Here is a 64,715-nt window from a genome sequence, read left to right as displayed (position 1 = left end):
CCCTCAGTTTGTTTTTCAGAGTCCATCGTCTCTCATGGTTCGTCTTCCCCTCCGATTTCCCCTCCTTCATTCTTCCCCTCCTACTATCTTCTTCTTTTTTTTTTTCTTAACATATATTGCATTATTTGTTTCAGAGGTACAATCTGTGATTCAACAGCCTTGCACAATTCCCAGCGCTCACCATAGCACGCACCCTCCCCAGTGTCTATCACCCAGCCACCCCATCCCTCCCACCCCACCCCCCACTCCAGCAACCCTCAGTTTGTTTCCTGAGATTAAGAATTCCTCGTATCAGTGAGGTCATATGATACAGAGACATATCATGTTTATGAATTAGAAGCCTCAGTATTGCTAGGATATTTATTCTCCCTGAATGTTCTATAGATTCAACACATTCCCAATCAAAATCTGAATAGGATTGTTTTGTAGATATCGACAAACCAATACCCAAATCTGTGTGAGAAGGAAAAGTAAACAGATTAGTCTGAACAAATTTGAGAAGCAAGAATAACAAAGGGGAGTCACCATAGTTTATTTCAAGATTACAATAAAGCGACAAGAATTGACATGTTGTGATACTGGTGAAAGGACAGATACAGAGACCAGTGAAAGAGAATAGGATGTTGAAAATAAGACCCACAAATAAATGAAAATATACTGAGTTGCAAAGGCAATTCAATGAAGAGAGGATGGTCTTTCGAATGCATGGATGCTGGAGCAGTTGGATATCCATACGCAAAAAAATGAATCTTGACTGATCCCTCACACCTTATAAAAAAATTGACTAAAATGATTTATGTACCTAACATAAAACATAAATTTTTACAACTTTACAACATATGAGAAAAGTCTCTAACTTCAGGTTAGACAAAAAGTTGGTTAAACAAATGCATGATCCATAAAAGAAAAAAATGAGAATTTGTAATTTATCAAAGTTAAATATGTTTGCTCTATGAAACACATTGGCTAAGAGATGAGCCACAGCCTAGGAAAAAATACTTGTAAATCACATATTTAACAGAGGACTTGTATCTGGAATTTAAAAAAGAGTCTCAAAACACAACAATCAGAAACAAAACGTCCAGTTTAAAAAGAGCAAAATCTGAACAAACACTTTGCCAAAGGTAAATAAGGAATGAAAAGATAGTCAATATAATTATTCAATGTGGAAGTGTGAATTAAAACCACAGTGAGATACCTTTACGCACTATTAGAATGGATTCTTTTTGAAACCGGCAATACCAAGAGCTAGGAAGCATGAAGAGAAACCCAAGCTTTTATATATTTCAGATAAAAATGTAAAAATATCATAACCATTTTGCAAAACAGTATGACAGCTTTTTATAAAGGGAACATTTCACAAGTCTTTCCATGAGGAAGCATAACCCTGATATCAAAACCGGACAAAGCCAGCAGAGGAAGATAAAACCATAGGCGGATATACCTCAAAAACACATATGCAAAAAGCCTTGAAACCTTAGGAGAAAGAAGGGCCAACTGGGAATGTGGAGTTGGTTTATCATTAGAAAGTTAATTAATTAATTTATTTATTTACTTGACAGAGAGAGAGAGAGCGCGTGCGCGAGGGTGAGCACACAAGCAGGGGGAGCAGCAGAGGGAGAGAGAGAAGTAGGCTTTCCACTGAGCAGGGAGCCTGATGCGGGGCTCGATCCCAGGACCCTGGGATCATGACCTAAGCGGAAGGCAGATGCTTAACCGATTGAGTCACCCAGGTGCCCCGAAAGTTAATGCATTTCACTAGATTAACATTATAAAGGAGAAAATACAAATGACGACATTTAGAATTGGCAAGCCAATTCTAAAATGTATGTGTCATCAAGGATGCCATTAAGAAAGGGAGTAGACAAGCTGCAGATTAGGAGAGTCATCACAACAGATAAATCTAATAAATGACTTACGTCCAAAATAGATTTTCAAACTCCTACGACTCAATAAGAAAAAGACAAACAGCCTGTTTTAACGTTGGTTGCATTGCAAAATTGTACAGACACTTTGGCAAACTGTTTGGCACTTTCTCATAAAAGTTAAATATAAACATAGGTATTTACTAAAGAGAACTAAAACATATGTATACTAAAAAAGAATGATTGCAAGAATGTCCGTAGTAGTTTTATTCAGAATATCCCCCAATTGTATATAAAACAAATGTCCATTAATAAGAGAATATCTAAACAAACTGTTGTACATTCATACAATCCATTTCTACCCCAAAACACAAAGGAATGAACTACTTAAATACATGACAGCATGGATAAACCTAAAAAATATTATGCTGAGTGAAATAAGACAAAATATAAGACAATAAAGTTGATATAAAAGAGCACACATGTATATTTTCATTTATATGAAATTCTAGCTCTTTGCGCAATTAATGTACTATGATAGAAAGCAGGACAGAAGTTATTTGGGGTCAAGTGTGGATTGACTGGAAAGGGGTATGAAGGAACTTTCTAGGGTGATAGAAACATTCTGAATCAATGAGTGTGTGAATTTCATGGATGGTGCAGAACTCACCAATGGCAAGATTTGTATCTTTCACTATGTAGATCAAACCTCGGTAAGGAAAAAAAATGAATCTGCACAGGAAAAAAGAAGCTTCCAATATCAGAGTTAGAGCACAAAGACCAGAAGGACTCCCGCAATCTGACTGGCTTCTGAGCTGCCTCCCCAATGGGGGAGCAGAAGAGGGGGCGAAGCCTTCCACTCCCATCTGGTTGAGCCAGGCCAGTATGACACCTTTTGGTGGGATCCCTAAGTGCCAAAGCTACAACATCTGGTTGGGACAGTGACTTCTGATGTTAACAAGTGGTAACTGAGAATGCATGATCGGCCTTGGGTCTACGAGAGGCACACTCCTTTCTGTAACACCACCTTATCTCTCTGCCTTGAGCAAATAGTTTGGTTTTCCATAAAGTGCCCCTTAGTATCCTTGCAAAATAAACGACTTTTTTCTGCTTTTTAAATCTTGCTAAGGACCCCCCAAAGTTGAGTCACTTAGTAGGAGATTTATGTCTGCCTCAGTTTCTCTTGTTCCCAAACCATAAGAAAAGATCATTTTCATGTCTCTAGCCAGTGTGACTCATTCCCTCTCCCTCTCCAACTTTCTTTCTTTCCCTCTCTGTCTTGCTCTCTCCCTCTCTCTGTCACACACACACACACACACACACACACACAACCTCTGTCCCCAGCAGACCCATTGGCAGGCTCTCTTCCTGAATCATATACAGAATAGGGCCTGATATGCATACACAGTCTCCTTACATGTGGTGAGGGCAGAAAGATGAGCCCCGTGGTGTTCTGACCAGTGCACAGTCAGAGGGGAATGAATCCTCCCACATATACACGCCCCTATACAGACCTCTTAAGCTAAAGTTGTGCATGGACTTCAGCTGCCACTGTAGTGGAAGGGGTTGAATTCCAGACAGATAGGAAAGGAAGGCCCCCCAATGCCTGTCTCTGCCCCCCCCTTTCCTGCTCCTTCTCCCTGTATCAAATCCCTGATGTGGCATCTTTAAGCAGCCTAAATTCGCAAGTGAGATTGCCTCATCCACCCACTTCATTTCACAGATGGGGAGTCTGAGCTACGAGAGGGGAAAGAACTGCCCAAAGGCATATGGTCAGTTAGGGCAGTGACTAGACCAGAATCCTGAACTCCTCTCTTCCAGTGCAGGGTACTGTCTGCTGCATGACACTGTCAGCCCAAGGTCTCTTTCCCATCAGAGAGATGGGCTCATTCCCACTGGCAAGTATTGGAAAGTGGTACTCAGACCAGGGGCTCCTGCCATGGTTTGCTGAGGATATCATGTGACTATGGCCCCAGTCCTGGAGTGGGGACAAGACTGGGAGAACTTCAGAATCACCAGTAAAGCATGCCTCCCTTTCAGCCCCCCGGGAACATAGACCACAGAGGTACAGATCATGGGAACAGTCCTCAGGAAACTTAATGGAGTCAGGTCAAATCAGGCCACACATAGGACAGGGAGCAGCCTGGCATGGGTTCAGTGTTGTAAATGTTACAGGAGCTGCTGATGGACAGAGAAAATGGAAGACATGCTTTCCAAAGGGTCCACCTACCAAAATGATAGAGCCATAGAGTTCAGTGATTAAAAGCATGGGCTTTGGAATCCAACAGATCTGAATGTCGCCCCTCACTGGATGTGTGGCCATGAGCCTCATTTTCTGAGTATTCGGAATGGAAGAAAACAGCCTAGAATCTCCTCAATAAATGGTAGTTGAATCCGACTTGTTTTAAAGACCTGGTTTAGGAACTCAAAAGACACAGTACCAAGAGGCCAGCTCTGGGCTTCCACGGCCAGTGTTTCTTTCAAAGCGATCAGAGAGCAGGAAGTGGCTGGGAGGAGAGGAGCTGTCCACTGTCTCAGTGCTGATCAGTCCGGAACTCAGTCCTGGGCAGGAGCCCAGAACCTTCCCACCGCTCAGGACCCCTGCTAAACCTCCAGTCTGCAATTGTGGGGGAGTAGGGACAGAAGTGGGACAAGAAACTGGGAGAGACAGCTCCTGCTGAAGATTCTAGTCCTATGGACATAAGACAAGCTCCATTGCTCCACTGCAGCTCAGAGACAGGAAATGAACAGAAGCCAGACATCCTTAGAAGTCAGTCCAAACTCAGAGAAGCCATTGTTCATGGACCGGTTCAGTGCCTCACAGTCTAACACTCAGGAAGATCAATCACACATTTCTGTCCTCCTGGAGCCAGTACAGGTTGCAAATAAAGGAGCTGCTGCTGCCATGGCCAGGTTTAATGGGTTTTCAAGGCAAAGTGCAAACCGCACTGGCTGGCTGTGTGGGCATAGTGAGTTCCAGTGGAGAGGGATGGCTCTATATATTTTGGCCAGGCAGACTCTAGCTGGACTGTAGCTCCTTCTGTCCACCCAGCTGTGGTGGCAACTGCAGTGTAGGTGGCAGAGCCCTGGTCTGGGGGGGCAGGGAAGGGATCAGCACTGCAATCTCAGACGGGATCAGCATTGCAATCTCAGACTTACCACAGTTATCTGGAGACCTTGGGCAAGCTGCATAGCTGCAAGACCCTGTCATCTCACCCACAAGTAGGATGGCGATTCCTATCCTATGAGCTCTAAGTTGGGAAATGAATGTAAAGTGCTCAGCAGAAGGCCTGACCCACAAGGAACTCTCAAGCTTACATGTGTCACACAGAGACTTCTTACGCCACCAAGCTGATACTCACCCCAAAGATCCAGCTTGGGAAGGAAGGCAGAGGAGGGCAGGATGGGAGTGATGGTTGATGAATATCATCAGAAGAGACCAAATCTGGGCAGCAGAACAGAGTCTCAATGATTACATGAATAGGGTCCACATCCCTTCCCTCCTTAACTGACACCCTGGGTACACTGATTAAATTTTTAAACCTCAGTTTCCTCATCTGTATAATGGTGGTAACTATAACTTCTCTCATATAGAGTTGCTGTGAAGATCAAATGAGATTATATAGGCAGAATGTCTGGATCATCACAAACCTTTGATAAATGTTCTTAGCATCATGAGTCCCATCAGACAGAGATACCTCATCTCCCCCAGGAGATCATCAGCTAAGACTGCCAGACAGTAGGCTTCCTTCTTTCTGCTGAGCCCGCTTCCTTCTATGCCTGGTCTGTGGGGCCTGGGACAGCCATGGAGACTCAGGAGTGGCAAAGACCCTGTCCAGACAGCCAATTCCTCTCCTCCCTGCTAATAGGCAAGTAAGCCAGAGGCCTGATGGTCCTGTTGGAAAACTCTGTTCAGTTGCTTCTGCTTACCCAGCTTGACAGCTGGGCCAGGGAGTATGCATAAACAGCCTGCCTGGAGAGGTACCACCACAGAGGTACCACTCCAGGAGTGGGCAGAAGCCAGCAACAGAGAGGGCTCTGGATAGTGAATCAGGATCCTGGGTTCCAGGCCCTGGTCTTCCACTTACCAGCCACATGTTCCTAGGCAAGGAACGTTAGCTCTAGGATTTATTTCCTTATCTGTGCAACAAGAATGTCTCTGTGTCACTCCTAGAATCCCCAGGGTTCTACAGGGTCACATGAATTAGTAGGTGTGTAAGTGCTTTGAAGATGGAGACCTGCTGGTGGGCTCAGGTGGAGAGCTGGCAGGGATGTATCCCCAGGAAGGCTGGATGCTCCAGGTCCTGAAGGTCATCACCTGAAAGGGACTGACCTTTCTGTCCTCAGCCTGGCATTGGGCTCACATCCAGGATTTGCCACCACCTTTCTTTCCATCCACTCTATAGACTCATCTTCTCTTCAGAACCACAAATATGAACCAGAGTGGCCTCTAGGCATTTGCTTAACTAACTCTCTCCCCCCAGCTCCTAGGCCCTCCTCCACTTGCAAAAATCCAGAATCCTCTGACTCCCTAAAGGGAAGTGCTCTCTGTGGCCATAGACTTCAGTGAGACCTCTCTCAGAGTGGTGGTGACATTCTAGTTTCTGTTCAGCTTATATAAATCTTTCACCTCTTTTTAAAGATAGCCATGGAAAGGACCACATCTGATTGTGAGTATATGTGGTATGTGTGTGTGTGTGTATTCAAGCATACATGTGACACATTTTTAAAAAAATTTTTTTCACATGTGACAAATTGTGTGTGATAAATAAAGTGTCACAATTGGAAAGAACATGGGTTTTAACGTCCAATAGATAAGGATTCCAATCCTGATTCGGCCATCTTAATTCATTCTGCCCTATCTATTGATGCCCACCTGGAGTGACCTTGAACACATTGTGGGTCTTTCTGGGTCTTGGCTCCTGCACTTGTCAGGTAGACTCCTGATACTTATGCTGGAGGGTTGCAGGAATGATTCCCAACCATGGGTGCATGTGCCTGCCTCCACGTAGAACTATATTCAACAATCTGAAGGGGTGAGACTCACTTCTGTTTTTGAGCATGTCCATGGGGCCCAGTTACAGTATTTAATGACTCATGTTAACGCTGTCATGAACATCCCATCACTTCTCTCCAGCTCAGAGAAGTATGCAGACATACAGATCTGGCCACAGTGTGGCCCCCTGAGGACAGGCTCCAAGCACTGACAGCCCATGTCCCTCAATCAGATGTACCAGCTGCTTGAGCTCACTCACAAGAGGCAGTGGGGACCCAGCATCCAGGCCTGGACAGGAACAGGCATCTCCCTTCTTTGGTGACTATGACCTTCCTGCTGATGTCTGGGGCTCTGTCAGGACCTACATCCAGTGAGGCCCAGCTTGGCTGAAGCCACGGGGGCTGGGGACTTGGTCACCAGGGAGACCAGTCCTCCTTCAGCTCCACTAGGAGTAGGAAGTATTGTTCACAACCAGAAGAAAATGAATTATGTTCTTTAGGAAACTGAGTTAAAATATTCTGAGTGTCTTTCTGGCATTTTAACCTTTCAGTGTTGCCTTTACGAATTCAGAAGGCAAATGATCTTCAAAATGATGTGTGTGCATGTGTGTGTGTGTGTGTGTGTGTGCACATTCACTAGCTTATTGCTCTTAGACCTGGTTACATGGTCACTGACATCATTTTAATGTTGCGAAGTTGAGATACTTTCAAATTCCCGACCAAGAACCCCTGCTGGCGAAGGTGATGGAAGCCCTTTGTAGCGTGCAGAAAGGGCCAATCTAGGGAGCTATCGATACCTGCTTCCTCCCTTACCAACTCGCCCATGCATGCTCTTTGAGCTTCAGTGTCCTTTTCTTGTCATTGTTGCAGGGATTAAATACAGTGTGATAACGTTTGGATGTGTTTTGTAAATGCCGAAGCGCTATGAGGGTCTCAGCACTTGACGTTGTGCTTCCTACACACACTGGTGACCCTTCAGCATGTCCCTCCAGGCCAGAACATCAGGCTGTTGTTGGAGGATGTGCCCAGGGGCTGAGCAGACATCTAGCCGGTCCACTGGCCCACTTTTCATTGAGCGTTCTCCTCAGGCATCCTCATAGATCACCCTCATTGGAGTGACCTAAGGAGCCCACTGACAATGCAGAACCCCCGACCTGCTGATTTGGAAACCCCAAGTATGACCCAGGAATCTCAATCTTTAACCAGTACCCCAAGTTTATCAGGTGAGTCTGAGAAACATCAAAGTGTGAGAACCGTGGACCCAATGGTGTCCCCAGAAACGTATTCCTTGATTCGTTTACTCTACAGCAGTGCGCGGACACCTATCTCATGCCAGGGGCTGTGTGTGGGGACAGTCTTTGGGAGCAGGGGAGACGCACAGATGAACATCTCACTCTGATGTCACACACCAAGAATCTAGTGAAAGACACGTATCCAACCCTGAATTCTGTGGGCCGAGTGAGGGGGCCAAGCAATGCGGAGATGGCTGACGTTCGGCTCCGTTTCTTCCCCTGGGAGGCAAAGCTCTGCACACACCATCGTAGTTACTGTTTATCAGAGCTCTGAAAGGTAAAGAAGGAAACCGAGGCTCAACAAGGTTCAGTGACTTGTGCAGGGTCTTGGGACAGCAGTGGTGTGCTGGTAAATGTTTAATCAGGCTCTCAGGGTGGGGGAGGGAAGCTCTGATCCACACACCTTCCCCACAGGGTCTTGGTAAAAGGACAGAAGGGCCACCGTCTCTGCACACTTTCCTGAGGCTAGGCTTACACCTTGCATGCCCAGAGTCCCTGAGGCTGCCACCAAGCCAGGCCACCCACCATCTTCCCCTTTCTCTAATGAGCTTCGGCACATTATGTCATCCAGGTCCTTCATAAACTGGAACTTGCTGTCTCACCAGACCCAGGGCAGATGGTGTGTGTGGCTGACTGATGGCAGCAGCTGGAACTCAGGCCAGGAATGCTGAGCCCCACCACGGCTCTGCTGAGGCTGACTGTGGACAGACAGGCTGGTCCAACTGTGAGGGCTCGTGGTCAGACAAAGTCCTCTCCTGGCGGAGGGGGATGCCCAGAGGATGTCACAGTGAGTTGCAGCATGCCCCCAGCGGACTTGAGAAGCTGTGGCTGAAAGGTGAGGGGAAGAGGACCTGGCAGACGGAGCACCCCCAGGAGCATCGCAGGTGCCCTGGAGCCAGACCCTTGGTCATGCAGGATGGAGAAATGTGGAGCCAAAGGAGCCTCCCTGAGTGCCCCCAGCTCAGCCTGGAGAGGGAGGAGCACATCAGCCCTGGGCAGCTCCGGCGGGCACAGGCGGGTAGGACCTCCATGTCAAGGTCTGGCGGGGCTGGTGCTCAGGCTGGGACAGATGGCACTGAGGCGTGAAGGTGCCCAGGCATCCGTCCTTTTTCTCAGACAGACTTCCTTGACTCAGCCTGTCTTGGACACACAGAGGGGAGGGCTGGAGGGGCGGGGGAGCTACAAGGAGCCAATCACCCTGCACCGGAGCCTTCAGGGCCGGTTCTCTCAGTGTGTGAGAGCGCGTGTGCGCATCAGCGGGGATTTCTGTAATAGAAGCAGCCCGATTCCAGAGAGGGAGAGAAGAGGAGGGGGAGGAACCGGAGGGGAGGAGAAAATTGGGGGTGGGAGAGACAGACGGAGAGAACAGCAGTGGGAGAGAGGGAAGCGAAGCGCAGCCAGGAGAGAGCGGGAGAGGGAGCAGGCGGGAGGCAGCGCGAAAGTGGAGGGGAGAGCAGAAAGGGAGAGCGAGCGGGGCGAGGGCAGGACGAGAGAGCCGGGGAGCCGGCGGGCGTGCGCGCCGCGGAGGCAGACCGCGGGTAGAGGGATGGGGTGAGGGCCGCGGCGGGCGCCGGGCAGCCAGCTCCGGGGCGCGGGCGCGGGGGGCCATGGCGGCGGGGGCCGGGGGGGCGCGGGGCGGCGGCGGCGGCGGGGGCGCCATGGCGGCGCCGGGTGGCGGGCCCTGAGCGCCGCGGCGGGCGCGCACCATGAACTCGTGGGACGCGGGCCTGGCGGGGCTGCTGGTGGGCACGATGGGCGTCTCGCTGCTGTCCAACGCGCTGGTGCTGCTCTGCCTCCTGCACAGCGCCGACATCCGCCGCCAGGCGCCGGCGCTCTTCACCCTCAACCTCACGTGCGGCAACCTGCTGTGCACCGTGCTCAACATGCCGCTCACGCTGGCCGGCGTCGTGGCGCAGCGGCAGCCCGCCGGGGACCGCCTGTGCCGCCTGGCCGCCTTCCTCGACACCTTCCTGGCCACCAACTCCATGCTCAGCATGGCCGCGCTCAGCATCGACCGCTGGGTGGCCGTGGTCTTCCCGCTGAGCTACCGCGCCAAGATGCGCCTCCGCGACGCCGCGCTCATGGTGGCCTACACGTGGCTGCACGCGCTCGCCTTCCCCGCCGCCGCGCTCGCCCTGTCCTGGCTCGGCTTCCACCAGCTGTACGCGTCGTGCACGCTGTGCAGCCGGCGGCCGGACGAGCGCCTGCGCTTCGCCGTCTTCACGGGCGCCTTCCACGCGCTCAGCTTCCTGCTGTCCTTCGTCGTGCTCTGCTGCACGTACCTCAAGGTGCTCAAGGTGGCTCGCTTCCACTGCAAGCGCATCGACGTGATCACCATGCAGACGCTCGTGTTGCTCGTCGACATCCACCCCAGGTGAGCGGGGGGCGGGGGGGCGGGGGCAGGGCCGTGGGAGGGGCTCAGCTTGGGGAGGGCTCTTGGTGGGAGGAAGGGGGTCCTCGTGTCCCCCCACGCCCCAGCTTGTGGCCTCGAGCAGGCCCCTATGCCACCGAGCCTCCATTCTTTCTTCTGAAAACTCAGGTCGGGGGAGGGACCAGTCTGCCGGGGGTGCTTAGAGCATCCACAAAGCAAACCACCAAAAACGTGGGTGAACCAGTATGTACATTTTTTGAGGCCTCGGGGTAGAAAGCAGAGTCAGAACTTTGTTGGACTTCTGATACTTCTTTGATGTGTTTGTAGATTTCACTTTAAACAGCACACGAGAAGGCAGTGATCTCTGCTCACTGCTTGAGTCCTTTAAAGGGTTCTAATCAGGCCCTGAGAGTGTGGCTTAGATGCTTGGGGAGCCCCTCGAGAGCTCTTGTGGGAACGTGCTGCTTTTCTGGGTCTTTCCTTTCTCTGTGTCTGGCACTGCCTCTGTCTCCTGATCCTGTGTGTGTGAGAGAGTCCTTGGGCTGCACCTTCCTCTGTGGATCCTTAAAGGAGCATCTGAAGGGCTCTTGAGGGAACTGGAGGGGGGCTTCTCCTGCTCTTCCCAAACGGCACTGCCCTGCGTCTCCCAGACTTGGAGGCCGGAGGCACCTGCAGAGGGAGAGTGTCACCCACGAGGCTCCTGGGAAAAACCCACCCACACCACCTGCACCCTCACCGGGCCACTGTCTCAGAAAGGCAGGTCAGGGTGGGCATTTCAGGTGCAGCCACTCCCTAGGAACTCCTGCCATCCCCTGGAGCATCTCGGGGAAGGAAGGAGGAAACTCTTAGCTGAGGTGTCCTGAGCTCACCTTGGTTTTCCTTATGGGAATAGGAACCCAAGGAAGGAAACAGCTGGTGGTGTCTCTGAGGACTCTGCCGTTTTAGATCCCATCACCCCAGGGAAGGGCAGCCTTCCCCTCTGTCGCCCAGGATGGCGCAGAAAGTGAGCTAGACAGAGAACTCCTCAGGGGGGTGGCTGGGGGCAGTGAGGGAGCTGGGTCCTTATGGTGTGGATGCCCCTCCCCACCCAAGGAGAAGCAAGCTCGTGGCTGAGGCGGAAGACTGGACGTGCCAGTCTGAGCAAGGGTTCCTTCAGTGTGGGTTGTTTCTGCCCATGAGCAATAGAAAGAAGAGCCCTTAAACTTCACTGTGTCTGCACATGCAAAGGCATGCACGCGTGTGTCCACTGTTTCGTCCCAGAACGGCCCCTCCTCATTCCGTGCCGGGCCAAGGCTTCCAGCCACAGAGTCTTCCCCACGGAATCATGTACAGTGTTTACACGTGAATGCCCGATAGCACAAATACACCAGGGCCCATGAACCCACGTGTGGACACGTGTGAGCCGCACGCACACAATCGCACGTGTTCGTGTGTAGACTGCACGTCTAACAGACGGGTCTCCACATGTGCACATGTCACAGGGGACATGTATGCACACCGACTACAAAGACACGGCTGACTCACTGCCCGCATCTGTTGACGGTTCAGTGTCGCTTTCGGAAATACTCCGCAGCCGCAATTGCAGAACTGTTCCCCCTTGCCATCTCCCGGGACGTGAGGACCTCACTTTAGAAGGCGCATCCCCAGGACTTGACTGGGGCTGTTTTAGAAGCTGAGGGAATGTTGTTGAACAACCGGGACTAGAACGATTCCTATCACGGGCCCTCCCACCATGAGTCTAAGCAGAGAAGGCGTTGAACCAGGAGAGGAATCCGTTCTTATTCAGACCAGTGCAAGTCCCATCCCTGCTGCCTTTCCACGTTCCAGAACAGGAGGGGCCGTGGCTCCTTTTTAGCCCATTTGGGATATAAGGCCATCTCCACTCTTGCAAACCTGTCACTGACTCCAGGCCAGCATGCTCCCTCTGGTCCCCTCTGGGGGAACCTTGACCTCTTCGAAGCCCCGGGATGCTTTCAAGAGCCCCGACTCGCAGTGCCATGGGGCCGTGCGGGACCAAGGGATAGCGCTAGTCTGCACCGGGGTAGAGGAAGGGCTCCTGGGGCAGGGATGGCCCTCGGCCAGCTCAGACAGGCCCCACTGGCCGAGGGCCAGCCTGAGGTACGGCGTAGCAAGCAGATGTGACGGCACTGTCCCTTCAGTGAACCCCACCCGCCTTCTGTGTGGAGTCAGGTCCCCAGAGCAAGAGCGTGGGTGATGGGCACACACAAGAGGGCACCAGCTTCCTCGCAGCTGATCCACAGCCTTCTTTCCTGGCAGCTCTAAACTCTGCCTCTCTGTAAAGGAGAAACTGCAGAGCTAGCTCGGTCTGACGGAGAAGGCTGCCCCTCGAACCTCCAAGCCCTAGGCACGAAGGCTCCAGAAAGATCAGCCAAGCCTCCTGGGCTGGTGTGGTGTTGACAGCCAGGGGCACCTGGGGATCAGCAGAAGCCAGCCTTCCTTATCTGGACAGCCAGGGCGGCAGGTGGAGTCATTGCTCGCTGGAAGTTTTCCTTAACAGCCACCACACTAACGGCCTCCTGAGACTTAATTGGGAGGGACTCGTTTTTGAGTTCCCTGAGGCCCAGGGTGACGTTTGTCAGAAAGCTCCCTGCTGGGGCCTGCTCTTCCCACAGAGTGTTTAACCCCGTGAGTGGCAGTCTGGACTCCTTGGTTTCAACAATGCCAAAAGACCCTCTGGTTTAAATTAAATCTGTCCTGAGAGACGTTCCCCACTCCTGTCTTCCTGTGGTGGTTTTTCAAGTTGCGACATTTATAAAGCAATTAAGCATTCCTAATATTTATTACCCACCTGGTCCTCCGATTGCTCCATTTGCTTGGTTCTGTTCTCCCAAACCACAGCTCCGGACGAGGGATGGTGGGTCCTCTCCCTGGTGCTGAGAGTTGTGGGCTTTCACCTGACGTGGGACAAAGGTGGGTGCCGGGACACCAACAGTAACATCCCTGGTCCCCCAGTCCAGCTGAGGGCCGCCACTCACCGGGATGGGTCGGGGACTTCTCCACGGGATGGTGAAGCACACTCATCCTTGTGATCAGGGTCTACAGAGGGTTGGCTAAAGGGTCCACCCTGGAGGGCGTCCGAGCTGTGGCATAGAAAATGGAAGGGCCCATGGAGATAACCTCACTGTGCCCTTGATTTTACAGGTGAGGAAACTGGGAGACCCAGGGAAGAAGGGCAAGTGCACTTGCCTAATTTAACAGGTCTAGGATGTTTCAAGCCAAAATTTGTGCCTGGTTCTGACCCTAAGATTTATAGATGGGACAAAAGTGCAAATAGAGGCTCATAAACCATCTATATAAATATTTAGAAGTTCTAAATTAAGCTTACAAACTGTTAAATGAAATATGTTCTATCCTCCTACCTTGACAAGTATACATTTATACCACTCTGCAAGGCTGGGTTCAAATTTAGAATGCTCGGGCTCCTTGAAGTTCAGCCTCGTCCATGGTGGGGAGAGCTGAGCTGGCTCCAAGCACACAGCCCCTGCCTCTCCTCCCCACCCCTGGCTCTACCCAGCACCACGAGGAGCCTCCATTACTCAGGCACCAAGCGAGCACACCTGTGGCATTGTCCGCCCTCGGGAGGATGGGCCTGGGGAGGGTGCCTGCTCACGTTCTGGAAGTAGAATCGGGGCATCTGGGCAGGGAATTCCGGGTTCCGGGTCCTTGGAACTTGATCTAGGATGGATGATGTGGGCTCTGGGTGGGCACATGAAGTCTTCATTTCATGGGGAGGGGCGTAGTCCCCCTCACCGTCCAGGACCCAGGATAAGGTCCCCTCTTGTGAGATCTGAGGACATGACTTTTCACACTAGCATCCTGACCCCAAACTCAAGGTCTGCTCCACCATCGGTCAGCCTGTTCCCTTGCCTTTTGTTTTGTTCTCTTTAAAAGCCAGAAAACAAATCTGGATTGTCCTGGGAGTACTTGGAGCGTGCGTTCAGGACCGATTGCGGTCATCTGGAGACCAGTGAGGGCCCAGACCATTGTGTTGGGCATGGTGGTGTCAGGGACTGGAAGATTTTGGCTGTGATTGCCTCATTTATTCACTTCAGATATTCCTGGTCTTCTCTGTTCATTCTGCCATTTATTGGCGCCTACTGGGGACCATCTCTTTGGCCCCACATGTCACGATGCCAGAAAGCCCATCTCTTTGTCACAAGAAAGCTGTGTCCTATGGCAGCTCTCGGGAAGCCCCACGCTGGTGCACTTGCTTGTACTTAGGGAGGATGTTGCTGGCCAGGGGAATTTGGGGCCCCTTACCCTCTGCACTGCAGAGTCAGCCTACAAGTCTGAGGACTCCAGCTGCTACCCCTGTGCCCAGAACTATCTGGAGAGTGCATTCCTGTGGCTAGATGCAGCTTGCTTATTGCTCTGTGATCCTATGGAGGGCAGTGGGATCTGGGGAAACACCCCAGATCCCGGAGTCAGGAGTCCTGGTTCTGTCCTAAACTCATTGTGGGACCCTGGGCATGGCGTAAACCCGGCTGGCCCTCTGGGTCCTCATCTTCAAATAAATAAAATAACAGCTCACAGGGCTACAAGATGTCAAGGAGCTCAGTTTTGCAAAGCTGTCGTGGGGGAAAAAAATGAGAGCAAGTGCAGAGTGATTTTATTCTGTTGTTCTGGGCGCAGGCGAGCTGCTCTCATCCTGTGCTTCACAATAATGATAAGCAAGAGGGTTGCACAGCTGCCCTGCCCTCCTTCTCCTGCCATCCCCCTGGCCTTACCTGGAAATCGGGGAGGGGGGCCTCTGGGCAGGGAAGATGGATCCGTCCTCTTGCAGGAGTTCGGGGAAGCAGCCGTGTGGTTCCTGACCAGGAGCGCCAGACCGGGAGTCAGTACCTGGGTGCTAGTTCTGCCAGCATCTCACTCTCTGGGGGAGGGGGGCAAGTTCCTCTCTTCTCTGAGCCTCATTTTCTCCATCTGTGAGCTGGGTTAGGTGGATGAGGGGGTTTCCCATACTAGACATGACTGTGTGACTGTAGGGTCTAGCCAGTCCGTCTCAGAGCAGAGACATGCCTAGGCCCGTGTGGATGCTAACCCAGACATGCATCCACCTCGGACACATGCGGCATGCCAAGGGTCATTAAGACAGTATCCACTGGGTTCCGGGAGGCCAGAGAGGGTCACAGAGCCAGCACGAGAGTCAGGAGTCAGCTCAGACCTCCTTCCTCTGGCATGGCCCCTGGTTGCTGCTCCTTCTGTCTTTCTGTCTGTCTGTCTCTCATACATGCACAGGGCAGAAAGAAGACTTTTATAGTGGGAGGGAGCCCTGTGGTTTTGGAGCTCAAGATAGTGCTGGAACATGGTAATCGTTCAGTAAACATGTTGAATAGATAATAATCATGGTTAGCGTTTATTGAGTGCTTACTGAGTCAGACACTGTCCTAGGTACTTTTTGGATGTTAATCTCAATAAGACCCTAGGAGATATAGGTACTCTTAGAACTGTCGTTTTAGAGATGAGGAGGCTGATGAACAGAGAAGTTTGTAACTTGCCTAAAGCCACACAGCAATTAAGTGGCAAAGCCTGGATTTGAACCCAGACGTCGGGCTCTGGGGCCACATGCTTACTACCACACTATTAACGAGAAAGGACTCCAGGTTAGTGGAAGCTTTCATGGTCTTGCTTTGTCCAATCGGCTCAGGATGTTTAAGGCTCACTTAAAAAAAATCGGTTTCAGAATAGGATTCTACCATCATCTCTTTTGAGGAGGTCACTTAAAAAGATGATTGAGACTTAATTTTCTAAGAGGTTTTTTAAGGGCTCATCCCTTCATACCACATAGACGGATTAGGTGTTTTCTGGATGTCAGATGTTGAGCTTTGAACTGTGGGCACCCACAGAAGTAACTTGTCCATGCAATGCTTCCTGCTATTCAAAGCTTTGCAGGAACAGAGAGAATTATTCCCCACAGATTTTGACCGTGTACAGTAGTGACGTTGATCATTCCAGTCTATACAGTGTCCATTTTATTCCTTTCAGGTCACTGAAATGTGTCTGGTTTTCTTCCCAAAGACCTCCGAAGCTTTTACCAATATCTGCTTTTAAGTATTCCTCATGTCTTTAAGGAAGGACTATCTGGCGCAGCCGGGAAAGGGGAGACAACTGGGTCCTCAGCCCCTCAGCAGGGAGTTCAGTCCCTCCTGGGGGTGCCGGAAGAAGCTCCTCACTCCTCAAGAGCTTGCTAGCTGATGAGTCAGTTCTGTGCCTGATAAATGGTAGCTCTAGTTATAGCTATTATGAAATTCCCCTTGGATAAATGAGGAACCAGATTCAGAGAGGTTTAGTGACTTCCCCAAGGCCACACAGCAATGAGGGCAGAGCTGGGACTAGGACATCTCACTCAGAGCTCCTTCATTCATTGGGGTTATTCTGAAGCATCTGAGAAATGGACAACATCGTCAGGGTCACAGATGGGAGGAGGGCCCAGCCCCAGTGCCACCATCAGTTTCTTTGGGGTACCCTTGATGTGGTGCTCATTTTTTAGGAGATACCTAGAATGCCTTATGCTTCTCAGGGGCTGAGTGTACCATGATGGCTCAGGATACCCAGCTCATGTCCCAAATCTCCAGCAATTCTCAAGTCAATTACATGAACGTTTGGGGGGAAATATTTCAATATTAAAACAAACGGGCCTGTGTTATGGAGAATATACCAAACACACATGCCCTAGGGTGACCATTGTCCTGGTTTGCCGAGTACTGACGGGGCTCTCTGAGGATGCAGGACTTTGGGTTTTAAAACCAGGACAATCTTGGGCAGACCAAGATGAATCGGTTACCTCATGGCACCCAGACATCCTGGGTGGGGACCTGTGCCTTCTCTCCATGCCCACCCATATCGTGCACATGTTACAAGAGCCAGAGGATGTTGGTAGAAGACTCTGCAGAGACCCAAGTATAAATGGGGAGCCAGGAGATTAAGACTGACTCTTGCTGGGTGACCTCAGACAAAGTCCCCCAGTCCTCCTCCCCCACTGGCTGTATTCTTCAGATTTTCTGGATAAGATGATGCCCTGGTGCCTCCCAAGGGGTTGGTGAAGACCCTCCCACTCACTGGGAGATGACACTCAAGCCTCCGAAGTCAGATGGCCTGGGTTCAGATCCCATTATCACCTGGGGCAACAGACCATCCTGGATTGCTCTGGGTGGAGGCAGGTTTTCCATTTTAAAACTGGGCCAGTCCCATGCAAAGCATCCAGGATGCGTGACTTTCTGTGCTAAAACCAGGACAGTGCTGATTACCCAGGACAAGTTGGTCATCCTATCACCGCTACTCACCAGCTGTGTGATCTTGAGCCAGTTACTTAACCCCTCTGTGCCTCATCTGCTTATTTGAAAAAAAAAGATTATAGTTGTATCAGTCCTCAATGTATAGAGACATTGTGAGCATCAATAAACTAATGCACATGAATCTCCATCAAAGTGTCTAAAATGGGACGGGTTAAAGCCTCAAGAAATGTGGGTTTTTATTAATATTAGTTATTATAAATTAATTAGTAATGTGATTTAATAGTAATACTTTTTCAGCCAGTGTGAAACCTGTTTGTACAAAACCAAACTCCAGTTCCCAACTCTACATTCCAAGGCAAGGGGAGAAAGTCCTGCAAGAATTTCAGGGGCCTGTTTTAATTCAGTGTTAAAACAGTAGTCCTTGTGGAAGGAAGGGGAGGTCGCCCTGCCATTCATGCTGCTTGTGAACCTGGCTCATGCACATTCCCTCTGCCCCTTGCTTTCCTTGAACAGACTGGCCTAATTCTGGAGCCGGGACTCTATAGGAAGGGCCTATATTATCGGCCAGATCATCTCCACATCCTGCGCAACTCTGTCTGCAGTCTTCCTCCTTGTGCATTTTTGGAATAATGTGATTTATTTTAAAAATACACAGTAGATGGGGTGCCTGGGTGGCTCAGTCGGTTAAGTGCCTGCTTTCGGCTCAGGTCATGATCTCAGGGTCCTGGGATTGAGCCCCGCATCGGGCTCCCTGCTCAGCGGGGAGGCTGCTTCTCCCTCTCCCTCTGACTGCCCCCCGGCCCGCTCATGCTCACTCTCTCTCTCTCAAATAGTTAAAATCTTAAAAAAAAAAAAAAAATAGTAGAAACACCTGCCCACCCGGAATCCCATGGAATGGAACATGTGAGACCTTACGGCTGGACTGGCCCTTCGGGCTCTCTGACGGTGGTAACGGACAGCTCGCTGGTGCTCATGAATTACCCTGTGCCTACAGGAAATGGGTTGCACGAACCACTTCTCTCAGTTGGCGTGAGATGTCAGTTCTCGGAAGTCCCTGGAGCTGGTGGAGTCAGGACCGGGCTGTGGTTAGAAGCATAGGCAGCAAGCTCCTGATTCCATCCTCTAAGCTGTGTCCCTGATTTCCCAGAGACTTAACATTCTCTTAGCTTCACTGAGCTTGGTCCCTGAAGGAACCAAGTGACTCCTCCCTGTGACCCCCTAAGGCAGTGTCTATAGCTGCAGGCAGGGCTGAGGCTTTGGGATGGAAGATCCAGGACTGAAGGCGTGGAGGAAAGGAAGAGTCCAGGTCAGCCCAGGTAGAAAGGACCAGCTTTGAGAAACAGACAAGGGTTCAAATCCTGTCTCCATTTACCAGCTGGGCAAACCATTTGGCTTCACTGAGCTCATACTCTTCACTGTAAAACAGGGCAGGTGAAACCCACGTGGCAGGTCGAGCACACCTGGCAGCATGAATATCAGTAAAGACAAGAATTAGAGATACTACTCAGAGAATGTAGACTCTGGTGCTGGCATGCAGTGGGTGATCAGTGAACTTCATGAGTAGTAATAATGAGAATTTATGTTTACTCGCACTTGGGCCTTGTGTTAATTGCTTTATGTGCTTTACGCATTGAACGCATTCCGTGCATCTGTGTGCTTTTTGCATTTAATTTTCCAAAGAGCCCTTGGTGGCATTTTATTATATTACTATGCACATTTCACAGATGATGACCCTGAGGCTTAGCAATGTCACGCACGTGTCCTAGGTCATGCACGTGTCCAAGGTCTCACACGCCTATGGCCGGGACTTGAGCTCAGGTCTCTCTGGCCCCTCCCGGAGCCCCTGCACTCAAGGCCCTGCCTGTGTTCATTAATAGCAAGTCATCCTCCCCTCTCTCATGCGCAGTGTGCGGGAACGCTGCTTGGAGGAGCAGAGAAGGAGGCGGCAGCGTGCCACCAAGAAGATCAGCACCTTCATAGGGACCTTCCTCGTATGCTTCGCGCCCTACGTGATCACCAGGTGAGCCTCACCGGCCGGACTGGGGCTTTGGAGGGCAAAGCAGGGCCCACGTGACCTGGAGCAGTCACCGGCCTCTCTCTTGAACACATGTTTCCAGAGGGGCTGTTGGGGTGACAGTTTACTTCACAGGTTTGGTGAGAAGGAGGGCGCATGCAGCCTTCAGAACCAGAAGGGATGGGAAAGACTCCCCTTGATTCCCAAATCACATCGTCTAACCCTGTAGCCCCAAGAGCCCCAAAAGGAAAGGAAAGGGGAGAATGGACAGAGGAAACACCTTGCCCTGGTTGGGTTCCTACGGCCCACTGGGCACGGTGTGGCCCCGCTCCCCAGGCGTCCTCTGCCTGGACACCCTGGTCAACAGCAGGCGCCACGTGCCATCGGCCCAGGGGGCAGGGAGCTCACCCCATGCCCAGCCGGGTAGGCCTGCCTGTCCCGCCGCTCTGGCCATCTTCGCTCCCATCCGCCACCGCCTGTGCCCCGAGGTGCAGCTTGCTGGCCGCGGGGCCGTGCGTTCCAAAAGCCAACCTGCTCTAGCTGCAGGATTTTTCTCTTGTGCTTCAGCCAGGCAAAAAGCATCATCCCATCAGTTTTGCACACTAGAGGGGAAAAAGAAACCACAACTCTGTATCCAGAATGGCTTCACTGTTTACGAAGTTGACGATAGAAAGGGACTTTGATGTTTGATTAGGAAGTAGATGTTGAGCCTGGGAAGTAGGATCTGTGCAGTGTGTGTGTGTGTGTGTGTGTGTGAGAGAGAGAGAGAGAGAGAGAGATTGAAAGAGGACACAGCCCAGCATCCCAGCATCCCGTGGTGTCCTCAGCTGGCAGGCGGAAGGGACCCCCTGCCTGGCTATCTCCTAGGGTGGGCTTGCATGCTCTGGGGAGGAGGAGCCCACCGCAAGGTCTCCCTGTTCCTCTCGTGCATCCTTATCCTGAGCTGACATCTGGTTCCCTGTAGTACCATCCGTTTTCTTTGACCCAGGAGGACATCTGTCCCCTCCTACTAGGGGCCCTACTCCCCCATGGCAGCCCCCATCTTTTCTTCTCTTGGAGTGTCTTCCCCTATCTCTTCACAGCCGCCTTCTCTGGGGGAAATCTCGCTTTGCATGTAGGACCTGGGACGGTCTGCAGGTCTCTGGGTAGGTCTGACTTGGGCAGAGCAAGAGCCGTTAGTTCTTCCTTCTAGAACCGTCGACTAGACCTCCCCTCCCCACTACTGACATCTTGCGTGGGATCCCCTTTCGGGGGGGGGGCTGCTCTGTGCATTGCAGGCTGTTAGCAGCACTGTGTCTTCTACCCACGACTCGCCTCTACCCCGCCCCTGCTCCCCAGTGTTCACAACTAGAAATGTCATCAGACACCGCCCTGGGGATCAGCATCACCCCTGGGTGAGAACCCTTGGTCTAGATGCGCCACATCCAGCCAGGATCCCGGAGCTTGCATGGATCAGGTTTTCCAAGGGGCACGAAACCCAGGCAGAGACAAGCGGGTTTCTGTTGCTGTCCAAGGGCGGGGCGACAGGGCGGTGACCGGCATGGGCTCTGGAACGTGCCCACTTGGGTTCAAACCACAGCTGCACTTCTTCGTGCAGTGTGACCCTGGGCCAGTGATACCACCTCTCTGAGGCTCCGGCCTCCCATCGAAGTGAGCAGTGCCTGCCGCTTAGGGTTGTTTTGAGGATTGAAGCCTTTGAGCATGGGGGGCGTGGACAGCACAGGCCTGGCGTGGATGACATCTGTGGTTGGCACTCCCTCCCTTGTACTTGTGATGGGCTGGTGCGTGCAGTGAGGGGATTAATCCAATGAGGAAAGAGGCAATGGGAGGGGAGGGCAGGCAGACGGCTCTCCTCTTAGATCCCACTGGAGAGGGGACCTGTGGGCTAACGACGGGAACTTGAACCCTCAGAGGAGCCTAGGTAATGTGGCTCCAGCTTTAAACTATTGGATTTTTCTCTGGCTTAATCTCATTTCCCAACAAAATTTTCCTTTTTTTCTGATTATAGCCTGGTTCATCTAATGGTGCCCAGAAAATAATGTTTCGGTAAAATTGATAGTAGATTCACAATGCAATATGTTCCCTCCAAATGGATTTGATGCATTTGGGGTTTTTAAAAATATTCATAGAACTGTTCCTCTTTTATGGGGATGAATGGCAACTTACTAAGGAGAAAAAGCTATGCCCAGAAAACCTCATACATACAAAATACGGCTTCGGGGAAGCCACCCGCAGGCCCACTGCCGCCACCGACCCAGCTCCTATCTTGACTCTTTCTTTTTGGGGGGGAGTGGTAAATTTTAATTTTATTTTTTTATTGAAGTATAATTAACATACAGTGTGGTATTAGTTTCAGGTGTATAATATAGTGGTTCAATAATTCTGTGCATTACTCAGTGCTCATCTGACAAGTGTACTCTTGATGCCCTCTATTTCACCCAGCCCCTGCCCACCGCTCCCCTCTGGCAACCACCACTTTGTTCTCTGTATTTAAGAGTCTGTTTTTTTGTCTGTCTCTTTTTTTCTTTGTTTCTTTTTTGTTTCTTAAATTCCACATATGAGTGAAATCACATAGTATCTGTCTTTCTCTGACTTGTTTCACTTAGCATTATACTCCCTAGCTCCATCCATGTTGTTGCAAATGGCAAGATTCCATTCTTTTTATGGCTGAGTAATATTCCATATATATATGGAATATTATATATTATATAATATTGGAATATATATATATATAAAACATCTTCTTTATCCATTCATCATCAGTCAGTGGACAATTGGGTTCCTTCCATATCTTGGCTATTATAAATAATGCTGCTATAAACAGTTGTTCATATATCTTTCCAAATTAGTGTTTTCATTTTCTTTGGGATATATCTCCAGTAGTACAATTACTGGATCATATGGTAATTCTATTTTTAATCTTTTGAGGAACCTCCATACTGTTTTCCACAGTGGCTGTACCAATTCGCATCCCCACCAGCAGGGCACAAGGGCCCCCTTTTCTCCATATCCTCGCCAACACTTGTTATTTCCTGTGGTTTTGATTCTAGCCATTCTGACAGGTGTAAGGTGCTATCTCATTGTGGTTTTGATTTGCATTTCCCTGACGATGAGTGATATTGAGCATCTTCTCATGTACCTGTTGCCCATCTGTCTGTCTTCTTTGGAAAAATGCCTATTCAGGTCCTCTGCCCATCTTTTAATTGGATTATTTGTTCTTTTTTGTGTTGAGTTGTGTAAGTTCTTTATACATTTTGAAGATGAACCCCTTTTCGGATATGTCATTTACAAATATCTTCTCCCCTTCCGTAGGTTGCCTTGTCACTTTGTTGATGGTTTCCTTTGCTGTGCAGAAGTAGGTGTAGTTCCAATAGTTTAATTTTGCTTTTGTTTCCCTTGCCTGAGGAGACAGATCTAAAAAAGTGTTTTTACGGCTGATGTCAGAGAAATTACTGCTTGTGTTTCCTTTTAGAAGTTTTATGGCTTCAGGTCTGACATTTAAGTCTGTAATCCATTTTGAGTTTATTTTTGTGGGTGGTGTAAGAAAGTGGTCCAGTTTCATTCTTCTGCACATGGCCATCCAGTTTCCCCAACGCCATTTATCGAAGAGACTCTCTTTCCCCCACCGCCACCAGTCCACCCGGCTCCTGTCTTGGCTTCCTTATGTGAACAAGGGAACCGTCCTAAGCAAACCTCATAAAATATGCAAACATTCGCTCATTTCATTCCAGCACACATTTCTCCAGCACCTTTTCTGTGCAGAGCATAAAAAAGACCCTGCAGAGGAGGCGTGGGTTGGTGAGGTCCTGCAGGAGACCCCCTCTGCAGAGACACTGACCCCGTAGATATGGCCCTCGCACCCGGACAGAACACTATGTGACGTCATCCGATAGGTACAGGGTCCAATGTTTCTGAGACAGGAGCAAGCTCGCCTGGCTGGAGCTTCCTGGACCAGCCTTGTGAAGTAGGCTTGGCAATGCTGGAGGGATGATCCAAGCCGAAGGGACAGCATGAGCCAGATTTAGAGCCCTGCATGGGGTTCACCAGTCATGGTTTCCTTTAGAGCACTTGAACATGGCCTGTATGAATTGAGATGCACTGTAGGTATAAAATGCACACTGGGTTTCCATGGCTTAGCATGACCAAATATATATATACTTTTTATATTGATTCCATAGGGAATGGTGATATCTTGGATTAAATAAACTATACGATTAAATTTAATTTCACCTGCATCTTTCCATACCTGTGGCTTGCCGTCTCTTCCTATTGGACAGCACTGGTCTTAGAGAGGTCTGGGGAATGAGGTGTGCTGAAGCCCTTCCTCCCGGCACCGTCTTGCCCTTGACTTCTAGCAGCTCATATCATGTGTCCTTCACTCCCCTGTGACCCCCGTTCCTGCTGCGCTCCAAGAGTGCTCAGGACTCTCTGCCTCCCTTCCTTCCGTGTCCAGTGTCCTGCCCAATATCAGAGTTTATCAAGAAGCATCCATTGAGCAACGAAGTCACTGCCTCCCTCCACCACATCAGGGGCAACAAGGCAGGGGCTCTTGGACAGCCTGAATGGGGGGACATCAGGCCCCAACTAGGTAGCAGGGAGCAATGTTTGTGGCTGGCACGTAAACACAGAGTTAGTCCCCATGAAATTATACCTCTCTTGGAACCACCTGCTCCATCCACACCCCTCCTATGAGTGAGGGGAGAAGAGATTCTGATGAGGTGCGTCATGTTTATGGTCACGGGAGGCCCCAGGCACACCCCAGGGGGTTGGGCATGTGCCCGCATGCTCATTACATGTGGGGAGTTCTGTGGGCTCCAGGTATGTGCTGGGCGTGGCCCAGGTCACATCAGAACCACAGTTCCACGGCCAGGGTGTCCACACTGCCAAACAGGGTGGGTTGGGGCAGGGTTTGCTCTCATATTCACCCCCAGAGAACCTGCCCCAAACTCTCCTTTCTTGCTGAGAGTCTGGGCCAGGAACCACACACTGAGTACAGGGAGTCCATCAGATCACCCTATTGTCACCAACACTGGAATGCAGGTCGCTTCAGGTGGTGATGGATTCTCCTGCTCTTTTCAACTAGTTTCCAAGTGTACAGTTGACCTCCCACCTCAGTAGAAGCTGAAGACAGACTCTGTTCCCAAAGCGTAGTTCAGGATTTAACTCCTTGCTGGAAGTGATTCCTTGTGGAGAACCTAGAGCCGTGGGTGTTGGAAGCGGAAGGTCCCTTCCTGGGCATCTCGTCCAGGGAGCGCAAGCTGGCTGTGCCTTGGGGGCCAGCAGGAACCCACAGCCTGTGCCCAGTTGAGCACGTGCTGAGAGGCATCGTGAAGCCAGGCCGGGAGGGAGTGGGTGAAAAGGGCAGTGAATGAGTGCCTCCCCTGCCTGAGGAGAGGGGCAGCGGCTGTGTGGTTTTCAGTTCCTAATCAGCTGCCATGGGTTGCCAACTTGGCTTCACATTAGCATTACCTGGAGAGCTTGAACCCCCAGACCTTACCCGGACTTCACACTGGACCAGTTAAATTAGCATCCCCAGGTGTGGTGCCTGGCATTGGTGGTTTTATTTATTTTTTTTAAGGATTTTATTTATTTATTTGACAGAGAGAGACAAAGTGAGAGAAGGAACACAAGCAGGGGGAGTGGGAAAGGGAGAAGCAGGCTTCCCGCTGAGCAGGGCGCCCGATGCGGGGCTCGATCCCAGGATGCCGAGATCATGACCTGAGCTGAAGGCAGATGCTTAACAACTGAGCCACCCAGGTGCGCCTGGGACTGGTGGTTTTAAAACCTCCCAGGGGATTCTAATCCTGAGTGGTATTGAGAACCACAGCTCCAGTTCTCACACACACACACACACACACACTCACACACACACTTCACCGATGAGGAAACAAGCCTGGGTTGTAGGGGGCCGTTGCATTGCCTAGAGTCTCGCACTGAGTCCGTGCTGCATCTGGGCCTCCAACCTTAGTGGGCTGTCTACCAGCTCTTCAAACTCTCAGAACACTCCAGTGGGTCTTCGCAGACCCCAGCCCTCCCCTGCTTTCTCACTCACGTCTGCGGCTGCGGCATGAAAGTATCTTGGCATGCAAAGATTGCTCCCTGACTCCCTTCCCCAGATCCCTCTTGCCCACGGGGGTAGGTCACCTTGTCAAATGACCATGTTGTATTGGGATTCTCCAGAGAAACAGACAAGTAGGACAGACACATAGGTCGATAGATTGACAGAGCGATAGATCATAGAGAGAGTGTGAGAAGTCCCCCAATCTGCCCTCTGTAAGCTGGAAACTCTGGAAAGCTGGTGTGTGACTCCGTTTGAATCTGAAGGCCCAGCCACCTGGGAGAGCTGATGGTATGAGTCGTGGCCAGAGAAGCTGAGAGGAGATGTCCCAACTCAATCAGTGAGGCAAGAAAGAAAGGGGCAAATTCCTCTTTCCTCTGACTCCGGCTCTATTCAAGTCCTCAGTGGGTTGGCTGAGGCCCATCCAGTTGGGGAGGGCAATCTGCCTTATTGAGCCCACTGATTCAACTGCTAAGTACATTTGGAAATGGAATGTTTAGTCTAGGCACCCGTGGCCAGTCAAACTGACGTGTGACATTAACCATCACACAGGTCCTCTGGGACTCAGGCAGCCGGCTGCCCCTCAACAGGCCTTGTGGAGAGCCACCCTGCCCTGGGACAGGCAGAAGCCCTGGGAACAGGGCAGGGGTGGGCCCTGGAGAGTTCCAGAGCTCAGGATGAAGGAGGTCACCTCCTTGGTCACACGATACAGGCTCTCCTGGGGGCGGTAGGCATCTGTGTCTCTCCAACCTGCCAGGTGCTTGGTTGATGATGGTTCAAGTGAATTGAGCTCAGCGGCAGTCTGAGGCCTAAAGAAGCAACCAGAATATGAGGCGGGTGTGGACCGTGCCAGGAGTCAGGTCCCTGAGGTGTGTAGAGCTCCTGGCTTCACGAGGATTAACAAGCACCAGGAGGCAGCATGTCGGGCAGAGGTGGGCCCGTGGGAGCTAGGAGTTACGTTCTGGCACCAGGTTAGCTGGACCTGACATGCTGTGCCTTCTAGGCACTTTCATGTTATCTTCGTGGACCCTACAGTGCTCCCGAGGGGTGGGCTGGGCAAGCCGTGGGAGCTGCACTCTGCAGACGGGGGAACTGAGGCACAGAGAGGGAAGGAACTGCAAAGGTCATTGGGCTCACAAGGCACAGGGAGCGGGGCGGCCTGAGGCCAGCCTTGGATAGCCACGGAGCAGCCCCCGGGACTCTCCGGATGCAGCAGCGATTCATTGTTCTCTACCTCGCTCCCTGCCCGGAAATGACAGTCAAAACCACCGAGGCAGCAACTGCCAGACCCTGTGGAATTCAGAGAGGAAAAGTCAAGAACCAGAACCAGCTCTGGCTCCGAAACGAATCCTATTGAGTCCCGCCTCTGTGCCTGGACCTGCGCCACCCTCCGTGCCTACGTCCCATCCTCATTTCGAGATGAGGATACTGAGGCTCAGACAGGTTCTAGCCTCGCCCGATCCAGGCATTGACTCAGCCGGGGTCCCAGCTCGGGTCTGCCTGGAACCAAAGCCCGCGCCGGGTCCCTCGCGCTGCACTGCTCTGCTTCTCCTCTGGGAGCACAAGAGCTCCCGCCTTCCTCCCAGAAGGAAGTAGGAAGGCACTCGGTGCTGTGACCCACTAAGAACCAGAAAGATGCTTTTTGGGGGATGACTGGGAGCCAGCTGTCCAGGTGTCGCTTAAACCCGTCATTGAGCTGCCAGCTGGGAAGTTCATCTTTGCCCCCCCTCTCTGCAGTGACTGTCTATCCACGTGACCTGTTTTGCTGCTTGCACCCATTCCAGCCTTATAAATGGGGACGCGTGCAAGAGGGCGGGTCTGCATCGGGACCACCGTGGTGAACGCTGGGAGCTGGCAGAACTGGAACGCTGGAGAAGAGAAGGGGCTTCTGCTGTGAGCTCTGCCAACTTTTTGAGTTGATCAGGAAGATCTGGCTGGCTGGGAGGGGGTCCCCAACTATTCCCATCTGCTTGATAATTTTCTTAGGTGGGAAAGCATCATTCCTGGGTCAAGAACCATTCAGGTCTTCAGATAGGTTCTCAAGCTCCCCTTCTTGGAGAACACGAAGTCTTGATAACTGCACCTGTCACCTCTCATTGGACACTGTAATGCACCGAGGGGTTCCCAGGACATACCTGATTGCACCTAGTACTGCTCTCCTATAAGGTAAGTATTAGAATCCTCGTCTTACAGAGGTTCAGAGGTGAGATGAGTTACCTCAGGTCACAGGAGTAACAACTGGCAGAATTAAGGGTTAAAGGTCAGTGTCAAGCCTGTTGGCAATAATTTAGCCTTGCAGCCATGCTGCATCTCCAAAGCCTGGGGACCAGGCAACTGGAAATATAGAGATGCCCATCTACAAGGTGGATGCCCATCCAACTTCCATCTCAGTGTGAACCCCGACATAGCACCCAGACTCTTATGGGTAAAGGCAGGTAGAAGTGGTGGGTTTGCATGGGGTCACCTCTGACTACCTGGCTGAGAGCAGCTTGGGTAGACCTGGAGTAGGGCCCAGAGGCCATCAGCTCTGGCAGCTGGACCTATCAGTAGACTTGGTTGGCACAGTGCGGACCGTGCAGCAAATACCTTTCAGAAAGACAGTCCCACCAACTGTCCCAACCAAAGAGCCACTTATATGTGCACCTTGGGGCATGTCAGATGACCGTGGAAAACATTTGGAAATCTCCACCTTCACTCTTCCTGGGAGTCACTACCTTCTATTACACACTCATACCGGCTCCCATGTCCTTGAAGCCCTGATGGGTCACATTTGACTTTTTCCAAGTGTTTGAGCAGGGTCTGAAGATCTGCAACAGATTCTCATCCAAAAGCTCTAATTAATTTTTTCTGAATTAAAATTCACTTGTCTAGAAGCATTCCTAAGGCTATTATCTCTGCAGCGACATATGCTTCCAAATAATTATGGTTGTCCCAAATCACCGGAGTGCGGCTTTGAAGCATTTAGTGGATCTGACAGCACCATTGTTGTGGCTTTTCAAAGTCACGGAATTATGGAGATGGCAGAGCGGTTTAATATGCAGGTGGTTGTCCAGTGTTCGTATTCTTTTAATAAAATGCCTTCCATTCTAATGTCTCATGAAAATGTTAAGTGTCAGCTTATTACTTACAGGTCTTCAAACACATAAGTTCTCCAGGAGTCTTGGGAAGACATCAGGCTGGCTTCCCAAAGAATGTTCTGTGGCCCATGTTGCCTTTGGTGCACAGCGTGTGTGTGTGTGTGTGTGTGTGTGTGTACATGCGTGTGCACAGCATCGGGGGGAGGAGAGATGAAGGAGGTACTGAAGATGTACAGAGAGGGTGCTAATTTACCGCTTTCCAAGCAAGAGTTGAAGGTAAAGGTCTTTGTACCCTGGAACCGGGTCGAGGAGCTGGGAGGGGCATCCTGGCGCCAGGCAGGCACGTGGTCGCTGGTGCCCACAGCCCAGCCTTCCAATCCTGGGTTTTCCAGGCCACGCCATGGTTCCTCCTCTGTACAGCAGGGGGGCCTCTATCAGGGGTTTGAGGCAATGTTTGTGAAGCCTTGAGCCCCAGGGGACCCGGAATGGGAGCTGAGTCTACAGCTGTTGATCTTACTGGTCTGTCCTCAGCCCAGAATTTAGTTTCCTTGGAGATTCTCATTGTTGAGCAGAATGGAGACACTGGTCTCTCTGGAGGTTCAGAAAATGTCTTGGAGTTCTGGCAAAGGTACCCCATCCTCCCTGCGGGGACCAGGACTGCCAGGCTGCCGGGTGGGGATGAGACATAGGGGTGAAGGGTGAGGGGGCAGGGGCTCCCCGGCCTCATCAGCCCTCTGTGGTGACGGCCAGCACAGGGACCAGCCAGTGACCTGGATCCGAGGGCTTCCTGCTGAGAGAGAGGAGCATGGCTCCCTGGAAGAATCCCCCTAACAAATACAGGGCAGAGGGGTGCAGAGGTGGGGCCAGGCACCTAGGACTGGTGGAGTGAGGCGCGGGGAGGGGACCTGCGGGGATCTGCTGTGCATCACCCTGAGTCAGAAGAATATCCATCTCTGGGTTCTGCTTCCGACGTGTGAACAGGCCCCAATCCAGTGGCATCTCACACCTCCCCCCATCCTGGCAGTGCTCAGACGCCCCCGGGTACTCGCGGCACACCCCTGAACCACGTGCAGCAGAAGCACCTGGAATGCTGGAAAAGCGGGCTCCCGGCCCTCTTCCCCTCTCCCCAGTCTGCCCTGCAGACCCGGAGTGTGGGCTCTCACCCCAGGGGGTTTGAGTGGGGAGCTGTGTCAGGGCATCAGGGGCAGGAAGCATAAACGTTTCCCCCTGAATAAAGCCTGCTGGCAGAGGTTTTCCTGATTCGTATCCCAGGCAGTAAATACACGGAGAGTCACTTTGGTGCTTGATGGAAGGTCAGGGATGGGGGCCAGCAAGCTCTGCTTCCTGGAGGTCGAAGAAGAGGCAGTGCCCAGTGCTTCTGCAAACGCTGGGCTGTACCTCGCTGCACACAGGGCTCTGGGAGCGGGGCAGGGACTCAGGGCCTTGTTGTGTTGTTACAACCGGCCCTGCCTGACCACCCCCTGCGTCCCCAGGGGCTTCCTCATTGGGTGTGTATTAGTTTCCCAGAGCTGTTGGAACAAGCTACCACTAACTGAGTGGCTTCAGCAATAGAAGCGTATTGTCTCAGTTCCAGAGGCTCGAAGTCCAAGATCAAGGTGATGGCAAGGTCGGCTCCTCCTGAGGCCAGGGACAAGGGAGAATTTGTTCCAGGGCCTTCCCCTGGCTTCTGGGATCTGCTGTCAGCTCCTTGGCTTGTAGGAGCATAGCCCAGTCTCTCTGCCTTACATCTCCGCATGGCCATCTCTCTGTGCCTCTGTGGCCAAATTACCCCTTTTATAGGGACACCGGTCATGTTGGATTAGGGGCCCACCCAACTCCGGGCTGACCCCATCCTTACTGATTACGTTTGCAACAGCCCCACTTCCAAATAAGGTCACATTCTGAGGTCCTGGAGGTTAGGACTTCAACACAGGAATTTCGGGGAGACAGTTCAACCCACGGCAGGTGATACAACAAAGTGTACCACATTATGTATACCTAAGCCCAATAATCCCTAAACTCGGGGCTCGTGGGTCAGAGCCATCCAGGGCAGGAGAAGGGAGTTCAGTCATCCACCAAGCGCTTTTCCGTTTCCCTAAAGAGAGACGAGGCCCAGAATGGCAGGAACGTGCAGCATGCAGAGACCTTGCCCACACGGAGAAGAAGACGTATCCGAACAATAATGCCCCTTTCCTGGAGGGGAGGGCGCTCGGAGGGGCTGAGCAGAGCTAGACCTGGCGTAAGATGGGCTGGAGGATTCCCTCTGCACTAGGTCATCTGGAGGGGGCCACATGGTATCCCTGCTCAGATCTAGAATGAGAAAGAAGCAGTTGTGGCAATGTGGAAATCCCGGGCCCCTCGAACAAATGGGGACCTGGAACTGGGAGAGCTAGGTGGACACAAAGCCAGTCACAGCAGGTGCACAGTGTGGGGCAGGGCTCCACGTGCTCAGAGGTGCAGGAAGTGGGTCTGCCCGCCACCACCTCTGAGCACAGAAGGGGGTGGCTCGGCGGCAGCCCGGCCCTGCCCCTCCACCAGAGCAGCATTCAGGCTGTGCAGATCCAGAGCATCTCTTTGCCTAGAGGCCCTGATGAAGGCCACACACTGGCTTTTCAGAGCAGGAGTCACTGTGTGGACCATGGCCAAGGGCAAGTGACAAAGTCCCGCGCAGCACGGAACCCGTGGAGAAGGGGTTCTGGGTCTGGGGGAGATGTAGAACTCCTCTTGTCCCGTCTGCGGTGCAGGATCTGAGCCCCAGCACTTGGGCTGCTGTTGGTGGAACCAGGTTTCCGTGTAGGAGCCTCTGGCTCCCTGAGCCTGGGTTTCTTGGTCTGTGAAATGGGAATAATTCCCGCTCTACAGGATCATTGTAAGAGGAGAGACTGTGCACGTCAAGTACTTTGCCCAAAGGAGACACGCAACTAACTGGGAATTATTATTACTGAACCTGGCAGAGAATTGAGACTTTACATAAAATCTCTGAGAAGGAAACAAAATAAGTTTTCTCTTAATTATCTAGCAGTGAAATTTTACATCGTCTCAAATCATTTTATTCTGTGAAATCTACAGAACCTGCAAATAATCATGTTGATCTTGCCAGATGGCTTAATGATATTTGGCTCTTTTAATAAGTCCTCTCGGGAGAGCCAAGAACACTAAGACTGAATTTAGCGACATACAGGAGAGCAGACATTTTGGAAAAGCCATTTGCCATCACATAGCAGCAATGTGTTGGCATTCAGCTATTTCATTGTTATTATTAGGTGTGAATTCTAAATTCAGGGTTTTTGTCCCCTTAAAGTCATCACTTCCCAAAATAGGTTTCTTAAAAGTGCAGCTTTCCCAAATGCTAACAGCTCCATTTCCCCATTCAGGCTAACGAGGCCATGAGCAGAAACGAGGCCACGTTCTCCCACGAGGTCAGAGAGCAAGGGTAGCCAGTGGTTCTGGAAACAGGAAGCCAAACAGGGGGGCTTCAGAATGGGTTCATTAAGGGTCTGTTCCAAAAAGGGGTACTGCGGGACCTCTGGGTGGCTCAGTCAGTTAAGTGTCTGCCTTTGGCTCAGGTCATGATCCCGGGGTCCTGGGATCGAGCCCCGCTCAGTGGAGAGCCTGCTTCTCCCTCTGCCTGCCGCTCCCCCTGCTTGTGCTCTCTCTCTCTGTCTGGCAAATAAGTAAAATCTTTTTTAAAAGGGGAGGGCATGGCAATGGAGGCTTGAACCCTACCAGCTTTCTCTTCCTTCCCTTCATGAGCTTGTCCTCACAGCCTCAGCCCAAAGAAAGCCAAGGAAAGCACTCCGGTTGGCGGCACAGAGTGACGGCCCAAGCTCAGTCTGTTGTGCGGCCTCACCTGGGCGGCCCAGCGCACTGAGAACCGCTGCTGCCTGCCATCATGCAGAGAGCACGGGCCCCGGGGGAAGACAGGTGCCGGATCCCAGTTAGAGCACAGGAGGCGGACCTTCCTCTCTCACTCCCTGCTGTGTGACGCTGGGTGACCCCTTCTCCTCTCTGGGCCTCAGTTTCCTCATCTGGCAGTGGGCAGGGAGAGGGTAACTTGGGATTTCCAAGCTGTGGCCTTTTTGACCTTACATCCATGCTGGATAAGGTCCAAATATGGCCACCGGAGCTGGACACACTTGAGAGAGAGTAAGTGGCTTGATTTGGGGGGAATTCCATTTACACCGAGGAAGGCTTTCACTTCCTCACAGCCTGGCGTTACCACCATTGAGTGGAGTTTTTCAGTGGACACGGGGGGACTTTCAGAAAAATGCCCCTTTGAGACATGGGCTGTATCTCCCACGTATCATGAGGTCACTTGAGGGTCCCCTGACTGCTGCCGTGGCCAAGGGCCACCAGAATCGGAACCCCGGGAAGAGGCCTTTGTCACCTACGGATTCTTCCTGATGCAGGATATACTTTGAGCTTTGCAGAATGGTTGCAAAATTATTCTCAGCCCTCCCTCCCAGGCAACCTTCTTAAGAGGGTGGAGCTGGATTTGAAGCAAAAGAATCAGTCTCTTCTAGTTGTAGAGATAATCTTATTCAACCGCCTCCTTTTTCATATAAAACCAACAGGCCCAAGGAAGGGAAATGACTTGCCCAGGGTCACATAGCAGGACGGGAGCAGAGTTGGAGCCAGCGGCCAGGACACAATTAGCCACTAGCCTGTTTCTTAGGTAAGCCTGGGTTCCAGAGTCAGACAGACCTGGGTTCAAATCCTGCCTTTGTAGTTTGCTGACCATGTGACCTTAGGCGAATTACTCAACCTCCTTGGACATCTATGGCCTCACACACAAAATGGAGGCAGTCCCATCTCCTGGGGTTCCCCGAAGTCACACGTGGAAAGTGCATGGTTACTGCAGGAGCTGAAATGAACTAAGGGCCTGGTGGATGTCCACCGTCCATCCCTGTTACTGCTGTTAAGTTGTAGTCCAGGAGGCAGTCCCAGAGAAGCTGAGGCTTGGCCAGGAGGCTGTGCTCTCGGTAACGGGCTCCCCGTGTCTCCGCAGGCTGGTGGAGCTGTCCTCCTCGGTGGCCATTGGCTCCCACTGGGGGGTGCTGTCCAAGTGCTTGGCCTACAGCAAGGCCGCGTCTGACCCCTTCGTGTACTCCCTACTGCGATATCAGTACCGCAAAAGCTGCAAAGAGATTCTGAACAGGCTCCTCCACAGGCGCTCCCTGCACTCCTCGGGCCTCGTGGGCGACTCCCACAGCCAGAACATCCTGCCGGTCTCCGAGTGAAGGACGCCGCTCTTGCTGGAGACTGAGGAATGAGACAGTTGGTGAGAAGCGGGGAGGGAGGGCTTGGGCTCCTGGGTGGACACCCCCAGCTGCCACCCACCTGTGCGGCCAGCGATTCCGGTTCCCTGGCTCGCAGGGGCCCTGAAGCCTGCTTCCTGGTTCCTCAAGGGCAGAGGCTGGACTGTCCCTATTTTGCACCAAAGGATGACCATGGTTGCTCACTCTGGGTTTTTCTTTCGGAGAAGCTCCTTTGGGCTCCTGGACTCACCAGAGACTCCCCAGGAGTGACGCTGAGTCTGGTCTTGATCAAGGACACGCGGTGCTGGTGGCAGGTGGGGAAGCATGGCATCCACCTGCTTCCTAACCACTAGGCGTTGGGCTCCATGCTGAAGAATAGTGGTGGTCTCCACGGGACATCAGTCATGCTGAAAGTGCGGTTGGCAGTGGCCATTCGGCCTTACGTCCAGGATGGCTGCTCTTATCCACGTGGAAGTGGCGGCTGCTTTAACCCAAATATTATCCAGCTGGGACTCACTAAATTGTGCTCAGCTGGGACTCTTGGGACCCTGAGCCCAAGGGGAAAATGTTTAACAACTAGCGGCTGCCCATTTGTTGCCGAGCAGTGGTCTTAGAGATGGTTACATTGGATTAAACTCTGGTCCCCCACATCCCCGCAAAAGCTAACGTCTGTGTGTGTAGACAATCTTAGCATGAAAATGGTTCAAATAGGCAGGTAATACATGTGATAATGTTCTTGGAGGTCTGACCTTGAACTCACCTTCTTCTGATTCACACGTCATAACTATTGGAGCCAAGGAGAGGCAGGAGGAAGGTGGCTGCCTGGTGCCCCCACCCCTGGGTGTGACCTGATTTTGCAGGAGGCTTTTCACCTTGTCTCACACATCTCGTCCGGCACATTCTGTGAGAGCCACCCACAAGAACTGACCTGAGCAGGGTTTTAGCGTTGGTTCTAAGGCACTGGGTTCCAGGATCCCCCAGTGGCTCCACGTCTAGTCTCCGTGAGTCTATCAACAAGAAGTCGAGGCTGTCCCAGGTGATCAAGAAAGTGCCCTGTGCTAGTGAAGGGAGAGTGACATTTTTATTGACAATGATAACTTCAATACATATGCCAACCCACTGGCAGCCCCATCTTGATTTATGGAAAACCAAGGTGAGTGGGCTGAGATTTCTGCCCATCCGTCTTTGTTTATTATTTTGGAAGACGTGTGAATGCTAAGAGCAGTTATTTCTTGGTCCTCTGTTCTGATGCCTCTAGGTAGAAAGGGTGGGGAGCCACAGACTCCGAGGGCTCATTCTCTCTTTCCAGCTCTGTGTGTCCTAACTTTGGAAGTGCAGGGGGGAGGACATGGTCCAGCAGGGACCAACTGGGAAGAGCCTGACACTTTTTACTGCCAGGGGTCCCCAGTATGGAAAGACAGAGAAGTTTCATGCACATCTCCTTGAAAAGATGTTGTCTGATTTACCTTAGCTTCCCATTTAGAAAACAGATAGCTGAGCCTGGCCTAGTCTTGCCTACTTTCAAGGTCTTCATGGAGCCTAGAACAGGGACAGATGTAGCTTCCCAGGCCTTGGCACCTGTCAGTTATAGTTGGAGGTGTGCTCACACCTGCCTCGAGGAGCCCGTGGGGCACGTTCTCCCCCCAGTTCCATGTTCAGGGACATTACGTTGGTAGCTTGAAATCAGCCGTGATGGGAATATTTAGGCCAAGAAAATCAGCAAAGTCTAAAACCAGGACTTTTGCTCCACCGAGAGCTGGTTGTTCAGCACCTAGCCGCACACCACTGCCAAGACATGACATTGTGTGTTCCTGAAAACTTGCTCTGATTCAGAGCACATTCGTTTGAATCGAGTTTGAATCACAGTAGACATTCATTTTTGTGAACTTTCCTAGTGACACGCAGCTGTTCACTCCCACCCCGCTTGTCCCAACACCAAAGGTACCGATGAGGTTGAAAACAAGTATGGAGTCAAGAAGATAGCCACAATTGAATCTGACAATCTCCCTTTTCACGCAAATCTTCTCAAAATTGGGCAACAGAGTAGTGACCTAGTAGATAGGCCACTAGACAGTCAAGTTCAAGCAGCAAAATGTGTTTTCATCGATGTCGGGGAATGACTCTGTCAAGTCCTCTTTCTGCTTGTTCTATGTTGGCAACCTATTATACTCCCAGATGCAACTAGATCTCTTTTACCTCTTCTTGACCTAAAAAACAAAGCAAAACAAAACAAAAGATCTGTCACCCACAACACCACGCATTTTAAAAAGATACATGTCATAATTTTTGCCACGCCCATAGACTGCTAAAACAAAACCCACAATAAAACCGGTTGTATCGGCATTATGTAGACAAAAGCCCAGATAAGTCAGCCAAGGGGGTGTTTTCACTATTGTTCAGACAGGCATTAAAAGCCAAGGAGAAGCAAGGAGAAAAACATGACATTAGGGGTCAGCACCAACCAACTCTGCTGTAATTACCCTTAGATGAATGTTGGTATTCATCTATACCCAGTCTATAAAATTGTCCCCTGGCTTCCTTATTCCCAGGTGAATTATCTACCTCATTTGGTAATTTAATTTATCAAACGTAACATGGGTTTCTCAGGTAAAACACTCAGAAACAGCAAGATCAGCGGGCCTGGGAATACTTACTTGACTTCAGTCTTGCCTGAGGCTCGATGTGTAAGGGCCAAACTCCGGTGGACAGCTGGATCAGCTGGGAAAGCGTTTCAGGAAGCTTGGAACTGACGCCTGGCCTGGGGGGTTGGGGGGCGTCCGATTCCTGGCCCCCCACACAGGGCTCTGTTTCTAGCCCTACATGATCAGAAATGTAGATTTAATTTGTTTAATTTAAAATGTAGATTTAAACCGACCCTGGATGGCTCTTTCAGTCACTTTGCAACTACTCCATCTTTTTCTTGCACTTCTTCTAGAAGGAGAGGACGTCAGAGCCCTAGGACCCCCCTAAGGGACTGCCAGCTCAGGTGAGGGTCATGGCATCTGGGGTTTGTGTGTCTCGTGGTCAGCTGACCTCCCAAAGCTGTGCCACTAAAAGCCAGCCTGTTTTTACTTAGAAGGCAGCTGGGTCCTGAGGGAAGTTGACTTGAGCCACCGGATACCAATGGTCCATGCCTTCTGGGATTCAGCTCAGTCTCCTGTCACCCTGAGCAATAAACCTCTCTCCTCGTGTTTCTGAAATTAGTTTTCTTTTCATGGTGCCTTTCTCTCTGAGAGAAGACAGACAGGACAGGCCAAGCCTACGTGGGGGCAGGTAGAGAATGCCTAGGGTGTGGCCTGTGGCCATGCATTTCTAGAATTTAACCCAAATGCAGCATAACCCAGATGGCTTATTGTTTTAATGAGGATATTTTATTAGGTGCCAGAAATTCCTTGCATCGGCTCCTTTCCTTTGGACCGTGAGCACCACAGGGAAGAGCGAAGTCCCGGATATATTTGCGGCTCCCACCGCCTTCCTGGAAGGTCTAAAGCATCTGGAACAGCCTTTGGCTCTTGAACTTCATTATCCACAAGAATCACCAAGGGAGCTTGTTTAAAAATGCAGATTCCTGTACCCCCTCCCTGGAGATTGGTCCAAGGAGGGTTGGGCAGGACCTGGGATTCTGCATTTTCAGACATCCGTGCCCAGGTGACTGCGGCAGGGGACTTCCCAACTCTTCCCCGAGAATGGGGATCTTGGACACCTGGATAAACTCCATGGAAAGCTGGACCTTTCTAAATATCTCTGTTTCGTCCTGTATCTTTCCCCAGATCTCCAGATAGTTCAATCTCCAGCCTCATTTAGGGGCTGAGTCATTTTGCTCTCAGAGCGACATAGCGCTCACTCCGTGAAATTCTAAAAACCCATCTTCAGAGACTCAGGTGGAAAAGCTGCCCCCCCCAAAGGTATTTGCAAAGCAGCCTCATTCCATTCCGTGGGGCTCCCGGGTAGTAAGCGCGGGCGTCCGTGGGGTGTCGGCAGAGGATGGGCCGGGACACTTTGTTAGAGAGCAGGAAGCTGGCGCTCAGAGGGTCCCATGGGGACACTTGCTTGGGTCTCGACTGCACCTGTGCCAGGGCAGCCTGGCTGTGGGAGCCGACGGCATCTGGCCCCCCTGCCGCTAACCACAGCTAGCCCAGCGCTCTTCCCACCCAGCCTCCCTCCCCCGCAGCGGAGCCAGGCCAGGGAGGCCGGGCCAGAAGGAGACAGTGCCGGAGGCCGGCCCCTGGGTGCGGGTCTGTGTTCGGTTCCCCACTTCATCCAGCAAGGCTGGCCCGGCCACGTCCCCCCGGGAGCAGCTCCTTGTCATGACCATGGTCCATAGTCCTAACAGCTCGTGTGCACTGAGTGAAGCCTACAAGCCAGCGCCGGGCTGAGGGTTTTCGGGTCCTGTTTGCACAAGTCCTCACCGTGACCCCAGGATGTAGGTACTATCATCTCCTTTTCAGACCTCTGAGAAGATCTGTAAATCCTGGGGCGGCAGTTAGAGACACGTGAGGGGCAACGCAAAACAGGGCCATGGTCTCCAGAAGGGTAGGCTAGTACCAGTGGGGAGTCCCCTGCGGCACCCAGCTCGAGGCAGCTGGAGGCACAGCGGGCGTCTTTCCATCAGCAGCAGAGAACACCTGGCTCCCACTTCTGTGCTCACACCCCCACCCACCAGCCAGGCCCCGGGGCCCCTGCCTCGCTCGGCCGCCGCTTGCTTGGAAAGGACTTCTCCGGACTTCTCTTCCTCTAGGGGAGTTCGGGGGGAGAGGGGGAGGCTGAGCAGCCACCTCTGTACCCGGGATTATGGTTCCCAGGCCCTTTTCACCCCCAGGAAATCTATCTGACCAGATGTCTTCGGTGTCTAAGGGCTCGCTGTCAACCTGAATTTTCCTGAAACTCTGGGCCAACAGCCCTCACGACGTCAGAACAACACAGCAGCGTCCTGGCACCAAAGTCAACCTCCTCATGTCCTGAAGCCGGAAGGGTTTCCGTGGAAGACCCTGGTGTTGGCTTAGGACCCCGGGCTGAGCTGGCCAGGAGGAGAGGTTGGGTGGAGGTGGCCTCCCTGGTTTGCTTTTAAGGGTTCAGAGGGGAAACTTGGCTGGGAGCCATGTGGCTTGTAAGCCTCTCCACGTCCCCAGCGAGCTCCCACCTTCTCTCAAGACCGACTGGCCTTTTAGCCCCAGAAGAGCTAGGCCATCCCTTGGCCAGCTGCCTTTACTCTGGTGCCGGCCGAAGCCGTGGCCCCGGGGGAAGGAAGAGAAGCAGGAAGCTCAGGCTTGCCGTTGCCTCTCCAGTTAAGATGGAGCCATGACGTCAAAGGCCTCCTCGTGCCTCCTTCCACAAATACAGGGCACGAAATTGCTCATCTTCCCGGGGAATCTGTATCGGGACAGGGAAGTGGCTGGGACACGTGGTTTCGGGCAGCCTGACCTAGACATCACGGCAGACGCGGCGGTCTGCGGGGGGGTGCGGGGGGTGGGGGGGTCCAGGAAAGCAGAGTCCTGGAGCCGTTCAGGGAGTGCCATGTGGCAGCTGCAGGCTCCAGCCCAGAACTGCAGAAATACGTGCCTGTCACTCCTCAGATGTTTCCTGAGCACCTTCTGTGTGCCCGGCCCTGCACTGTGCCAGCCTCTGGGGGAGACAGGAAATTACAGCGTAAGTGGGGCTGCCCCGGGAGGGGTGAGCACACTGCTGGGGGGTGCAGAGGGAGGGCTGAAGCACTTGGCCAGTGGGGAAGGAGGGTTCTGGAAGGCATTTTAGAGGCAATGACATTGGCCCAGAACACGTAGTAGGGAAGAACATAGGACAAGACACAGAGGAGAGGTGAAGGTGCCCGGTAAGGAGTCTTATGGGCTCAGGGCTTAGTGTGTGTTCAGGATTGGTGTCAAGTGAGCCCAGAGGAGAGAAAGCACCTCCTGAGGGAGTGAACCTGATCTGTGGTCCGTGGAAGATGATCCAAGTCTTGAAGTTAGGAGTACCAAAATGAGATCTCTTAGAGAAAAAGTGGGCGTGGGGTGGGGGGGGCGGGGGGAGTCTACATGCATTTAGCTATCAAAAAAGAAAAGGAAGAGAAGAACGAAGGAAGGAAGGCAAGACGGAGGGAAGGAAGGAAGGAAGGAAGGGAGGAAGGAAGGGAGGGAGGAAGGAAGGACAAAAATGCATTGCATTTATTTTGAGGAGCATCTACATTTAACTGTGAGCAGGAGGAGGGCATAATTCATTCTTCAGAAACCAAGCACACTTGGCCAGGGCATGTCCCTGACAATATACACGAGTGGACACAAAGGTGTATCTTCAGGAGTGAGCGAACATATGCAGAATCACTACAGGGTCCTAATGGGCACTACCATGTACCCCTGGGGCCACCAGGAACAACCATATTTGCGAAAGTTGTCCTGTGCCGTGTGGCACTTCAGCTCCACCCCCTTCACACCCACACTGTCATCAGGCTTTGTACAATCGGCTCACGCGGAGCGTCATGTAAAGATGTCTCTAGCATTTCAAGGTCAAACATTATGAATCTACTCAATCTTAGCAGTGCTGTAGTTTATCACGTATACCCATCTTTAAGGATTTTTTTAAAATAATTTGGATTGTCAACTCAAATGACTGTGCACACCTTTGGGAATGCTTGTGCTCTTAGGAAGACTGAGTTGTGACATTTCCTGCGTCCTTTGTCCCTCGGGCCCGTGACTCTATAGTCAGGATCTTATTTCTCCCCTGGTGCAGAAGAGCTGTTGCATGTATTCAAGAGAACCTCAAGTCCATGTTTCTGATAGTTTCAAAGAACCCAGAATCTGTATTTGGACGTGGAAGCTCACTCTGATCATCACCATCAAGGCCCTGGCCTCAGTCTCACCCCATCCTGTCCAGAGGGATTGTGTCTGGGAGAGCATCAGATGCCATCATGATGGCACGCCATTGATTCCTTCCCCTAAGCCGGTCCATTTCCTGATGACCAGAGCAAAGCGATGGATGGGTCATGCCTGGCTAAAATACCAAACACCCAGTCCCTAAAGGCTCAGCCTGCCATTGCCTTGCCTTCGGGTCATTTAATACCAAATCCCTGCTTTAATTACTTGTAACCAAACCCCATGCTCTAAAAACCTTTAAATGCCAAGTTCCCCTGAAAACTGAAATCATTCCAAACCTCAACAATCCTGTTTTACAACAAGCATGTAAATATAACCTCTTCTGGAACATTTGAGGGACATTTAATGAGGATGGTGTCTCACCAAGCCCCTCAGGGTTGCCCCGGGGGAAACCCGGTTAATTGCAGGTCACAAACAGCGTTGGCAGTCCAGTGACACATCATACAGGTGCCTTGCCTTCCCCTCATTACCCCACGGAGCATTCTTCTAAATATTGGAATAGGCCCATCTTTACATGTGTAGGATCATTTGGGAGAAGAGATTGAAACCCTTGCCATTTGGACGTGCATCACCCATTTTGGTGAGACAGCTCCCAGGAGGACATAAATCTATCCCTCTGTTGTGTCCTGTGGAGGTCAACCTCCCTGTTCATCCTCCTGAATGGAGCATGCCCATCTCCCACACAGAGGTTTACCCTGCTCAGTGCCCAGTGGGAGAACCATCACTTCTCTTAAGTGAGAGGAGACTAGTTAGATTTTACCCTTGGAACTCTTAGAAGCTCCACATAATGAGAGCACCAAAGGCAAATTCTCGGCTTACCTTGAGTTTTCATAGATTTCATTATTTTTTGGTGTCTGTGCCAAGTGAGGTGGGGGACTTACACTGTCCATAGCTTGGGGCATCCAGAGAATAGGCCAGTAGATGACAAAAGGGAGCCCACATTAAAGAAACCTAAGGTATGTGCCACCTCATTTAGGATTCCACGTGGAAATGTAGTTTATATTTGGATACTTGAAAAATACTTTCGGAAACCAGGATTTAGAAAAATAAAAGAGATTTCATTCCTGGAGACAAAGTGATCTGGCTTCTGTACAATGTTCTATCCCTAACGTCAGACCCATAGGAAAATGGATATGTTTATGTTGGAGCAAATGTGCCCATGAACATGTGCGTCGTGATTCTGTGTGCCCATGAGTATATGCGTATGGGTCAATGTTCACAAACTCAAACAGCTGCATACTGAGTATAAAAAAAAAAAATGAAGCAAAATTTTAGCAGTCTCTAATGTTTGTTAACATTGTAGCTTTAACTTTATTTTCTCCTAATTTATTAAACAGAAATATAGCTCCATTAAACACACACACACACGTATTATTAGAAGTCCTCCCAATGTGACAATATTACCTTTCATGTAATGCACTTGCCAACACTGTTTTTCTGTTGCAGTGGGACTCAAGATTTTTGAATCCAAGGCCAATGTTGCCTGCTCTGTTTACAATGGCTTGTGTTTTGTGAAAACATATCAAATGTTGTAATATATTTTTATGATAGAATCGATAGTTAATATGGGGGGGGGGAGTATATATTGTGATTCTGTCCAATAAAGCCTCCTGTTATAAAATCTTGTCCATACTTTGATGACCTGGTGTGAACACATTTTTATCATGTACAGGTTAATTGTCAGAAATGCTGGCTTTACATAACTTCACGGTGGGACATAAGTGTATACTTCTTTTATCTCTTATCTTCCTGTATCGGATTCTATTTTCTCTCCCATCTCCACTCCGCAGATGCCCCGGCCCTCACACAGCCTTCTGAGGGGTAGGTCTTCATCCTTTGGGGCCATCTCTTGACTCACCCAAGCCCACAGCAGCCACCCCCTCCCAAACACACTTGCCCAGGGACTGACTGCCTGTCTCTGGGAGATGCATCCCCCACCCCTCCCAGATACCATGCAACTTGGCCACTTTGGGCCCGGTTCCTTAGACTTTGCTAGATGACTAATTGCTGACAGTAACCAGGTATCGTGCGGTATTAGGCATCTCCAGCACCTCCTCAAGGACCCACAGTCCCTGCCCCGATCTCACTGGGCCCACAGATGCCTCCAGAATGGCCACCACGCAGGGGGCATCCCTTCCCTAGATGAGCTTGGGGTGTGCCCCACAGATATCCTCTCAGGGTGGGGTCCAGACCACTGCTCGGACGGGGCCTCTTCGGGCCCTGCGGAGCTGAGCTGAGCACCCAGCTGCACCGAGGAGGGCTGGGGTGGCCTCAGGGGAGTGGCGTGTGGGTCCCAGCCCAGGCCCCAGGGGAACAAGCAAGAAAGAGGAGGGAACTGGAATGTCCTGGCAATGGGATGTCCCAGCCAATGAGAGCCTCCTCACTACCAGGGGACATCTCTGGGGTTGGCAGCAGGAGGAAAGACCCTTATGCTAAGGGTGTGAAGAGTTTCAGGTTCCTGAGAACCTCTGAGAACCTATGTGTTCCAGATGCTGTGCTAAATCCTTCCAGAGCATCACTTTCTTCAATTCCCTAATACTCCTTCGAGGTTGGTTTTATTTCTTATAACCATTTTCCAGTTGAGTATTTGTGATGGTTAATTTCATTGGTCAACTTGACTGGATCATGGGGTGCCCAGGTATTTGGCTGAACCTTATTTCTGGGTGTGTCTGTGAGGGTGTTTCCAGACGAAATTAGCACTTGAATCAGTGGGGTTCAGTAAAACAATATATCCTCCCAGTGAGGGTGGGCCCCACTCAGTTCCTCCAGGTCTTGAATAGAACAAAAAGGAGGAGGAAGGATCTGCCCCTTCTTCCCAAACTGTTTGATCCAGGATATTGATCTGCTCTTGCCTTTGGCTACCCTGTTTCTCGGGGACTTGGACCTGGAGTGAATTACATTGATGGCTCTCCTGGGTTTCCAGCTTGCAGAGGGCAGATGAGAGGACCTCTCACCCTCCAAAATTGCATGAGCCAGTTCCTGGAATAAATTTATATGTGTGTGCATGTGTGTCTGTATCTGTTAGTTCTGTTTCTCTAGAGAACCCTGACTGACACAGAAACCTACAGGGTTGGAAAGGCTCATGGAAGGTCCCACGGCTGCCGTGTGGGGAACCACCTCCAGCCCCACCAGCCTCTCACTTCTGCAGGGCCGCTACAGTCAGGCTGGTGGGCTCCCAAGCAAGCATTATCCTTCAGCATCAATATCCATGCTACTATTTACTATTTCCCTCTTTGTTGACTTCCAGCAAGAGTTGAAGATGAATATGAACAAGTTCTGTCCCAAGCCTCTAACTTACTTGGTTTGATCTCATACAAGTTTCTTCCCTCTCTCGGCTCCAGATTTCTCATCTTCAAAAATAAAGTTGTGGTGTAAATCAGGCATATAAATCAATGGAGAAGAATAGAGAGTCCGGAAATAGACCCAACATGTACATGGTCCATTGATTCTGACAAAGTTGCTAAAGCAGTTCAGTAGGAGAAAGGATCACCTTTGTAGCCAGATATTACTGGAGTGTCTGGCTATTCACATGAAGAAATAATAAACCTGACCCATCCCTCAGCCCGTGCACTGAGCTTGACTTGAGATGTATCATACGCCCAAATGTTGTAAAGACTAAAACCATGCAGCTTCCAGAAGAAAACATAGGAGAAGAGCCTTGCAACTTCGGGGCAGGCCAATATGTCTTTGATGCAAAAAGCATGACTGCAGAAAGTCAATGAATTAGATCTTATCATAGTAAAAATACCAGTAAGAAAGTGAAAAGACAAGCTATAGAAATAGGGAGAATATTTGCAATATATGTGTCTGGCAAAAGAATCATACCCAGAATATGTAAGAAGACAACCCAATAACAAGGGGTGAAAGTTTCAGATAGACGCTTCCAGAGAAGAGCCAACAAGCACAGAGAAAGGTGCTCAACATAATGAGCCACTGGGAAAGTGCAAATTAAAACCTCATGAGATCCCACTACCCAGGGAATGACTGAAATTAAAGCTTATCAATAGTGAGTGTTGGGAGGACTGGAACAACAGGAAGTCCCATCCTTGCTGGCAGGAATGCACCATGACACGACCACTTTGGAAAGCAGTCTGGCAATTTCTTATAAAGGTAAACTTACACTTACGACAGGATCCAGCAATTCCACTCCTCAGATCTCCCAGGAGAAATGAAAACACGTGTCTGCAGAAAGACCTGTGCACATGTGTCTGTAGAAACTGCATTCATCACCCCCAAACTGGAAACAACTCGAACATCCATCAACACATGAGTAAAAAATTGTGGTATAGTCTCTGGGATTCCATCGATATGAAATGGTCAAACAAAAACGACAAAACGAGTCTACAGTGACTGGGTGACCCGGGTTTGGGGTAGTGGCATCTGTAAAGAGGCACGAAGGCACATTTGGGAGTGATGGAAATGCTGTGTATTTGGTTATACTGAAAACTACATAAGTGTGTTACATTTGTCAGAACTCACCCAACTGCCACGCTTCGGATGGTTGCGCTTTACCCCAGTGTGAATATACTTAACACAGCTGAACTGTGTACACTTAAAAAGGGTTAAATGGTGGGGTGTCCCGGGGGGTGCAGTCAGTTGAGCGTCCAACTCTTGATTTCAACTCAGGTCTTGATCTCAGGGTTGTGAGATTGAGCCCCGTGTTGGGCTCCGCACTGGGTATGAAGCCAGCATAGGATTCTCTCTCTCTCTCCCTCTCCCTCTGTCCTTCCCCCCAGCCTCGCTCACGTGCTTGCACTCTCTCTCTCAAAAAATTGGTTAAATGGTAAAGTTGATGTATTTTTTTGCCACAATTTTATAACAATGAACACACAGAAAAAAATGGGTGCATCTTATTAGGTATAAATTTAAGCTGAATAAAGTTAATTCAACAACCAGTAAAGCTCTAAATCTCTAAAGATTCCCTCCAGCTCCTGGAAATCCTTTTTTTTTTTTTTTTTAAGATTTTATTTATTTATTTGAGAGAGAGAGAGAGAAAGCACGAATGGGGGAAGGGCAGAGGGAGAGGGAGAAGCAGACTCCCTGCTGAACAGGGAGCCTAGCATGCGGCTTGATCCCAGGACCCTGGGATCATGACCTGAGCTGAAGGCAGACGCTTAACCGACTCAGCCATCCAGGTGCCCCCAACTCCTAGATATCTTGATCAATACACAATATGTCTGCTTTTACTATTATCAAAAATTCTTCACTTCGGCACACTGCCCGAAATTCTCCTAATCAGAGGAAATTCATCCCTACTAAGTCTTCTTTTAAAGGAGGGGTCTTTAACCTTTGATGTGCCACGGATTTATTGGCAGTATGTAAACTCTATGGACCCCTCTTACAAATAACATTTTTTGTAAAGAATGAAGTAAAAAAAAAAAAAGAATGAAGTAAAATACAGAAGATTTCAAAGTAAATGAATTATATTAAAATGTAGTTTCCAAAATGTTTTTAAAATATATGTTTGCAACATAGTCATGTATGTGCTTTGTTATTAATATATTAAATGTTAAGTTCTAGTGACAGTCTAGGAATTACCATCCTTTTAAAAGATGAGCCTCGACAATATTTCAAGTATCCGCAACAACTGTAAAGTGATATGAAGCTACCTGTGATTTCCATTGGTGGCAAAGTGGGCAGGTGAACACCCTATCCGCATTTATAATTGAAGGTGCTGCTGAATTTCAGCTGGAGGTTAGTGAAAATAAAGATGCAATTTTCTTTTTTTTTAAGATTTATTTATTTTGGGGGAGGGGAAGGGCAGAGGAAGAGGGAGAGAGAGAACCTCAAGCAGACTCCCCGCTGAGTGCAGAGCCCAGCATAGGGCTCCATCTCACAATCCTGAGATCATGACCTGAGCTGAAATAAAAAAGTCAGACGCTTAACCGACTGAGCCACCCAGTCGCCCTGAAGATGCTATTTTCTATCCAACTTCATAAACTGACTTCTTGTCTGGTGGAACCCAGTTGAAGAATCCCCAGCTTAGCGTGTGATTTCATCATTTACCCCTGGTGTGAAGTTTTTCATCAGACCTCTTTCAGTTAACCCTGAGGTTCTTCCAGAGAAGGGAAGAGGTGCTTGCCCGCAGCAGCGGCTGCAGGTGGCAGAACCGTCCTTTGGCTCTAGGTTGGTGGTTCCCAAACCTGAGTGCATCACAATTGCCTGCACTGATCACTGCAAACACGACCGCTGGGACCAATCCCAAACCTGCACCATCAGAATCTGCTGAGGGCCTGGCATCGACACTGGCAATGAGCAACCCCGATGGCTCCGGTGTGTGGCCACTTTGGGGCCCGTGGTGCTGAGCTGTTCCCAGCAGCGTCTTAGGAAGAGTTTGGGTCGCGTCCTCTGACCCCTGCACTGGGCTCTAGCTGCGGGAAGAGAGCAAGGAGAATGTCACTCTTGGGGAGGAAGAATGGACCAGAAATAGGTGTTGGTTCAAGAAAAATCGAAGCCTAGGGGCTCCTGGGTGGCTTAGTCGTTAAGCGTCTGCCTTCGGCTCACGTCATGATCCCGGGATCCTGGGATCGAGCCCCGCCTCGGGCGCCCCGCTCCGCGGGAAGCCTGCTTCTCCCTCTCCCACTCCCCCTGCTTGTGTTCCCTCTCGCGCTATGTCTCTCTCTGTCAAATAAATAAATAAAATCTTTAAAAAAAATAAAATAGGGCGCCTGGGTGGCTCAGTTGGTTAAGTGACTGCCTTCGGCTCAGGTCATGATCCTGGAGTCCCGGGATCGAGTCCCGCATCGGGCTCCCTGCTCGGCGGGGAGTCTGCTTCTCCCTCTCCCGCTCCCCCTGCTTGTGTTCCCTCTCTCGCTGTGTCTCTCTCTGTCAAAGAAATAAAATCTTAAAAAAAAGAAAAGAAAAAAGAAAAATTAAAGCCTTGAGCTACCCTTTTTATTTTGTTGGCTAAATCTAAACTTCAGGAGGATGCTTAGGGGCACTCATTACATCCACCATTATTTTATTCCCTGATTCTCTCCATGAGATTTAAAGGAAGAGGCTGCAGCTTACTCATGTCTGTATCCCAGGTGCTCAGCACAGAGCCAGGTATACAGCTGGTACTAAATAAATGCCTCTGTAATTGAATTTCCATTATTAGCAACACTGTGTGAGGGGCACCCTCTCCTTCTGCCCCTCCCCCCTGCTCTCTCTCTAAAATAAATAAACAAGCAAGCAAATAAATAAGCCTAAGGATGCAGGGTCACAACCCCCCGGACACACACTAATTGTCATTGGAGCAGCGTGGAGATCCCCTTTGACATTTCCCCCTATTTATCTCATTTTTTAAAAAATCAGCTGCCCAGTGCAGAAGTCTGCTCCTGGTCTTATTAGGTGCGTCCTCCTAATTGCAGGTTTGTGAGCCAGCTCAAGGCAGAGCCTCGCATGGAAATTAAACCCAAAGAGAATGAGAACAAGGGAAGCTGGGTGGGAGGTGGGTAAGCAAGAGCAGCAGATGGGGTTGAAATTGAAGAACACGCGGAAATGAAGCCCGACTCAGACATAATGGTAATCAAAGCAAGGCGTGGAGCATTTCTGGACAAGCCTCCAGCTCTTTGTTTCCTGACCTTCTGGTATTGACTCTGACGTTCCTCCCTGACTCCTGACGGCACTGGCCTGACCTCTCTCCTCTCGGTCAAGGAAAGGTCCTGGCACCTGCTTCCAGGGCTGCAGGTCCCTGAATGCCAGCCAGGGATGGTTGGCTTGTCCATTCCCTCCCTGTCTCTCCCACCAGCTGCACCCAGTGTAATCCAACCAGCGGCAGACCTAAGCAGGGCACCGGAGGGCCCCTAACCACTGGACTGTTACAGAGCAGGTGTAGATTGTTTTTTTAACCCGGAATCTTGCTTAGCTCCTCCTCCAGCACGCATGAGAGAAAAAATCATGGGTTTCAGAATCAGAATGACCTGGAACAGAATAGGCATTGCTATCTACGTGACCTTAACCTGTGAGAGCCACCACCAGTAAAATGGTGGTCATGGTACCTCAAGCGTTAGGAGGATGGGGTGAGCTCCCCCTGGAAAGTGCTGGAACACGGTGGGTGCTCCACTTACATTAGTGTCCTGCTTAGTCTCCGATGTCTGAGAAACTCAGCACGTTTTCTGGAGTGAAGAGCAGACTCTTTGGGGTCTCTGAAATTTCTAGCCTTCCAGGGCAGCTTCTCTGGAAGAGACAGCGAGGGTCAGTGAGAGGAGTCTGAGTCTCCTGTGACCTTGGCCGTGGCCCCAATCCCCCATCTCTGGGTCTCCCCAGGGGGCCGCTAAGGATTTGGAGACTCTGGCCCAGGCTTGCCCAGCTCAGCTCATGAGGCTGTTGTGAGTCCTGGGTGGTTGAGGCATGGGAACAAGCTCTAGAAACTGGTAGGCGGGAAGGCTCATTCTGACCCAAATCAGTAGCGTAGGGGCAGGGGCAGCTCTGGAAACCCAGAGGAAAAGAGCTGCAAGGACTTCTGTCGGAGATGCCGCGTGGGCCGGGCGCAGGACATTGGCACGGCTGCTGCAGTGCAGAGTGATGACTTCGGAGCCCACGAGGACGTGTGGCTCTGGGGAGTCTCCTCACCTGGCAGTGCTCTCGCCATCAGAGCCAAAGGGGAGCCCGGCTGCCCCCGTGAGGACAGCGTGTCGCCGGGCTGCAAATTGTTCTCGGGGGGCTCCACCGCAGACCAGCTGAATCCCCAGAAGGAGTCTGGGCTCCAAGCTGACCCTTCTAATCCTGCCCCACCTGCAGCCTGGAGCATCAACCTGAGCATCTCACAACCCCTCCCATTGTACGCAGGACACAGGCTGTGTCCTCTTCAAGGCCTGAAGTCCCCCTGAGTTCTGAGTGCTGCTCTCCCCAAACTCACCCTGTCCCTCTCCTCACTAGGATGCGTCCCAGCTCCCTACGGCTGGGAACTGATCAGAAGCACTGCGAACACATTTACTGTGCTTCTCGACCGCCCCCGGTTATTATTTTGCTCTTTGATTACAAACACAGCAGCACCTGTGCTTACTGCAAGTGTTCTCTGGGGCAGAGGCAGCCAATTATGCCATTACGGAAATCAGGGGAACCCAACTTCACTCTCCCAAATAAAGTGGAAGCATCTGTATTGCTCGTAAGGAAATCAGACATGAACAAAAGTGACTGACTTGTGATCAGGGAGACGATGGCTCAGCAGCCGGTAGAGGGAAATTCTGCCCATCGAGATCAAGAACACGGGTGGGATTGATAGGTCTGCTGGCGATATGTCCAGTCCGAGGTGCTAGAAGTGCCCCCAGTGGGGACGTCCGGGGCACAGCTGGTGAGATGACTTTGAAGGAGGGAGGGTTCTTGGTTGGAGACGAGAATTGGAAATCATCTGATCCAGGTGGTGGTTGAAACTGTATGAATGGAGGGATCACTCTGCAACTGTGTGCTCAGTGAGAGAGAGCCGGGTCTTCAAGAGAAGCCCCAGGTGGAGCCACAGGAGATGGGACCCAGGGAAGACAGGAGAGAGGAGGAGGGGACTGGCACAGAAACGAAGCCAGGAGAAGTTTCGAGAAAGACATAAATTCGGCAGAAAGGATCAGAAAGACCAGGCCATCTCAGTAACCTTGGCCAGAGGAGTGAGGGGTCTGCGGAAACGGGGCCAGTGTGGTTTGGGGAACAGGCTGGAGGTGAAAGGCAGAGCACAGAAGACGGAGCCAAGACTGGGAGCTGGGGCAGGGGCTCCCGCATCAGAATGAGAGAAGAGGCTGCTCTCTCTGCACCCTAAATAAGCTTGGCAATAAAAAAAGAAAGACTAATGCCCCTGTTGCCCAATCCCTCACTCGCGGGGAGGCCTCCGCTTCGGTGCGCGCTATGTTTAAGTCACTTCGCTTTCAGATTCTTGCCTTAAAACTACGTAAAAGCAAAAAAAAAGCATATCAGTCAGGGTTCTCTAGGGAAGTAGAACTAACTATAGTAAGAGATTTATTTTAAGGAATTAGCTCATGTGATTATGGGGGCTAGCAGGTCTGAAATTCGTAGGGCTGGCAGGCTGGAAACTCAGGTTGTCTTCCGACAGAATTTCTTTTCTGGGAAACCTCAATTTTTACTCTCAAGGCCTCAACTGACTGGATGAGTACCCCCCCGCCCCAACCTCTGCATTACTGAGAGCAATAATCTCCTTTATTGACGGTCAGTTGACTGAGACGTTAGCCGCATCTACAAAACACCTTGAGAGCCAGACGTAGACGATCATTTGGTTAAGTAGCTGGCGGCTCTGGCCCGGCCGAGCGGATGCATACGCTGACCACCATCTATATCATATCCCTTTAATAAAACATTGGAAAATGGAAGGAGGACTTGGGGACCACCGATGGCCCCAGTAAGTCATGAAAAAAAAAAAACCAACAGAAAAAAGCTGCAATTCCACCTTTTCGGGCGATTTTCGGCTTCTTCAAAACTACCCCCCACGTGGCCTATAAGATTCAGGGAAACATCCTATTATTTATCCAACAGTTGTACTCTCCAAGTGACTTTCTCCACGACGTGTTAGCAAGCAGGCGCCTTTTCAATTCCAAACAGTAGGGAAGCTGATAAAATGCTCCCTCCCACACTCGGTTCTTATGGTGCATTTAACAAGACTAAATTGGTCCAGTGCGCTCGCTTGTTGGTTTTTTCCTTCCTTCTTTTAATGTCAATGATCAGCAGCTCGAGCGGATCCTCCTTGAGGGCTGCACTTCTATTTTCCCAATAGAAGTGGTACACTCTGAGGCGCCCACACGGCCACGCCCAGAAGATGCTCTTGGTCCCAACAAAATAGGGCCAACAGGAACATAGTGACGTGTACCTGACCCGCCTGGAAGTATTGGGAGAGTAGCACCAACGTGACGGACTGAGGAATTGGCTGGGGCTATGCGAGGAGGGAGTCAAGTTGAAGGATTCCAGGGTTTTCATCCAGGACAAGCAGAAGGATGGACTTTCTGCCAACTTGATGTGGCAGGGAGAACGGGTTGGGTGAGGCGAGGTCAGGGGCTTGGCTCGTGAGTGCGAGATGGCGAAGCAGCATCTAAGTGGGGTGTCCGCAGTGACTTTGGACTCCCCAGTGTAATGAGGCCGAGTCTAGTTAGAGGAGAGAAGGGGTCTGAGATCTGAGTCCTGCCCCCGACCCCCCACATTCACAGCAATAAGTGTGTGATGCAACCGTGCTACCTGGACATAGTCTTTTAAAAATAATTCAGAGGGGCGCCTGGGGGGCTCAGTCGGTTAAGCGTCTGCCTTCAGCTCAGGTCATGATCCCAAGGTCCTGGGATGGAGCCCTGTGTCGGGCTCTTTGCTCAGTGGGGAGCCCACTTCTCCCTCAGCCTGTTGCTTTCCCTGCCTGTGTTCTCTCTCCCTGCCTCTCTCTCTCTCTGTCAAATATATAAATAAAATCTTTAAAAATAAAATAAAATAAAATAATTCAGAGAGCTTCCACATCTGCCATCTTGGCAGACACCTGTGAATCCCTATTTTATGGATGATTACAAGGCTCCACAGTCCAGCACTAACCCACTCCCCAGCCAGCCCAGACAGCCAGCCTTGGTCACCCTCGGCAACCCTGGCCAGACGCCTCCACACTATCCTCCTCCTCTCTGCTCTCCTCTTTGAAGAGCTCTTCCCCGTTCACCAAATGACAAGGGCTGCCTTGTTTAGAAACCAGGTCACAAGTCATGTCCTGGTGGGAGGAGAGGTGTCAGGCCAGGATGGCAGATCACATGGCCACCCCCTCTGACAGCAGGTGGGGTCTGGAAGAAGGTGCATACACCATTCCCTGGGTGGTTAGAAGACGCCAGTCTCAGCAGAAAGGGAGCTAGGCAGGTCTCTGCAAACGGCAGTCCCCGGGGGGCTCGGTGGTGGCTCTATCCTCGGGCTCCCCGGCAGCTTGCAGCCCACAGGCTCCAGTTCCTGGTTTGCTTGTCCACCTCCCCACGTAGACTGTGTGCTTCTCAAGGAGAAGGGCTGCGTCTTGTTCAGCAGCGGGCGGAACAGTGCTAGGCGAGGAGTACGTGCTCAGCAAAAGTTCTGCAGTGAAACCATAGACATAGATTCCTACATGGAGCGCGTGTGCCCGAGACACACAGATACCTCCTCCCCTTCATCTCCTCTCCCAAACCACCTGCTACCTGTGACAGCAAGAAGTCCAGGCTCCAAGAGACTGACGTCACAGCTCCCACTGTTGCCTCTGCAGCAGACCAAGGGCAGGCACCCAAGCCAGGGACATTCAAATAGCTGGAACGGGGATGCAGTCCAACCTCTGATCTTAAAGGTTAACAAATGCTGGGCGCCAAGTAGCCAGCTAGTCTTCAGCAGTGAGGCCCCATGCACGGGAGGCTTTGGGGGCAGCCAGCCTGGAGAGTTCTCTTACATCATTCAGGGCATGAGTGGTGGCTCTCCGCTGTGATTTCCAGGAGTACTTTGCCTCTCATACGCGAGGACCCCCTGTGTACATGTGGCTACGTAAGGCCAAGTCTCTAACATACACATACTTGTGCACACATGCACACACGTGTGCACACACACACACCCCTCACGACCTATCTCTGATCTCAAAGAAGAGCCCCAGGACTGCTGGGCTCCTGGCTGCACGAGAAGGTGTCAGGGCTTCTGAAGCTACCTCTGTCTCCATCCCAGTCTCCATGGAAACCTTAAAACCAGACAGGACTAGGCCAGGCTGAGTTATTTGTCTCCTAAATGAGGAGCTACTGCGGAGTCCAGTCCCTGGGGCTAAGAGTTAATAAGACAACAGCTTTTCAAATAGACAAGCACAGCACTTCTCCGCCTCTGATTACTGGGGCCTCGTAGTCTGGAAACAGTCCTTCAAATAAAGCCAAATGTACTTCTATGTAAATATGGCCAGTGCCGGGACCAAGTATGGGCTAATGTCTGCAGAGGAAGGGGTATCTTAATAATTTATAGCTACAGTGTAGTGGTAATAACAAATACAAAAAAATAACAGCTATCAAGAGTTGAGCACTTACTACGTGCCAGATACTGGGTGAAATGCTTTACCTAAAATTATCTCCCATGATCTGCACAAAGATGAATCTTCCTGTGGTTATGTCAACCCTCTCAGATCCCCAAATTCATTCATTTCCTCCCTCTTCTGGGAGTCCTCCGTGGTCTAGTTGTAGCAGGCTGGGCTCTTGCCTTGCTTCGGTCTGCTCTGCCCGCACCCGGTGCCATGCTTCTGGTAACCATATTTTGGTCTTCCCTTGGGAAAGGGTTTTCCCCACTCCCTGTCTGGGCGGCACTGTTTGAGAGCTGACTCCATTCCAGCTCCAGAGCTGGATGTATGACCCAGGTCTAGCTGACCGGCACCTTCCTTGACTGTGGTCATACTAGTTCATGGATGGACACTGGCTCAAGTCAATCCTATGAGGGGTGACTCCAGGATATTCACAGGAAATCCTTATAAACAGGTTTGAGACCAGAGTTACTAAGCTACTGGGATGTAGGAACCTATTTGGGTTATCTATTGCTATATAACAAACCACCCCAAAACTTAGTGGCTTAAGGCAACAACCATATCATTATCTTTAACAGTTTGGTGCTTCGCCTGGGATCAAAGGGGAAGGTTCTTCTGCCCCCTGTGACAGTGGCTGGGCTGCAGCCTTCCAGGGGTTCTACTGGGTTAGAACATCCAAGATGGCAGGTGATGCTGGCTGCTGGCTGGGAGTTCTGCTGGGGCTGCAGACCAGAGGGTCTCTATTATCCTCCCTGTGGCTGCTTCATGTGGTCCGGGCTTCATAGGGTGGTGATGAGCTCCAAGAGCAAGTGTTCAAAAAGGAGAAGCCCCAGTGGGCAAGTGTCTATCACGTCTCTGCCTGTCATTTCATGATTAGCATGTAAGCAAGATCATACAGTACGTAACTTTTTGAGCTTGGTTTTTTTTCACTCACATAATGACCTTGAGGTTCACCCAGTTCGTTGTATATTACCAATAGTCTGTTCTTTTTTATTACTGAGTAGTATTCTATGGCATGAATGTACCACAGTCTTTTTTATCCATTCACTTGTTAATGGGCATTTAGGTTGTTTCCAGTTTGGGGCTATTACAAACAAAGCTACGATGAACATTTATCTACCCATCTTTGTATGAACATATGCTTTCATTTCTCCTGGGTGAATAACTATGAGTGGAATTGCTGGATTCGTTAGTAAGTCTAAGTGTAACTTCTCAAGAAACGACCAAACTGTTTCCAAATAATTGTACTATTTTACGTTCCCGTGAGCAGCGTATGAGAATTCTAGGCCCTCCACATTCTCACGGACACTTAGTATGGTTGGTTTTTTATTTTAGTCATTCTCATAGGTGTGTCATGGTTTCTCATAGTGGTTTCAATTTGCATTTCTCTAATGACTCTGATGTTCATTATATTTTCATGTGCTGATTTGCCCTCCTTGTATCTTCTTTAATAAAGCTTGTTCAACTTTTTTGCCTATTTCTTTAATTGGGCTGTTTAGGTCTTTTTCTTGTTGAGTTTTGAGGGTTTTTTAAATATATTTGGAATACATATTCTTTGTCAGATAGAAACCCTGCAAAGATTTTTCTCCCAGGGATGGATCACAGACCTAAATGTAAAACCTAAAACCGTAAGACTTGCAGAAGAAGACAGAGGAGAAAATATTTGTGAGCTCAGTTTAGGCACATATTTTTTTAATACAGAATCAAAGGAATGATCCATCAAACAACAAATGGATAAGCCAGAATTCATAAAATTAAAAACTGCTCTTCAGAAGACAAGTTTAAGAGAATAAAAAGGTTAAAGCTACATTTATTCGCTTTTATAAGTGAGTATGTTGAGTAAGGTTACTCCTTCAGGATGTGAGGATCCAGACCCAAACCTGAGTGTGGGGCATTCCAAACCGCATACTCTTTTTTCTTTTTAAAGATTTTATTTATTTATTTGAGGGACAGAGGGAAAGAGAGCATGAGCACCGGGAAGGGCAGAGGGAGAGGGAAAGGCAGACTCCCTGCTGAGCGGGGAGCCCGACATGGGTCTTGATCCCAGGACCCTGACATCATGACCTGAGCCAAAGTCAGACAACCTACTGAGCCACTCAGGCGCCCTTCCAAACTGCATACTCTTCAACAGTTTCCCTCTAGTATATCCTTGGAACGTACCGTGCCTCAATTTCCTCTTTAGAACATGGGATCCACCCTTTAGAGTACTTTCCAGTAACTTAGAGAGGGTGAAACTCTCTGAAACATTTTCAAAATCCAGAAAGAGAAGAAAAAAAGAAGACACACATGTTTGGGGGAAAAAAATAAAAAACTTCAGAACTCCATCAACAGACTCAATGTTCTATCCTCTGGGACCTGTGAAATGATACCCTTTCAGCCTCTTAGGAGGAGAGAGTGAGCTTTGCTTTAGAAAAATGGTTTCCAGCTAAGACTCCAAAGGTGGTCCCTCCTTTGCAGGTGCTTAGCACCCTCATGTGTCGGCCGGTGGAGAAGACCATATCTTTAAGTCGGGGCCACGAGAGCTGCCAGATAAGACTTGGCTGGGACCCATGATGGTACTGTCCCCACCAAAGCCCTCTCCACACAAGAACCAAGGTTAAAATAAGCATCAAGGCCATTCTGAGAGGACAAGGAGGACTCGCGGAAGGAGCTGGTAGAAGAGCAGGGAAAAGTGAGCAATTCCCTTAGTCCAGAAAGGTCAGGAGGCATTGTGGATAAACATGATAGGAGGTGAAGGGGTGAGGGAGCCATCATCTATGAGCCCCGCTGCTTTTATAGACCCCAACATTTTACTCACTGTGACACCAACATTGATGGATTTTCCTGGGTAAATATTTCTTGGAGAAAGCTCATAGATCTTAAGAACTATTTTGCATGTGTCAAGCACTTTATAAACATTATAATATTCAATCTTTTAATAGCTTGGTAATGTTGGTATTATGATCGATCCCCATTTGAAAGATGAAAACAGTTCAGCCTGGAGGGGTTAGGATCTCAGACTTGCTAAGCGGTGAATCCAGATTCAAATGCAACCGTTCCACTGTACCTCAGGGAGGTCTGTGTCATCAATGGGAGAAAAGACACTGGTATAAACCAAGTGCTCCCGGGGGTCACGCCAACACAGCCCTGATTAGCGCTGTAGCGGGGGTGGGGGGGCATAGGCGGGAAGGCAGGAATGGAGGAAGCAGGTATGGGGAGTGACAGTGCAGATGTAGTACGGATCTGCTCTTTCCTGCAGCCACTTCAAGTCAGTCAAGGGCATGGCAAGGGGCGGGTGACCTCTGGGTGCTCAGCAGCAGTCAGACTCTACATGGGGACCTCGAGTTAGGCCCATGTGCTCCTGGGAACTCTGGCCCAGCATGCTGTCACCGCAGGGGTGCTCTCTCCAGTCTTTCTGGACCGTGGGCTTTTTGTTGAAAACAAACATGGCGCCCAGACTGTCCTCAGTAACACAAAACTGCCTGAGCTCCAGGCTCCCCTGGGGATCAGCTGGTTCCAAAGCAGAGGCAACACCTGATCTCCCTGCCCTAGATTATCTGACTCCAAGCGCTCCTTAATACTACCAAGACATTTCCACAGGGGTTGTGCAAAACCGCGTCCCCAGTTCCTAAGCCTGACTCTACCCTGGGTCAGGTTCAGGGTCGGGAGATGAGAAACCAGCAGGTGGCTGGAGGAGGACAGAATGACCTACATTTCCACTCCCGACTGTGCTTTTATCCTTTCCTGGACCTTCAGACAAAGTGCCTGTTCAGGCCCTTCTATAGCCAACCCCAGAGTTAGAGTCATCCTGACATTACAAAGTACAGTTTTAGACAGAAATTCTTAGTTAAAAAAGAAAGTCCACAGCCTGAGTTTGGATGGCAGAAATGTACTAGTACATGTTCAAGGGTTTCTTCTCATTTTCTCAGACACAAGACTCAGGAAGGACATTCAACCAGCGATGCAAAGGTGCATGAAGAGATTGGTGGGATTTGGAAAATGCAACCAAATAAATGCATCTGTGAATCGAGGTTGCAAGCACGACCAGAAGCAAAGAAATGTGTCATCTGTGCTTGCTCCATTCATATCCAGGAGACCTATGTCCCTGCTGCCTCTCCCATAATAAGGCAAGTCTTTTAGGGCCACTAAATGTCAAAGGGAAAGAGCCTTCCCCAGGTCACAGCAGGGCAAGCAGAGAGCAAATGAGGGGGGGTGGGTGCCATCTGCCCACAGGTGCTGTTCTTGTAGACCTCACACGGGGGCTATTCTACTGCAGAGAGTGTAGTTAACTTGGGGCTCAGTACACGTACTCCCCCCACACACGTATGGGGTAGAGGCATGGGGTACACCCAGCAGGGAGACACATTTCCCTGGGAGGCTTGTGCAATCTTGTTAATCAGACTCAGAGACAATCTAGTGCTTGAAGGGAACAGAGAGGCCTGGTTACGTAAGATCATTTGTAAGAACTTGCAGCAAGGACCAGTTCACCGTGTTCTCGCTCCCAGTCAAGTGCCTGCAACAGAGTGGACACATGGCACCAGTGACATATTGGTCAACCAAACAGCGAGAGTCTGTCTTCACGGAGCTAATATGTTGCTTTTGCAGCTGAGCAATCCCTCTTTTCTGAGAAGAGCACCCTGGTCTTCCTTTGTAGAACCACCCTTTCTCTCATTCTCCCATCAAGTTCTTAGGATAGGCATGATCCCCCTTCCCAGTCTGGGAGGTGGACGCGTGACCCAGGCGTGGCCCCAGGAGTACCACATCCCCTGTGCCAAAGAAACTGGGTCAGAGATGGGCATGTGATCTGGGAAATAAGAAACGAACAACGTGGATGGACCTAGAGGGTATTGTGCTAAGTGAAAGAAGTCAGACAGAGAAAGACCCCATATGATTTCACTTACAATGTGGAATCTGAAAAAAACCAAAACCAGTGAACAAAGAAACAAAGAAAAACACAGACTCTTACAGACAGAGAACAAACTGGTGGTTGCCAGCGGGGAGGTGTGTGTGGGTGGGGGGAATAGAGGTACAAACTTCCAGTTATAAAATAAATAAGTCACGAAGATGAGAAGCACTGCATGAGGAATGTAGTCAATGATTATAGGAACGTTGTTCAGTGACAGATGGTGAGCACACTCACCGTGTGAGCACCGAGGAATGTACAGAACTGTTGCATTAGCGTGTTGTACACCTGAAACTAATGTAACGCTGATTGTTAATTAAACTTCAATAAAAAAAGATTAAACATTTTTTAAAAATCATCTATTTTGGTCTCTGCCTCCAGTTCCTACTAAGATTGGTTTTTGACCCCAGATCCTGACACAGGGCTCCTAAAACCCCTAGAGTTTGCTGGGTGATAGAATGTCTTTCGTTCTGATGAGGTGACTCTGGGTGCGCTCCCGGATATGGCTTTTACAAAAAGGCCAAGCCATGATTAGAAGCTTGGAATTTCCAGCCCCATCCGCCGTTCTTGGAAGAGGGTGAGGGGCTGGAAATGGAGTTAATAATTGGTCACACCTTCTTGATGAGACCTCCACAAAAATCCCAACAGCACAGGTTTTGGGGGGCTTCCAGGTGGGTGAAGGTGTTCATGTACTGGGAGAGTACTGCACCCCAACTCCATGGGGACAGAAGTTCCTGTGCTCAGGACCCTCTGGGACCTCCCCCTATGTATCTCTTCATCTGGCTGTTCATCTGCATCCTTTATCATATCCTTTATTATGTCATAAGCCAGGAAATGTAAGTAAGTGTTTCTCTTCATTCTGTCAGCCACTCTAGCAAAATATTAAACCCAAGGAGGAAGTCATGGGAACCTCAATTTATAACCAATTGGTCAGAAATGCGGTGGACTTGGAACTGACATCTGAAGTGAGGCGCCTTGTGGGTTTGGGCCTTTAATCTGTTGGATCTAACACTAACTCCAGGTAGACAGTGTTAGAACTGAATTGGATTATAGGACACACAGCTGGTGTTGGAGGATTGGTTGGTGTGGAAAACACCCACACATCTGGTTTCAGAAGTATTTAGTGTGAGGCTAAAAGAAAACTGTGTTTTTCCTAGACACAACCCAAGTTTGGAGAAGCCCGGTCAATCCGAAGACTTTCCCGGAATTATTAGGGAAGAAGTGTTCTCTTCCCCTGTGTTGTTAAGCTGGTAGAAACCTACTAAGATTTATCTCTAACGATACATGTTGAGAATCCTCTCACCAGGAAGCAACTTCAGAGGAAACCAGATACAAAAGTTGGAGAAAGGTGCCCCATGATCTCATCTGTGCCCAGGTATAGCCATGCCTGATGTCCACACACTTATAAAGTTTCATTTGCATTAGTTAATGAATTCCCTTGTATCTGAAGCCCATTTCAGTTGCTTTTCTATCTCTTGCAACGGAAACCTCTATAATAAAGATGACCCTCTGTACTCATTTCAAGAAGAACTACTCTTGACAAGCAAAGTCAAGAAACAAATCAGACCCCTTCCCCTCACTGTACCTGTTTTCCACTCACACTTAGACCACTCCCAGAGGTTAGTTCTCTCCTCTTCTCTACCCCCCATAACCAGCACTCCCTCTCCCCCCCACTTGTACCCCACCTCCACTCCTAGTATCCCAGCTCTTTCTCCATTGCCAGCCTATTTGGGGTAGCCATCCCCACCCCCATCCCTTTCCCTCAGAATCATTTTTGGTGCCAGGAACCACAGTTCTGGGAGAGGCCTCTCTCCTACTTCCTTTCCTGGCCCCGGGGAACCCCCTTTCCCTCCTGCTTCCCTACTTCCCCTCCAAGAAAGATCAGACAGAAGCAACATGTAGCATCTTACTGAGCTTTTCTGGGTCAAAAAAGGCAAAAAAATAAAAATAAAAATAAAAATAAATCCCAAGAAATGCAGACTACATCTCTTCCTATTAAGGATCAGCAGATAGTGGGGTAACAAACAAGCTTGAACACAGAAGATCCTTTATTTGAATTGCTTGTAGACAAAGGTGACTTGTTCCCCTAAAAGTTAATTTTAAAAAAAGCCCCAAAATAATCTTGGTAACCCCATGTCCTCTTAACATTCTTATCTCCAGCAATGATGTCTTGGGGACTGGCTTAAGTAATAATTGAGTTAAATGCTTTGTAAAGATTAAATCAGACCCTAAAAGTTCAAATAAAGATGCCCTTGTTTCCTAGAGTTATAATATGATTTTAGAAGCTTAGTTCACATGGATTAGTTCTCCGGGTGTGGTGCAGGGGGGAGGAAAAAGAAATGGAAATATTAACAGAGTTGTCTCTAATTCGAAGTCACAAACTCATGCCCACAAACCAAATCTGGCTCCAGACATTACTTTTATTTGAATTCGTGACCAGCAGATACATTCCACAAAAATCCTGATTTCCAGCATTTCTTGAAAAGTCAGCAGATCTGGTCATGCTGAGCCGCCTTTGTACGGAGTGCTTGGTAATTCCAGGCTGGGCACACCCACCACACAGTCACCTGTTCCTGGCCTGGCTCACTCGACCGCCACCCCTGTCCGGAGTCTCAGCTTGAATGAAAGCAACTTGGCACCTCCTCTCAAAAGCCACTCCCTAGCCCGGGAGCCTGCTGGGCAAATAGGTGAACTCGCCTTTTGGGGAGAGCTTGGGGATTTACGGAAACCACTCCCACGAACACCTAGTCCTCCAGGAGTTGGGCTTTGGGAGGGCCACCCCTCACGGTGTGGAGGCTGGGAATTGGCAAGTGTGCCCACAGAAGGGCACCCCTAGAAAGAACCTCACATTTCTCTTGCCTACCATCATTTTTCAATCGCCTGATTAAATGTTAAATCCAGAACGCATGTCAGGAACAAGAATGTAAATCAGCCTCTGGCATTTACGCTGAATGGGATGATTGGTAGTTGGTAACTTAAATGTGTGGGCTGATACCACTCATTTTTCAGTAGCTTGACGTATCCCCGGGAGAACGCACCAATTCTTTTAGGACACAGCTACTGTCAACAGCGTTTTCCTTCCCATAGAAGGCACATTTCTTTTTCAGAAGGATATTAGTTGTTTTGTGTGGGAAACACTACATGACGCACAGGATGTACAGCTCATTGACCAGGCAAGGACTCTAACACTCATTAGATCCTCTTGTCGGCTTCACCACAAGGGACGGATCCACTGTACTGATAGGCATCAGCTGGAAAAATTGGCACACTTTTAAATCCGTTCCCAATGTATAGAAAAATACCATGCTTTCGTGCTTTCATTTCCAGAAAGTATAGCCAATTAAGCATATGCTCCTCTTCGGAGAAAATGATGATTCGCGTTTTCTTCCCATTAGTACAAAGGGGAGGGAGAGTGGGTTTTACTCAAGATTTTTAAGACTGGAAGAGAATCCTGCCTGAAGACAGCTTTTAAAATGTGGTAACAGCCTCCTGGTTGTTTTTTTTGTTTTTGTTTTTGTTTTTTGCTAAAGCCAGTGGATTTCATCCGCTCAACTCAAAGAACTGTGGTCTGAATATGAGTGGGATGGACAGGGATGATCCATGGCAACCTGGCCAATCCCAAGCCCTTGGAGAGTCTCAGCTTTGGCATCAATCCTATCTGATGGGGGGGAAGAGGGACTGGCTTGGAAACACCAGAGGCCACGCCGAGCTTCAACAATTTTAAGCACTGATAGGGCGAGTTAGACGTGTTGGACTCGAGACTTGACATTTCCCCTGGAATCTGAAGCAGAGAATCCCTCTGAGCAAGCCCTAGAATGTCTGAAATGTGATGTCACTTCCTTGCCCTGCTCCAGACCTTTATCATCTCTCGCGGGGACTGGTAGAGTAGCTTCCAATTGGCTCCTCATTCCCCCCAGTCTTCCCCCCGCTCCCCCCACCAACGCCATCCTTCCTGCTGCCGTCAAAACTTTCTTCCTAAAATATGGAACAAAAGAATTGGAGAAAGACCGCTCATCCCTGATCCACAGCAGTCTTCAGTGTCCCTCTGCCACATGTGTGAAGACCTGAACACCTGATCCGTCAACTTAGCTGGACCTCACAGGGCTGGAGGGTGTATTTTTTCCCCCAGGACGTCTTATTCCCCTGCAGTAAAAGGGCCCCCATCTCCTAATCCCTCCACCTCCTGGCCCCATCAGGAAGCCTTGAGATTTACTCCCAGCCTCATATCTCCCTCCAGAAATCCACATCCTGCAGACCTTCTCCCACATCCTTTCCCTGGATGACTTCTACCTGCTAAGTAGCCAGGAACGTCACTACATTTGACAAGGAGCCGCCTCACCTGATTCCCTCCCCCTGGGAGTTCATGTCCCGTCTTTGATGTATCCATAGCGAGCCCAGGGGAGTTGAAACACCAGGACAACGTGAGGACAGAGACCTTTCCCCTTTCCTTCCCTGCTGCACCCCTGAGCCCCAGCACAGTGCCTGGCAAACAGCAGGCTTCAGTGAACCTTGGTTATGTGAATGAGGCAACAAATAGAAGTGTTCAGCCCCATTTCCCCTTCATTTCCTGCCCTCCAGTTACCAGTGGTTTCGATTCCTTATAACCAACAGTGTATCAGGTTGATGAGGGGACAGAGATTACCCGGGTCTTCCCTAGTCCAGGGCACTGAGGTGTGAATTCAGAGCATCTTCCACCCAGTCATCAGGTGCATGGGTCAGTGTCCCGGACCCACCTGCCCCATGTGCCTTTCTGGGGTCACAGACACATTTGGCAGCTGGTGCTCCCACGCCCCCAGGTCCACCTGCCACGGAGCTTCACATGCATCTCCTGCTGGGAGTGTCCCCTTCCAGACTCGGCGCTGCTTGCTTCTCACATCCCGGCCTTCCTCGGACACCCAGCAGCCCATCAGGCTTCACGCCAGCTCCAGCTTCCTGTCCAGCAGACGGACACGAGAGGGGGGCGTCACATTCTTCTCAAAGTCCCTGGGGCCATGGGCCACCATTGCCTACAGCAGTGGCCTCATCTTGGCTTCTTCCCGGAGACCCTTTCCTGCCTCCTTCACTCCTGCTTCCTGGGGTCACCTCCCAAATAAACTCCCTGCACCCAGTGTTCATCCCAGACTTCACAGAACCCCAAACCCAAGGCATGCAAGTTAGACAAAATATCCCATTGTGGACATTTTTTGCCCCAAATTCCCATCTTGCAAAACTTTCAAGTACCTATCTTTTTACCAAAGGCTGTCCTCTCAAAATTTCTGCTTTTTAGGGGCGCCTGGGTGGCTCAGTCGGTGAAGCGTCTGCCTTCGGTTCAGGTCATGGTCCCAGGGTCCTGAGATCAAGTCCCACGGCGGGCTCCCTGCTCAGCAGGGAGTCTGCTACTCCCTCTCCTGCTCTCCCTACTTGTGCTCTCTCTCTCTCTCTGTGTCAAATAAATAAAATCTTTTTTTAAAAAAATTCTGCTTTTTGATAAACTGCAAGGAGCTTAGGCAAGTTCCTGACCATTCCCAGGCCTCACTTCCGCGTCGATAAAACGGCAATAATCACACGAATCTTCCGCAGTCTCACTGCAGTCCTGGCAGACAGCGCGGGGCGGGCTGCTGTGTGAGACGTGGTTGTAAAGGTACCAGATTTGACAAATTCAGGTTTGCAATGAAATCCCTCAGTTTCTTGATTTAAAAAAAAAAAAAAATCCTATTTATCCTTCTTTCTTAAGAACTGAACAATTCTTCCATTCCATTTATTAAAAGAAAGGATTTTAACAGGGGTATTTTTAGACTGAAGTAACCGCTCATGGAAATGGCCCCTTACCTCTCAGCGAGAAGCCGCGTTCCTGCACTC

The 64,715-nt window shown here is 50.3% G+C and overlaps 1 protein-coding gene across 1 annotated transcript; it reads left to right on the top strand.

The window, feature by feature from the left end:
* Positions 1-9,843: 9,843 nt before the first annotated feature.
* On the top strand, positions 9,844-34,927 carry GPR26 (G protein-coupled receptor 26). The gene is made up of 3 exons (XM_006734477.3): positions 9,844-10,526; positions 19,686-19,799; positions 33,937-34,927. The coding sequence occupies exons 1-3, from the start codon at positions 9,859-9,861 to the stop codon at positions 34,166-34,168; spliced, it is 1,014 nt and encodes a 337-aa protein (XP_006734540.1). The 5' UTR covers positions 9,844-9,858; the 3' UTR covers positions 34,169-34,927.
* Positions 34,928-64,715: the final 29,788 nt, after the last annotated feature.

This window comes from Leptonychotes weddellii, chromosome 6 (genome assembly GCF_054177405.1).
Source record: "Leptonychotes weddellii isolate Sample4059 chromosome 6, ASM5417740v2, whole genome shotgun sequence".
NCBI classification, from domain to species: Eukaryota; Metazoa; Chordata; class Mammalia; order Carnivora; family Phocidae; genus Leptonychotes; species Leptonychotes weddellii.
The sequence above is the reverse complement of the archived record's forward strand: the minus strand, read 5'-3'. Positions and strand labels throughout refer to the sequence as shown.

Bases quoted from the DNA above. Each gene is read 5' to 3' on its own strand.
- GPR26 (XM_006734477.3), top strand. From the start codon at position 9,859: ATGAACTCGTGGGACGCGGGCCTGGCGGGGCTGCTGGTGGGCACGATG. The intron at 10,527-19,685 runs GTGAGCGGGGGG...TCTCATGCGCAG, and splicing joins CTCGTCGACATCCACCCCAG to TGTGCGGGAACGCTGCTTGG. The intron at 19,800-33,936 runs GTGAGCCTCACC...GTGTCTCCGCAG, and splicing joins GCGCCCTACGTGATCACCAG to GCTGGTGGAGCTGTCCTCCT.